We start from the raw sequence: 72,089 nt of genomic DNA, 5'->3' as shown, positions 1-72,089 counted from the left end.
ACAGACTGAAAAACTGGGCAAAACATACGACGTGATTCTCAGGGGATTGGACAACTTGTTGATTGGACAGGAGGTGATGCGGTACCATGGTCCCTGGGTGGAGGAAAACAATGTGAGCCCTACAATTGATTTGTCAAGCATGTTAATATTTTACCTATTTTTGTTCCTGTGGATTGTCTGTCTCCCTCTGCTAGAATATGAACTCCAGGAAAGGCAGGGCCTTGGCTGTCTAGCTGAGCATCTAGTCCAGTGCCTAACCCATTGTAAGCACTCAGTAAATTTTCTGGACGGGATAAATAAAGGAGTGAATCTTTGCTAACATCTGCTCCCTGACTAGCCAAGTTCTATCTTTGCTCCTTTTAAATTATGTCTCAAATTCTACTTCTCTCCAGCTCTACTGCTATTACCCTGATTTGCAACACTATCAGATCTCCTCCCAGACAAACACTATACCTTCTTAGGTGGTCTCCTTACTTCCACTCTTGCCTTCCTGCAATCACTTCCCCCAAATTGGTTATTTAAAAGGTAAACTTCAGGGGCACCTGGGTGGTTCAGTCGGTTAAGCCTCTGACTCTTGATTTTGGCTCAGGTCATGATCTCAGGGTCATGGGATCAAGCCCCACCTTGGGCTCCACGCTCAGCCCGGAGTCTGCTTGTCTCTCTCCCTCTCCCCCCTGACCCCCCCACCCCGGCTCATACTTTCTCTTTCTTTCTCAAATAAATAAATAAAATCTTTAAAAAAAAGGTAAATTTCATCCTGTCACTTTATATTAAAACATATCAATGATTTCTGCACTTGGAATAATCCAGACTCCTTACAAAGGGGTGGGCAGCTACTGCCTGTCTACTCACCCTCCTCCTCACACCTCCAGTTGCCTAATTCAGCAGCCCCTGGGATCCATGACACACAATTTGAAAACCAGTAACCTAGATGCTCATTGATGTCGTTTCAGCTCTAGGTGCTGTGCCATGAGGCTTAGACTTATTTGCCACAATCTTAAGTTACCCATTAAAACATAATTGATAAAAATTACCTCTAAGTTTAACAATTCTAAGCATAGTGACAACTACAAATAGAATGAGAGCGCATCTGGGTGACCATGGGAAAATGAGGGTTGGGCCATAAGAATTGGTCAGTGTTACTCCGGAACCCTCAAAGAGAAAGGAACATCTCATTCTAAATACTGGTCTTGGTTTTTCAAGCATAGCAATCATGAAAGGCAAATTTCTCCGTCTTCCAGAGCTTTCTATAAAAATCACATGACGAAACACAAACACTTTTGCTTTGGTCCCGTATTGACAAGGCAATGCTTTGCTTTGTTGTTTGGCTTCTAGGGTGGACCTACCCCAAACACAAGTGCATGTCCTTGCTTTTCGGGTTGGTTTTGTCTTTCTCTGTAATTTAACATACTGTTCTCCAGGCTTACAGATCAGCCTCTTGTGGGTTTAATTAGTGTGAATCAGTTTACCAACCATCAGATCATGCAGAGTGAACAGATAAAATGGTTTCTGTGGTTCTGCCAATGTAAGGACTAGACTAGAACATGAACATTTTGGCTCCCTTTAGTGAAGCAATGATGTCATGGCAGAAGAGCGTCACAGTGATATACAGCATTGTGTCAGGAAAGTTCAAAGGAGGCCCCAGTCCCAGGCCAGGGTCATGCAGAAGGAATGGAGAGAAGGAGACAGAAATAACTCTAATAGTAGCCAATATAATTGATATGACCCATTTCATGTAGGCAGAGGGACAAATAAGATCACATTTCATCTGTTTTTGAAATTAACACCTTCTTTACCCCCCACGTGCCTAGATAAACAGGAAGTCCATTGTCTTTCTGTAAGACCCCCTCCCCCTTATGTGGGAGTCATTTATAGGATCACCTTATGCTGGACACAGAACTCAGGGGGCCCTTCAGGCTGGAGGAACCACCTTGCTGAGTTCCAAGAACACTTCACTGATGCTGGTTTTCTTCCAAAAGACAAGCTGTGTCTAGGTTTCTGTTTTGGGTCAGTGCTGCAGGACCATAGTCACTCTTTGGAGGGTAAAGAGATTCAACTCCTGTCACACTTGCCCTCCCCCTGGCATGAACACAACGCAGATGCAAACTCCCACAGACTCCCACCACCAACTGGCCTACTTCCAACATTCTACTTTTTAAAATCCACTATTTTCACTGCCAGTTTCCTGGGTGCTAGTCATCTTGAGAGGGCTGGCTTGGGACAGGCTCCAGCCTCCACTACCACGTGGACCCTGAGTGGTCACTACTCTGAGGTCATTCACTTGTTCCCTTCCAGAGCCAAGAACAGCCTGCCCAGGAGACACATTCTTACTTCCACTTTCAGAGCCACAGGAAGCGAATTTTTGGAAGATTGCCAAAACCTTTTGTCCCTAATTTCACCCTCAGGCATTCAGAAATGTTGAGATCTAGTTTCATAACACCCTGCTACACATTCAAAATCTTTGTTTTAATAGTTTAAAAAGTAGATATTTGCGTTGTTTTTGGTGTGTGTGTGTGTGTGTGTGTGCGCGCGTTTAATCTTGTGACACTAAAGTGCTGGACACCCCACACTCTTGCTATATATGGTGAAAAGATGGTGTGTGTGTATAAGTGTGTGAGTGTGTGTGTGAGCCTGAATGTATACCTGCTCCTGTAAGCACCCAGGCAGGGAGAGGTTGCTGCGGGGATCCATACAGTCCCCAGTACCCAGCGCATGGGAGTGAGGGGGAGTGGGCTAGTGGATATGCGGGGGTGCCATCCACAGAGCCAGGAAGCTCAGCAAGAGAATCTCACTGGGGAGAGAGGCGAGTCCGTGTGGTGTGGTAGTGAAGAACGTGGGTTCTGGAGCCAGATTGAAGAGCAGGGTTCAGAAACCTGTCCTGCTGATGAAGCTGTTAACCTCAGTTTCTTTACGTGGGAAAAAGGGCTGGTGATGATGGTGGTGGTGGTGGTGACGAGGACGATAGAGAGATTAAAGGAGGTAGGGTCATAAAGCATGAGGAAACGCCATAAAGGTGTTAGTTAGCTGTTGTCACCATCTGCGCCACGAGTGCAAAGATAGAATGTTTTATTTTTTTCCTGAAACAGTTTCTATCTTCTAAGACTGCATGAATTGAGTATTCCCAAGAGCAGAAAGAACTGGAAGTAGTGGTTTAGGCTACATGAGGGAGTTTTCTCGCGCTAATGCTGGTGAGCTAGTTCTGGCCTTTTGGGGTCTGGGTGGCTGATGGGAGTGAGGTGGGGAGTGTACAATGACCTGGATTGTGGGGAGGGCGAGAGGGTGAAGGGGAGCCACAGAGGCAGAAGGAAATGGGATGTGGAGAGGGAGGAAGAAAGACCTGCCTCAGGGAGAAGGTTTGATAAGAGAGAGATTGAAAGAATTTCAGCACTTGGCTCTATGGTGAGTGACACAACACATCTTCCTGAAGATCCTCGAGAAACCATCAAGAACAATGACATTATTTCTGTAAGGCCTGAGTGAGGTCTGAGGGTTTTTGTTTTTGTTTTTATTTCTTTCAAAACAGGCCTCATTGTAGTTCAGGTACCCATGTAAAGAACTTTGAGACTCCAACTCTGTCCATCGGTTCCCCTTGTCCTTATGTATGTTTCTCTCCTAAAATAATAGATTAATTTAGCAAGATCCCCCCTCCACCATTTTGCCACATTCTAAAAGTATCCAGGGTTTCTGCTTGATTTTATCTTCCACTAGTTTACCTGTGATGTAAGTGCATCTCCCATTTCGTTTGCACATGTGGACGAGGCTCTTACTGGCAGTCTGATAGTCACGCATTCTGGGTAACAGTTCCTTTGGCACTCTGGGCTAGCTGCTCTCTGGCTCTGAAGACTTGTGTGCTGTCAGCCTTGTCTAGAACATTCTGGGCACTTAATGTCTCCCATTAGTACACTTCCAGACCGAATCTGGGAGGCAGAGTTTCCCTAAAAACTCCATTTAGTCTCTTTTGACTTTCATCTTCAATCAGATCGTTTGCACTGTGATCAAAAAGCGTCCAGCAGACTTGCAGTCGAACTTCCCTAATCTCTTACCCTTGTGTTTGAAGCTCCCTGGCAGGCCTTTTTGCTGTCCAATTTCTGGTTTACACCTGTCCTTCAAACTCTGTGTCTTCTTATTCCTCTTACTCAGTTAATATTTACATTATATATATATATGTATATATATATATATATATATATATATATAGAGAGAGAGAGAGAGAGAGAGAGAGAGAGAGGTGGTTTTTGTTTGTTTTTAACAGTGGTTATATGGGTGTTTTTTTTTAAAGAAATATCTTTTTTATTCACAGTAAATACTTTTCTTGGGTTTCTAGTAATGTTTTAACAATAACCTGGTTTCTCAATTAATTTCCCTTTATGTGATACTTTTATGATCCCCCCTACCACCAAAAATGTACTGCTTGTGCATTGGTCACACTTCCCTTCTTAAAGTTGGGTAACTGCATGATGGATTTTTTGAGTTTCCTTCCAGAATGTGGAACTAAATTGTGTTGTAACAGCTATTACGTAGTGATTCCTATGAAAACACTTTCTTGCTGAGGTCTTATCTAGCCCTCAAAGCCATAACCATGATGGTTCCTTTGTGAGTTCTAAGGACCAATTCTTCATTTGATCCCCAGACTGTTCCTCCCCTTGCATGATAAAATGAGGTCTGCCATTTTCTTGTTCTGCTTAATCTTGTGGTTTTTTTCACTTTCACGTACCATTTTAGTTTCGTCTTGCAGATTTTTGGCTTATAATAAGGCCCCGTAGCAACAGAGTCATGATTTAACTGTGAAATTTCTGCCGGCTGTACTTTCTTAGCCCCGCAAGAATTTTCCAGGGTTACTTTTGATTTTGTGCCCCACACACAGTGTCTTCTGGGCAACGCGGTCCATCCTCTTCCATGTCGGTCACTGGGTAGCATTTAGTGCATTACTGACTTTTCTCTCCTAATGATTGCTTCGCAAAGGGCCGCATCTTCTGTTTCTATTTTGTGTTTTTCTAAGCAGAAGGTGCTAAGTTTGCTTCACTTTCCCCAAGCCCCACCGGGTCAGTTGTCGACTGAAGTGCTTTGATTATTTTCCTCTTTTCTTTCCCCCTCAATGTCAAGCTAAAATTCATGTTCATTCACACTGATCGGATTTACCCTAATATTTACTCTGAAAGGACCTGGTCAGCTTTCTAGTGCTGGAAGGCTCGTGCCAGTTTGGTTTAGGTTGAGGCTGCCCTGCCTTTAGAAGTTCTGGTTATCCTAAAGATTAACTTTTATTAGTTAGGTAATTATCAGGGACTTACCAAGATAGACGTTTATCTTGCTTTTAAGCAAACGTTATCTACAGCTCGTATGGTGGCTCCATTATCATCAGGGACCTGAGCTCCTGTATTCTTGGGTTACCATCCTCAACATGTGGCTTTCATACTGAGGTCTGAGTTGACTTCTCTAAAATCTCAGCCATCCCACTACATGTCAGGGACCAGGAGTAGAAAAGACACAAGAATAGGGCAGGCTCCCTTTCATTAAGGACATTTTCTGAAGTTACGTGTACCACTTCCTCTTATAATCCATTGACCAAAACTTAGCCAGATGGATATACCTCTCTAGCAATGGATGCTAAGAAATAATAGTTTTTATTTTAGGCAGCCGTGTGCCCTGCTAACATTTAGAAATTGTTGCTGAGCAAGAAGGGAAGATTAGGTATTAAAGATCAATTAGAAATCCCTGATATGTACCAGAATTCCAAAGAAATGCCCAACTTCCTCCTTTTATAATGTCCTCTAAGCATCCAAGTTTTGGGAACTATTCTATTGTATTTTATTATTTCCCAGCTTCATTGAGATATAATTGACATCTAATATTGTGTAAGCTTAAGGTGTATTATGTATTGATCTGATCCACTTTATGTTGCAAAATGATTACTACAATGGCGTTAGCTAGCACCTCCATCACATCACATGATTAGTACGTTTTCTTCTTTTTGTGGTGAAAACATTTAAGATTTACTCCCTTAGCAACTTTCAAGTATATAATACAGTATTATTAATTATAATCACCATGCTATACATTAGATCCTAAGAATTTACTCATCCTATAACTGGAAGTTTATACCCTTTGACCAACATCTGCTCATTTTCCCCACTCCTCACCCCTCCCAGGTAACAACCACTCTACTTCTGTTTCTATGAGTTTGGCATTTTAAATTCCACCTGTAAGTGACATTTTACAGTATTTGTCTTTGCCTGCCTGACTTATTTCACCTAACATTATGCCCTTAAGGTCCATCCATGTTGCAAATGGCAGGATTTCCTTCTTTCTCGTGGCTGAATAATATTCCATCATCTCTATCATCTATCTCTCTATCTATGTATCTGTCTGTCTCTCTGTTATCTCACATCTTCTTTGTCCATTCACCTGTGCACAGACACTTAGGTTGTTTCCCTGTCTTGGCTTTTGTGAATAAGGCTGCAATGAACATGAGAGTGCAGATATTCTTCAAGATCCTGTCTTTATCTCCTTTGGATATATACCCAGAAGTGGGATTACTGGTTGGGAACCATTTAATTCTACAGTCTTGCCTTTGGGAACATAATTCTCTTAGCGAGGAACTTACCTGTTTTCCCCTTGGCTCTCTCCCATCCCCCACAGCACTAAGAGTCATGCCACCTTGTTTCAGGCACTGAAGGTCACGCGTTTCTAGTAAACTGGAGGCTCATGAGTTTGAGAAAAGATTCTACTTTTGATGGTGTCAAAGACTAAAGTCTCGCTGCTGAAGGTTTTATTTCATGTTAATTTGTACATTTCTAATTTTTGGATCGCCAATTCACTTCTCTTTACCACAACTTTCTCCTAAATCCTCTGCTCCTGGGTGGGGAGGTTTTGCTCATTCTTTTTCCTTTCCTTCCCATTTGCTCCTGGCAAATCTTCATGTTTACATTCATTCCACATACAGACATTTCTTTTTTCCTGAAATGTGCATGCTTTACTTTTCATCAGGTCTTTTAACATCTTTCCTGGTGTCTACCTTCCTCCGGGTGGAGTGTCTCTTTCTCTGGATTCTGGCATCAGTTTACACCTCTTTCTACTTGCTAAGGAAGTAACTGTAGAGCAGAAAATGTCAGGTAAAAGTATACGTGATACCTAAAAGACTGATTAGCTGTCTTATACCAGCTACACTTACTCAAGACCCATTGTGATTTTGAGCCCTGACTGCCTCCCCTAGTAAAATATGTTTTGATTACATGTAGTGCTGTTCTGCTATTTTGTTATAAATGAAAACATGATCTGGCAGCTACATACTATTTTGATGTGTATGCTCAAAATCCCCCCAACTTTGTGAATATCAAAGCTATCTGAAACTAAAGCCAACAAGAATATTAACCTTAATTTTAACCATGTGTCTTAGAAATTAAAAAGAAATTTCCATGATGACTAACTCGGTAATAAATATTACAAGATTTATTCTGAAGGATGCTTCGTACACTTCATCAATTGCCCTTACTCGGTGCCACACCATGCCCTGGGCCCGGGCTTTTCATTCACCCCCTCTCCTTCACTCTGTGTATGCAGTCATTTGCAAGCATCTTTCCTTTCTCTGCAGAATATCTTGGATTTGTCCCCAGGTCTCAGTTTCAGTGCCACCTCTCAGAGCCAAGTCCCTATCAAATCCCATATAAATTACTACAGCAGCCTCTTCACCAGTCTCTTCACTTTCCATTTACCCCACACACTGCTCTGCCAAATTCGCTGTTGCTTTCATCATCTCTTGCCCCTGATTAAGACCCCGTGCTATTGCCTTATTTCTGATCACTTCAAGTCTGGACTCCTTAGCTTGTTAACAATGAGTCTTGCTCAATAAATCATATTTTTCCATTTTCTCCCACAGAGCAACCCACTAGGCATGCCCTGCTTCAGCAAGCTGGTTTTCTTCACGTCCTCGTCTCTTTTACCCACGTTTCCAACTTCACGTCTTTGCCTACGCTCTACCCTCCCTGGAGAACCTCCTCTCCTCTGCCCCCCCAATCCACATGATGCCCTTCCTTCAGTATCCCGAAGACTGCCCATTCCCACCGCGTTCTACGGTGATCTGTCCTTTATATGTAACATTCCTGACTGTGGTCTGTGTTTATCCAATTACTGCCAACAAATCGAAGATTACTTTAAGGTTGTTTTATATTTGCCTTACTTGTATACCTCTTCTCTCCTCAACTAGTCTATTTTATCTGTTTTTTGTTCCTAGATGGGTCTAGCTAGATGTAATTTAGTATTTAATTTTATTAAAACCACGAAATCAGAACCACCGAAGACTCAACACATTTATTTCACATGTTTTGCTGTAATGTCCTCCTACTTGTTTTTGGATTGGGGTTAGGGTTTGAATCTTTTCATTTTATTCATAAAATTCTACATTGCTCTTCAATATACCTTTGTTTCTTATCTTTATGGCCTTGTAATTTCCATACTTAAGTGAAACAGTTATGAGATGCAGATCACAGACTAAGCCCAAGGGGAATGATATTAAAGGAAAGGAACGTAGAAAGTAAAAATGTCCTTACTGAGATCTGGGGCTTACCCTCACTGGATTTAATTCATAAAACATTTGAATATCTTTAAATATACTTCTTTAGAACAAAGGATAGCTATCTGTTTGAATTTGTTCCCACCCTGGCTGAGCTATTTATAATTGATTCATGTAGTCTGTTTCCCATGATACTGGATAAAATATCATGTGTCTTAAGAACCATGTTAAGATACTGTGTATAACCAAACAAAAACAGTTAGGGTTAGTCTAAGACAAGCTAAAAGAAAGAAACTACCAGGAAAGATTAAAGCCATGGCCCTCAAAATCAGTTTGTCTCAGCAAGAAACTAGGCCTTGAAATTCAGAGGCTCGAGTTAGCTGTTGAAGACTGGAAGTTTGGGCTGGTGTGATGGCGAGAATTGAGGCTCAAATATGGTAGTCCTAAGAGTGAATGCTGAAAACATGAATGCACATGCTGAGGGGACTAAGGATTGTTTGGGTAGTTTCATGTTCATCCTCTCTGATAGGGGCAGGAACCACACTACTTTTTGGTCTCCCTTGTCTGCTGAGGTTGACCATTTGTCAGTCCTGGAACCCCAAGTGCCTAACAGGCAATGACCAAACTCATTCATGTGGCAGACGACTTGAAGTCATGGCGCTCACTGCAGAATATAAAACCGTGTAGCAGAGACTGAGTGGATGCTCGTCAGTCCTGAATCTTCTGCCTAGGCGGGCCTAGCCTTCCTTGTGGGTAAGCTGGAGCCATATGACTAGTTCTGGTCAATGGAATTTGGGTAAAAGTGATATCATCCACCTCTGGGCCTGGCCCCCGACCCCTAAGGAGATCTTTGGCTTGCTTTCTCTCTTTGCATGCTGACTAGTCAGATGAAGAAAATCCAGCAGAGGCTTTGAAGGTAGAGTATGGTAGAGCCACAAGATGGAAGGAACCTGGGTCCTGGAATCATTGTGTAGATTGCTGCTCACATAAAATCTTTATTAAACAGTGAAATGAATGCAAAATCTACTTTGATTGATTTAAGCCTCTGAGGCTGTGGTGTTGTTTAACATTATTAACTTGACTAATATAAATAATGATGTCTTTAATTCATCTCAAGATTTAGAATAGCTTTACTTAAAAAAAAATTACCTGTTTAAAGCTACCAAATTTAATTCGGTTTAACAAATAGTTGATGAATAACTACCCATGTGCAAGTAATAATAATAATAATATTTGTATAGTATACTGGGACTAACATGGTGGACAAGGCAGAATATTTTACTGGGGAAGGCAGATAAAAGAATCTGCAAGTGAATAAACAGTATGTTTATGAGAGCTATGAAGAAAATAAAACCACAGTAACAACCTGAAAGAGAGTGACTGGGTGGAGCTTAGCTTAGATGGGTGACCAGGGAGCTTCTCTCTTTTAGGTGACATTTAAGTTGAGACCTGGGTAGAGAGAAGGCACCAGCCATGTGGCTATCTGGGGAAGAGCTATGTACACAGTGGGTACAGCATGTGCAACATCCCTGGGGCAGGAACAAACTTAGTGTGTGCAAGGCAATGGAAGACTTGTGTGACAGAAGCTTCATGAGCAAGGACTGGATGATGGTGCCAGGTCGTGCATGGCCTTTTGACCTGGGTTAAAGGTTTGTACTTTATTCAGAGAGCATTAATGAGCTTTAAACAAGGGACCTGATTTGTGTTTTATTAAAAATCACTGGCTGCAGTTTGGAGAATGGGTTTTAGTGAGAAAACAAGGAGGCCAATCAGGCCAGGAAGCAGTAGTCCCAGCAAGATATGACAATGGCTTAAACAAGGATAAAATTGGATGTGTTTGGGATTGAGATGAAAGAATGATTTTTCTGATGGACTAAATACAAGGAGTTGGGGGTAAAGAGGAATAAAGATTTATTGGAGAATTCAACAAATACTGATTTAACACCGGCTATGTGCCAGGCACTCTTCTAAACTTGAGGGTCAGAGTAGTGAACAAAACAGGTCAAGTCACTGCTCTCCTAAACCTTACACTCTTTATGCTTGTTTGTTAAAGATTTTATTTATTTATTTTTGAGAGAGAGCGAGAGTGTGCATGAGCCGGGGGGAGGGGCATGAAGGAGAAGCAGGCTCCCCGCTGAGCAGAGAGCCCGATGCAGGACTTGATCCCAGGACCCTGAGATCATGACCTGAGCCGAAGGCAGACGCTTAGCCAACTGACCACCCAGGCGCCCCTAAACCTTACGCTCTAGTGGAGAGAAACAGATGGTAATAACACATGTCAGGTGGGGATAGTGAAATAAAGCAAAGCATTGTGAGGGGATGAAGAGTGAAATGGATGGCCAGTTTAGATAAGATAATCAGGGGACTCCTCTTTGATTGGATGATATTTGAGCAAAGAAGTGAGGAAGTAAACCATGGGGATATCTGAGGCAAGGGTGCTCCAGGAAGAGGAAACAGTGAGTGCAGAGGCCCTGGGGTAGAAACACATGGCATGTTGGGGGGGCAGCAGTAGGCACTGTGGTGGGAGGGGAGTGAACAGAGAGGAAGTGGGAGGAGACGAGGTCACAGAGGGGTAGGCGGGTGGGCAAATCACAGGCTAAGATCAGGACTTAGATCCAATTTTGAGATGGAAAGCCATTGGAGAATTTTGAATAGAGGAACTGAAGTAGGGAAACCAGCTAGTCTTGGTGAGATACGATGGTTTTATTTTAGCCACTGGTGTTGGATGTTGATGCCATTATTCTTTTTTTTTTTTTTTCTTTTAGTAGGCTCCATGCCCAATGTGGAGCCCAATGAGGGGCTTGAACTCAAGACCCTGAGATCAAGACCTGAGCTGAGATCAAGAGCTGGACACCTAACCGACTGAACCACCCAGGTGCCCCAATGTTGGAGGCCATTATTGAGAAGGGGAAGACAGAGGAAGAAATGTGGGAGCAGAAATCAAAGTTCTGTTCAGGGCAGATTAAATTTGAAATGCCTATTAGACATACAGTTAAAGATATCAAATAGATAGGTGGATATTTGAGTCCAGAACTCAGGAGAGGGGTCAGGACCAGAGGTAGAAATTTGGAGTTGTGAGCCTCAGCATGGTGTTCAGTGTCTCAGGACTAGAGGGAATCACCCAGATGGAGAAGAGAGCCAAGGTGTGGCTCTAGGGCTCTCCTCCTTGCAGAAAGTAGCCCAGAGGGGAAGGAGATTGAGAAGGAGTGGCCTGTGAGGTTGGATGAGAATCAGAAGAGTTTAGTGTTACAGAAGGCAAGATAAAAAAGTGTTTCAAATGAGAGAGTTCAACTGTGTCAAATGCTGCCAAGAGTCAAGAAGGAGGAAGACAGAAAAGTGGCCCTTGGATTTGACAATGTGAAGTCACTGGTGACTTTGCCGGATAGGAGTGAGTTCAGGAGATGAGGTGCACACAAGACAATGAACAACTCTTGAGACAGATTTTGCAGGAAGGAAAACAGAAATGTGACAGTAACTGGAGGGAAATGCAATTTCTATGGGTAAACTCTCCTTTTCCTCAGTTGATGTGATCTCTCGAAGACGCTAGGAGCTAGGAGAAGGCATCACCTTTCACTGTGTTCAACCAGTTTGTACAGGACTGATGGCTTCATGGGTTGTTTCTTTCACATATATTTGCATTTTGAAAGGAGGAACTTTACGTTTCATGTAGTAGTCTAATATATGTTGGGTACCTAGAGTGAATGAATATTCTAGCTTGCACTAGCTCTGGACTGGTGTGTGTGTGTGTGTGTGTGTGTGTATCTGTGTACATGCATTGTCTTCAAATCTGGTGAGCTGGAAATCTTCCTGACAATCTGTTAGGCATCAGGGATTTTTATCTCCAGATGGGTGCCCCATTTTTCTTTTTGATAACCTCTTACTAATGAAGAGCCAGGGATGGGAATTCCATTTACAAATGGTGAATCATTAGAAACAGATTTGTAGGTGGAGAAGGCTTATCCAGCAGCAGAGCCTCACTTCTGAGGCATGCCATCAGCTCTTTGCACAAATGGGCCCTGCAAGCAGATCCCTGGGAGGGGAGACAACTCATTACACGTGTGCCCTCCCACACCGCTGCTCTAACCACAAGCCTTCATTGGAAAGCCTGAGGCCAAGTGGACAAGAGCTCCATTTAGAGATCACCTTCCAAGTCCCTGCCCCACCTCTCTTTCCCTCCTTCCTTTCCAGCAATCTGGGAGACTGAACATTTCTTCTTCCTTTTTTTTAAGATTCTATTTGAGAGAGAGAACGAGCACGATTCGGGGGGGAGGGGCAGAAGGAGAGGGGAAGCAGGTTCCCTGCTGATTGCAGAGCCAAAGCAGGACTCGATCCCAGGACCCTGAGATCATGACCTGAGCTGGAGGCAGACGCTTTAACCGACTGAGCCACCCAGGTGCACTGAGACTGAACATTTCTTTGTGTTGCCCCCTGCAGTTGCTAAACTGTGGCCCGCTCTTTCAGCTCCTTTGGTCCGCCTCTGAGCTTCTTTCCAGCTTGGCCTTAAGACAGCTCTCAGAGAGTTCTGCTCTTGGTTCTCTGGCCAGTCTGTGGGTGGATGTGTTCCTGCTCTGAGACGGGGTACTTTTCTGTAACTCAGAGTGGAGACACCTCCAGGACCTCTAAGCCTTCAGAACCATGGCGGAAGGCAGGCCGGGCCGATGAACTTTGGACAGGAAAGAAAAAGCACATTCTAGAATCGATCGTTAGAGTCTACCTTCCCAAGTCCTAGCCCCTCATCCCTGTGACGTTTTGATGGATTATTTCATTCTGCTCACTTCCTCCTCTTAAACGCCCATGACCTGGTCTTGCTTCCTTGTCCCTTTCCATTTGACATCCAGAAGGGTGGGTCTGGAACTTCTGCCATCCAAGTACTTCCTTTGTGATTTTTTTGGCCATATGTATGTGCCACCAGTGCTATTATTTACCTGAATTTTTCTTTAAATCAACTCACCATTTTACTTAAATATGTATTTCTTTTTTTTTTAGAGAGGGAGAGATAGAGCACATGCAAGAGGGAAGAAGGGGCAGGGGGAGAGGGAGAGAGAATCTAAAGCAGGCTCCACCCCCAGCACGGACCCTGACATGGGGCTCGATCTCAGGACCCTAGAGATCATGACCTGAGCCAAAATCAAGAGTTGGGTGCTCAACTGATGGAGCCACCCAGGTACCCCTTAAATACTTTTTCTTAATAAGGAAATTTTGTTACTGCATAAATAGAAATTGAGGGTGAATAAAAAATAAATACAAATGAAACACCAAATTCATGTTATCGAATTCTAGTTTTATGCCTGTTTACCAAGGGCTACCAGCTTGCTCTCCCTTTTTTCTTAGAAGGGAAGTTATCAAATATTAGAGTCATTAAAGATACAGCAGCACCAAACTGAGACTTTCTCCTTGACACAGTCTGAAGCATTGAAAGAAAAGAGCTGTTTGCACAGCATGGTGAATGTACTGGAAGCCACCAAATTGTACTTTAAAATGGTTAAAATAGTCTATGTTCTGTGAATTTTACTTCCATTAAAAAAAAGAAGTGAAAACGATTAATTTTTTTTGATTCAGTGATTTAATATTATATTCTAGTACTACCGCCCCTGATTTGGGTGAAACACTGCACCAAGACAGGTGTAAGGCTAAGACGCTCGGGGTTCAGTGTCAGAGGCTGTCCGCTGTCCGAGGGTCGCAGCTCGGGAGTCCATAGAGTTTTAACTGTGCCACTGCCTTCACTTGAGTTTCTTGAATAATGGGAAGTCATGCATGGAGCAACGCTCTTCTAAAGCCCCAGCTGGTTTCCTTCCCACTTCTGAAACCTACAGTATGTTTGAACTTGAATGAGTTACTTTTCAGAACTTAAGTTTCTTTATCTGTGAAGTAAAGGTACTACCCATCTAACGGTGTTGTTGTGGGGGTTACCTGAGAAAATCATGGAAGAACCTAGCAAAATTCTGTATGGAACAAGTGTTCATTCTTTTCCCTACTCACGATTCAGTTGAAGAAGTAGGGAGGCAAATTCATATGGATGCTTTATGAGAGATTTGATGCTGCCGTGTTAATGATTTGCTAGAAATCCTTATAATCCAGAAACGGAGTAATTTAGAGAGTCTGGAAAATAGTCACTGTGAAGTATTTAGCCAGTGCCAAAAAAAAAGAAGACCTCTGATTTCATTTTCAGAATCATTGTTTATTGAATTACATCTCATTATTTGCATTAAGAAGTATTAAATCATGGGGCACCTGGGTGGCTCAGTCGTTAAGCATCTGCCTTCGGCTCAGGTCATGAGCCCAGGGTCCTGGGATCGAGCCCCACATCGGGCTCCCTGCTCAGCAGGAAGCCTGCTTCTCCCTCTCCCACTCCCCCTGCTTGTGTTCCCTCTCGCGCTGTGTTTCTGTCTGTCAAATAAATAAATAAAAACTTAAAAAAAAAACCCCAAAAACAAGAAGTATTAAATCGTTATTTGCAACCCTATTGAGTTTCTATAGAATTCTCTTCTAGTACAGTTTTATATGTTGGGACTTTGCCAACCTAGTTTAATTAATTAATCTTCAAGTAAATCCAAAGCATATTAAGAACATTTATGGGATTTCCTTATGAAATATCATCACTTCTGGTTCACCCGCATTTTGCTGTTTTTGGTCATCATTATTTGTATTGTTATGTTTGGCTGCAATCCTGGAAATACAATTTACTTTATGCTAAAACCATGTCTAAGGAAAAACTTTGACTCCACTGTGGAGTGAAATATGGTTACACTCCCTTGCATTGTGTTCTCGTTTTTGGCTATGCATCAAACTAGCAATGATGTATTCTTTCAAACTTTAGAACTTGAGTGTGGGAGGTAGGGAACTTTCAGATGCCACAAACACACTTTAAAAAGCATTCAGAACCAGTCTTCTCTAGGAAGACACATACGATTAAATTCTCCGATCTTTTTAACCAAAAAAAAAAAAAAAAAAGCCCTAGGATGGTTAAAAAAAAAAAAAAGAGTACTGTCGATGTAGGCTTCTTACGGCACTTGAAAAGACGAGCAAGGTCTCATTTTGTATGCTTGAGGCATAGTTTGGCTCGTGAAATAACTAAAGCCATATGAAGTGTTTTATGATGGGTGTTACAGTTCATTAAATATTCACTTACGAGGAAGATCTTTTAACGCTGTAATTCTTGAGGTAGGCATTTTCCTCCTCAAAGTCCAGAAGGCTTCATTCTCTAGAAGAGAATTGGATGTCAGGCAAATTAAAGAGTTGGAGCTTCCTCTTTCCAGGCTCTTTGTGTTTTCAGCGGGTGAAATTACTTGGGAACATCCTGTGTAAATCTTTCACTCCCGTTCGTTGAGCACAGCCCTTCACATCTTTTTTCAAAAAAGAACCATCTTAACACCCGTATCTTAAAAATGAAGGTGTGGCTATATCCATATCTAGGGCCGATGTCACAGATCTCCCTTGATTCACCGTTATTGATCAACAGGCTTGGTCTGCAGGCATGGACAGCAGCCCAACTGTGTTGGAGCGTGTCACCAGTCACCTACACTGACTCTACATTTGGGAAATTTGGGCTTCTCAGAGAGGCCTGGTTATGGTCTGCTGTTCTCTGGAATAATACCAGCTATAGGAAGCCAAGAGGTTTTTTGTGAATGCAGTTAATTGATTCCAAAACACCTTCTCCTAGAATTCCCTGACGTCGCATGGAACTGGACAGCTCTGAGTTGTGATCCCTTGTGAGCGTTGTGAAATCATCATGTTATATAAGCGAGTAGTCATCTCGCCAGGTTTGGGGTTCACCTTGATGTTGATAGGTCTGAGACAGTAGCTCAGTGTGAGTGGCCGGGGCATGGCTCCCCACCCCCACAGGGTGCAAGATCGCATTCTGTTAGACAAACACTGCTCACTCTCTCTCAATGCAAAAAGTCTGTGTGTGATTAAGTAGACTTGAGGCTCTTGGCAGTGTACTAAAGCGGAACAAAGCACTCTTGATGATTGGTAGGACAGGTGTTGGCTTCCTCCTCCTTTGTTTGAGCGGCGCTGTTCCTCCTGAGATTGTCCCGCTGAGAGAAGACAGGCACCACAGACGAGCCAGGGGCCAGGCCCTCATCCCTACTCTTACAGCCAGAGGCACAGGGTTGAATTCTGCCCCCTCTCGGCAATGACTTTGCACCCCTTTAACCCCCTTCGGTCTCAAAAGTCTGGGTGTGCTGCCAATCGTCTCAGGCAGCCCTGCTGGGGAGAAGCCGAGTGTATTCGCCTTTGGTGCACCTTGTCATCCTTGTCTGTCCTTTCGGGTCTTTTGGTTCCTTTCTCTTCATCCTCAGGCTTTTTTTTTTTTTTGTCTTCGCTCCTTTCGCCTTCTCTCCTCTGAAACAGCCTCTTTGGCAGAGGCTCTGATAAACACATTTGCACTGAGGTGTAAATGGCTGATAAAAGATGTGTCTCTTCTCCCAGGAGTATTTGCCCTGGAGCAAAGACATAAATTTCTAAGGGTGGAATTTCAGATCAGCAAGCCAGGTGGAAGAGGGCCTTAGGAGTGAGGAATCTTCCTGAGGCCGCCCTAGGCCTGCTCCCGAGGCCGGCCCTGCTCCAAGGTAGCCTGTAGCTAGTGATGGGAGGCCCCAGGCTGCCGGCCGTGGGAGGAGCTGGTCCCATGGCTGAGACTCTGGCCTTCCTCCACGACTGGAGTTCGAAATCGTGGGGCCCTGTCTGAAAATCTTGAGCAAGAGTCTTGCTTATCCCAGAGGAATGTTTGGGAACACTAATAATATTACGTTTGTGGTACAGGTTTCATTATCTGTTTTCTTCAGCTGATGTGATAGACACCTCTTCGTTTTAAGGATTCTTGAACTTGCCTTTCTGTGAAACGTCCAAAGTTCCCACATATAGGTTCACTCGTTCTGATGGTTTCATCATTCCTCAGCTTGTCTAAATCAGAAGTGTTTTTGATATCCAAACGCTGACCTCTGGGCAAATGAAAAATTGCTAAGTCGCGGTAAAATTCCTTCAGGCTTGGAGCACATATTCATGAGCGCATTGCTGCAGAACGGGATCCCTGGGGCTGATATCAAGAGAGGGAACACCAGCCCCGATGGGAAAGCCTGCCCCTCCCCTGGAGTTCTCTTAATGGACTTGTGAGCCAGTCTATTCTGCGCACTGGACGTGCGTCAGCTCTCAGAACAACCCCCGCCCCATTTTAAAAAATCATTAAGCTCCGTATAACTAAAAGCAAAGAATATTGGTTAACGTCGTTTTCCCCTAAAACACAAGTCACATGCAGGAGAGACTAGTTTTGGCTTCTGTTTTATCCTAGTGAGTTGAAAATTCACTGTGCCTTTCCCCTCCTCTGATGTTTAGGGTTGCTGAAGCACAAGTCAGACCTGTGGTGTAGGAGTGTATTTGCCTGTATTCTGTACAGCCTGAACTCTTTAAGAACAATGGCTGAATCTCACATATCTTTTCTTCCCTCCAGGGCCCTATGTAGAGTAAGTTCTCATAAAAAATTGTGAGGTGGAAAAATGAATGAAGACACTCCTTCCTCACTCTATTTTTATAAGTTAAAATCTTTCATTTCCTGGCAGTTTTGTCTACAGCATTCTAAACATCCTTATAGTCATGATAATACTGTTTATACCACAACACAGAGGAGAACGCAGAAGCTTACAAACGTATGCTCAGTGAGAGCAGTCGGTCATAGAGGACCACATATTGGATCGTTCCCTTTGTATGAAATGTCCAGAACAGGCAAATCTATAAAGACAGAAAACAGATTAGCTGTTATAAGTAAGGGCTGAGCGGGGAGGAGGAGGGGTGTGATGACAGCTAAAGATAGGAAGTTTCTTTTTGGAGTGATTTATATTATGGTAATGATATAAATAAAATATAAATATACACTGAGTGGTACACTTTGATGCTATGGTATGTAAGTTACATACCAGTCAAGATGTTAAAAATGAAGAGACTATGGTCTTGGGTGACATGGAGAGAAAAGGAGAGGTCTTGGCTTGGACCTACCTCTATACAGGCGTGGGAAAAAGAGGTAGAGTTAATCTCAGAATCTTACAGACACAGTAAAAAAGTATTTTGCTATGGAAATGAAAACGAAGATGAAGTGGGATGGAGAGGAAATTGAGGCAAGCTGTCAAAGAACCTGTGGCGGACACACCCTAACGTGATCCGCAAGGACCTGACTTGTATAATTCCCTCCTCTTGAATGTGGGTGAGACCTGTGACTTACTTCTAACTGGTAGAATACGGTAAAGGTGATGATGACATCATTCCAAAGTTACGTTTCTTCTCTAAGACTCCATCTTAGCAGACCAGAGTGAGAGGTCCTCTTGCTGGCCTTAAAGAAGCAAGCTGCTGAGGTGTGGGCTTCCTGTGCAGAGAGCCGTAAAGCTGGGAACCTCTGGGGGCCTCTAGGACCTGGGGGCAGCCTCTAGCCAACAACCAGGAAGAAACCAGTGGCCCTCAGTCCCATAACCATAAGGAACTGAATTCTGCCCACAACCACGTGAGCTCGGAAGAGGACCCCGAGCTCCAGAAGGAATGCCACCCTGCCAACACCTTGACTGCAGCCTAGTGAGACCCTGAGCAGAGGACCCAGAAACTGAGATAATAAAGTTTCGTTGTTTCAAGCCACCATATTTGGTGTAATTTGTTTGTTTGTTTGTTTGTTTATAGCATTGAAAAACGAATGCAGAGCTGTGGCAGGAAGAAAAGTGATTTTCAGGATCAGTTTAGTAGGAGGGCTTCTGGAAAAGAAAACTCAGGGTGTTAACAAACCTAGCTTAGGATGGGGGTCTTGCTGTTGACATCTGCAGAAGGCAGTGAAGATGAGCAAAAATCAAATGAATCAGAGAATATGGGATATGGGAATATCCTGTCCATTCAGATTCATGCTGGAAGTTCAGCTCTTACGGATGAGTGGAGATGCCTGGAAAAGCAGAACAATACTAAAATATTGGTTATCATTTTATAAGTGATAACGATGACAATAATATGTGTGTGTGCGTGTGTCTGTGTGTGTGTGCGTGCACAGGCACTGGGCTAAACCGTTTTATGCATATTTAATTATTTCATTTTAAAAGATTTTATTTATTTATTTATTTATTTATTTGAGAGAGAGAGAGAGAGAGAGAGAGAGAGAGAGAGAGAGTGAGCAGGGGGAGGAGCAGAGGGAGAGGGACAAGCAGACTCCACACTGAGTATGGAGGCTGATGCAGGGCTCAATCTCACGACCTGAGCTGAAATCAACACTCTGTCACTTAACCAACCGAGCCAATCAGGCTCCCCTAATTATTTCATTTTTAAAGAGACGGCATAGGACATGTTCTGGTTCTGAATTTGGAACACCAGTTCCAAGTTCTGGCTCTGTCAGCTTACCAACCACATGACCTTCAGCAAGTCACTAAACACCCTTTCCCTTCTATCTACACATTTATAAAACAGGCTTAGTAACAGTCTCTGCCTAATAGAGTTGATATGAGGACTAAATGAACAGTGCCTGGCACTTGGTAAGTCTCCTTAATAACCACTAATTGTTATTGTTATTGCTACTGTTTAATATTGCTTTAGCACATGGTAATTATGTGTCCCCCCTCTCTTATTCACTTGGTGACCTTGGGCAAGCAACTCTCTTGCCTTCAGTTCCTCTTTTGTAAAACAGGGCTGGGGACAATAGCTTCCTTGCAGGGTTTTGTGAGGATGAAACGAGATGATGCTATGTCCAGTGCTATGTGCAGAGTTCGGACTGATGAGACGGTCTTTGTTCCCGTCCATCAGGGTAGAGATGTGCCTCCTGGAAAGAGGCTCGGTGCCAAATAGGACATTATAGCCTCTTCCTTTATTCAACAGTTTTGTCTGCAAGCTTGGGAGAAGGCACCTAGCACAGTGATCAACATGTGTTAGTTTTCAGGGAGTGTTAGTTACTGTTAATTATTGCATGTAATCGTCACAAAAATTCCTTCAAGTTGGGTTCTTTATTATACCCATTTTACATATGCAAAACTTAGGCTTCGAGAAAGCAACTTGCCTAATGCCAAACAGAATCAGAAATGAGAGGCAGACTCATATGATCCTTCTTTTTTTTAAGATTTATTTATTTATTTTAGAGAGAGCGCACGTGCGCGCCTGCGCATGAGCAGAGGGAGGGGCAGAGGGAGTGAGAAAGAATCTCAGGCAGACTCCCTGCTGAGGCGTGGAGCCTGATGCAGGGACCCAATCCCAGGACCCAGGAGACCACAACCGGAGCCGAAAGCAAGGGTCGGACGCTCAACTGACTAAACCACTCAGGGGCCCTAACTTGCCTGATTCTAAGCAAAAATATTTCAGGAAAGCCTGTTCTACACAGACTACAGAGGACAAAGACGCTTAATATGGTCAAGGCCAGGAATATACTTTGAGATGGAATTGGGGGGAAAAAATAGGTAGAAAAGAACAGTCAGCAAACCTAAGTGATGACAGGGAAGAAAAGAAAACCCACTAAGTGAAATTTCCAGTAAATAAGCCCATGACATTCAGACACATTTAAGTCCACTTACATATTTCACAAATACATGTGATTTTTACAACCAAACAGTGACACTGGGTTAGAAGTTCGCATTTCCTGGCTCAGGGGTGGAATGCGTGGACAACCCAAGCAAGCGCTTCCATGTCTGACTTCTGCGGGCTGTCGTCCGAGACAGACACGATTACAAAATCCCACAGTCTGGCTGGGATTGATTGGGAGGCAGGAATCAATTGGTGTCTTTCTCCAGCTACACGAGGGAAGACAGCAGGCCAATGGGATGAAGTTGTGCCAGGGGCCACACACTCAGACTCTGCACCGGCTCACATCCTGGCTTCACTCTTTCGGAATCCCAAGGCCTCCCTGGACAGTACTTGTTACCACCCAAGTATTAGTGCTGCACGGGCTAGACCTTTGGGGCAGCTCCAGTCGCTGCCAGATACAGTTCTGTTTGTGCAACAGAGTTACCACCCGAGAGCTGCCTGAGTAGAGAGCCTCACTAGAGCACTTTTGTCATGTGGAATAGACATGGTGGCATCCTGGACAGTGATGAGGATGACGATGATGAGAGTGATGACGATAGTATTTATTGACTTGAAGAGCTCATTGAGGCAGTGCAAGGAAGGCTCTGTAATGGGTGTTGAGAGCATGGACTTGGATTCCAGATCAATTGCCTCGGTTGAAATTCCGGGTCTGCTACTTACTAGCTGGGTGAGTTTGGGCAAGTTACTTAATCTGACTCAGTTTCCTCACCTGAGAAATGGAGACAATCATAGTTCCTACATCATAGGGTTGTTGTAAGGATTATATGTCGTTATAGCCAATGTGTGCAAATGTAAATATACAACATATATAAATATACACATATGAATGTATATACATATACGTGCATATTATATATATTTCCATATTTCCATGTGCATGTGTGGGTACAGATACATAGTGTATAAAGCACTTCCTGTGCTCACGATTAAGGCGATCATTAGCATTAAGTACCAATCATTAGTACTCCAGCACCTACTGTAGCAATGATCGAGGGCTTCTTCTGTGATAAATGCTTTAAAGACACGATTTTACTTAATTTTTACAGCAACCCTGTGAGGTATGACCTTTTCCATTTTACAGATGAGGACCTGAGGCGGAGAGCTGAAGTGAGGTGCTACAGGTCCCATGCTGGCGGAGCCAGGACTTAAACCCTGGTCTGTCTGACTTCAAAGCCTGACGCATACAAGGCTAAGCTATGTCATCTCCCCATGGATGTAAGCAAACTACCCACAAGTATCCCAGTGCCTGTGTTTCTCTAAGCTATCCTTAATTCACATGCCAGAACAGAGGCTTAACCAGAGAGCTCTCTGGGAACCATATAAGTATCTGCATGGTTTTAGCATAAAATGATTCACATCCACTCTGGTAGAAACCAGAATGTTTCACATGGTACCTAAAAGGCGTGCCACTGGATAAATAGATTTTACAACCCACAGAGGAAGGTGTATGAGTCTGCTGGGAGGAGAGGAGTCATTTAAGTGAGAATTTTTCTCCTCTCTCCCCAAGAGTTCACACTCCTCCATCAGGAATAGTGAAAATTCTATCAGGTGGTTGCAACCAGAGAGGAACTAGGAATCCAAATCAGAGACGGTGCTTTGCCACGCTGAGTGCACTTAGTCATCCAGAGGATGTTACTTGGTGCCATAAGATTTAATTCCTTCAGAAGAGAGATTGGCCCCTGCGTTGCCAGACAGTGTATTAGGTGCCGAGGGGTGAGAGATAAGCAGCCCAGAGTCCCACAGGTAAGGCACGCATGACCAGTGGAGGGGCTGTGTGCATAGAACACAGCGGTCTAGAAGTGTGAAGGAGGGGGAGTGTCTCCCTGCTGATGGGAATCCTAGAGGGCTTCATGGTGGAAGTGAGCTGGACCCAGTGCATGCCTGGGGGCTTAGCAAGCAGAGAGTCTGAGAAGGCCTTCCAGACAGGAGAAACTGTATTTGCAAAGGCACAGAGATATGCATGAGGCTGCCTGCTCGGGAAAAGAAGGAACAGAGAGTGGAGAGAGAGGAGAAGGAGGGTTGTGGGGGAATATGTAACTGGTAAGGTCGAAGGGGGTCTGACAGCAAAGGGCCTCGTGTTTCCAGGAGTGTTGGCTGCAGCTCTGGGAAAGGCTGTGGTCCCCAGGCAGCGACACGACTTGTCCCTGTTTGTAAAGATTGCAAACAGGAAAGGCCAGAGAAGAGCAACCCGGGAGCAGGGCATTGTGATGTTACGACAGGAGGCAGTGACAGATTGAATTAAGAAGTAGCCGTGGGGTGGAGGAGAGAGAGACGGGGGATGGCAGAGAGGTCGTTGGGGTGGTTCTCCATCGGTTGGGAAAGTCGAGGCGGGCAGCCATTAGGGGCGATGGAGAGTTCTACTCTGCACAACCAGGTACTTGACTGAACAGGAAACACAAAAGGAGCATGGGCAGGAAGACAATGAAATATGGCATCTGGAGGTGGGAGGCGGGGCTGCTTTGCAGGGAGAGTGTCCCACTGGTTTCTGTCTCAGAGAGACTGTCAGGAAACAGTGGTTGAGTTTGCTGGATTCTTGTTTGCCGAGTCAGTGGGGAGATGCAGAGGGGGTGCCGGGGCCCATGGGAGAGCTGGGGTGTGGCCACCAGGAGAGCGGGGGTAGCTCAAGCCACAGGGAAGGGAGCTTGCCTGGGGGCAGCAGTGGATGAAGGGGGGCGCTGGCTGTGAATGCGCCACGCGGAGCGCCCCCCGCTGGAGGGGGTGGAGCTGGTGAAGGAGGCACAAAAGAGGAGAAACAAGTCCTGTGAAGTTGAGAGAATAGGAAGATTCAAGAAGAGAGTGTTGGCCACTGTCAGATGCCACCAGAGGCCACCTGGGAGAGTCCTGAAGATCCCTGTCAGGTTTTCTCATCAGGAACTGTGGAGAAGCCAGCAGAGCTCCAAGGACTGAAGACCCAGGTGAGGGCGTGGAGGGGAGCATGTTAGGGTCAAAGGAGGGAGTTTGTGCGAAAGCACGCTCATCATCGTCCAGGGGTAGAAACCCAAGTTGGGAGTCCAGCATTACTGCGTCTATGTCATGGGACCATCTACAACATCCTGTCACCAAATCCTGGAAACTAGGAAAAGATTTTGATTATGCTGAGTTGTTCCTGGCACCGATGCTCATGTCTTGTGGAACCATAAGGAAGAGGAGAATTCTGAGGAAATTGTAAAGAAGTGTTTGGTGAAAAGGAGAAAGAGAATATTCTCAGCTGTGGGGAACAGCCCATAGAAAGGGTCGGAGGCAGCAGGGAGCAGGGCAGGTGGGGGAAGGTGGGGGGTTTGCTCGTCTGCAGTAGGATCTGACGTGAGGCACTGAAAGTTCATGACTAAGTCCTTGGATCTGACCTGAAAGGCCAGTGGGAGCCACGGAAGGTTTCTGAGAAATGGAGTGACGTTATCAAAACAACATAGTATATGCAGCCTTGGGTCCAAGGCCGGATTGTCAGACATGACCTCCATGTTCTACGCTTGCTTGTTCAAACACAGTCTGCAGTGGAAATGACCGTGTTTGTTCTTGTCCCAATAAACTCCAAAAAAGTGCTTTGGCGTGGGTGGCTGACACCACACTCAATTGCACATGCAAATACAGTAATTATGCCTGAAAAATTAGAGGTCAGCTGGAGGCCAGCGGAAGATTTGGCCTCTCTGCTTCCAGATTTTGAAATAGCAGATTATGCACAACTCACTGTCTTCCGCCAAGACCTCATTACACACTTTTGCCAGGATCTCATTTTACAATTTCCATTCTTTTAAAGAGAAAGCCCCACAAGTTGGTGATTCTGGCCACTTTCCCCCAAAGTGCGGTTTGTCAGAGCCTCCGCCCCCTCCCCAGGCCGGCTCCCTGTACCTGCCGGGGGTCCCCCCAGGCCCCCCTCCGGGGGCCTCAGGGCCACAAAGGAAAATGCACGAAGCCCACGGCGCCTGGATTTCCTTAGGAGAAACATTTTGGGAGAGGAAGATATAATAGAGTCCTGAATATAATATGGCACAACAATCTTAAATATTCCAGACAGGAAAAGTTTTTTGTCAAAGCCTCTGACAGTTTAAACTTTAAAGCTTTAGCAAAACTTTTAAACTTTTAAACTTTGAACCTGTTTGAACCTCTCATGATTTATGAATTATTAAATGTACCACTGAGAATCAGACTTTCTCTTTAACTAGGGAAGCTTTCTGCCTAAAAGCAACTGAGAAGAAGATGACTGGTGTGGGGGGTACAGAAGGAAGAAAGAGCTGTGGGGTTTGTGTTTGTGTTTGTTTTTTTTCTGGAGGGGCATTCCTTTGGGTTCGGTAAAAACCAAATCCAGAAAATACTTAGGAGATAAAAGGCCCAAACCAAGGCACGTGATATGAAAAAGGAGGATAGAGATCAAAAGTAAAGTGTAAACTGTCTGAAATTAGTTATATATCTAAATAAGAGTTGAGCTAATGCATATGTATAATACACATTTGATATGCTGGTGGTAAAATATACATAATGCGAAAGTTACCATTTTAGCCATTTTTAAGTGTGCAGCTCAATAGCAGTGGGTATATTTGCATTGTTGGGGTGCCCAAGTGGCTCATTTGGTTAAGCATCTGCCTTCGGCTCAGGTCGTGATCCCAGAGTCCTGGGATCGAGTCCCGCATCGGGCTCCCTGCTCAGCGGTGAACCTGCTTCTCCCTGTCTGCCACTCCCCCTGCTTGTGCACTTTCTCTCTCACTCTCTCTCTCTTAGAAATAAATAAAATCTTGGATGCCTGGGTAGCTCAGTTGGTTAAGCAACTGCCTTTGGCTCGGGTCATGATCCTGGAGTCCCAGGATCGAGTCCCACATCGGGCTCCCTGCTCAGCAGGGAGTCTGCTTCTCCCTCTGACCCTCCTCCCTCTCATGCTCTCTGTCTCTCATTCTCTCTCTCGCAAAAAAATAAAAAATCTTAAATAAAAAAATAATAATAATTTAAAAAAAGAAATAAATAAAATCTTTTTTTTTTTTTTTAAGTATATTCGCATTGTCTTACAACGACTGCCACCATCCATCTTCGGATTTTTGCAACTTCCCAAACTGAAACTCTGTTCCTATTAAACATTGTCACCCCCCATTTCTTCTCCCCAGCCCCTGGCAACCTCCCTTCTATGAATCTGACTATTCCAGGCACATCATGTAAGTGGAATTTATACGTACACACACACTCAAATATTGCACAATCCCATTTATGTGCGGAGCTTGGAGTAGAGAGATATATATGTATTTTTCTAACTGCTTTCATAATATAGTAACAAACATGAGGAGGGCATCAGGCAAGAAGAATCTGAGGTTTTCCATGTGTTTCAGACAGACGTGAAAGGCAAGCAAAGTGAGTACGGATAGGAACTGGTTATAATTTATGTTTCCCAGAGGGTACCATTCATTTCAATCCCCAGGAGCCCCAAATCTCTGTTAAAATGTATGGGCTGAGGGGAGCGCCATCATTGACAGCCCTGTCTTTTTTTTTTTTTTTAATTGAAGTATAGTTGACATATAGTATATTCTATTTGTTTCAGGTGTACAACAGGGTGATTCAACAATTACATGCACGACCCAGTGCTCACCACGATAAGTGTAGTCACCATCTGTCACCGTACAAACTTATTACAATATTGTAGAAGGTATTCCCTCTGCCGTACTTTTCATCCTCGTGTCTTGTTTATTTTATAACTGGAACTTTGTACCTCTTCATCCCCTCCACCCATTTCACCCCCACAGCCCAGTCCTGAGGACCCAGCGGGCTGCGCAGGGGGAGACTGCAGTCAGAGCTGGGCAGAGGAGGGACCGGGGAGTGCTGTTTGCAGGGGGCACATGTCGGGGAGCTCATGAAGGGTGAGGGCCCTAAGTCCTGACCTCTCCCTGGAGCCTAGGCACGCGAGGGATGAGATTGTGTGTCCAACTTCCCCATGGCTCGCAGCCCAAAGACTTTATTGCTGGTTAGTGTGTTTTCACGGGCTTCGTAACCAGTTCATAGAAACCGCGCCCCGCACTCTCACCTCATAGCATTGAGTGTAAACTCTGTGTACATCGTAGCCGCCCACAGGTGAGCAGCAGAAAATTTAGGAATTGCCTCAAGACTCTCCACCAGCTGCATCTTTTGTGCATCTCGCCTGGGTGAAGGCACAGTGGCACCTGGGAGGTGCCGCCCACTAGCTGGTTGGCAAATTAGCTGGCATTTCTTCCTTAATAATGCCCATTACTATCAAAATGACAGGGGCCCTAGAAAGTCTGGGGTGAGGAAAGGTATGTCTCGTGAGGAAGAAAGGAGGGAAGGCAGTGCTGTTTAAGGGGGTCGGGGCCTGGGAGGGAGGCGGGAGGGACCCTAAAAGGGGAAGCGTGGAGCAGCAGTGGCAAATGGCTTGCTTTGCAGTTTGCCAAGTGCTGTCCCTTACTTTACTTCTTGGAGAAAGCCTGTCCTCGTATTGTGGGTTTGGGGAGGGTGAACACATTTGCCCAGAAAGTTGCTTAAGTTACTATCAGATCTACCTAGTTCTCCCGTCGTGGGTGTGGCGGTGCATGCTGTCTTTATGGCTGAATTTCTGTGATGGATGCCATGCCCATGGGAGGAGACTGGCAAGAGCAAGAAAGGCAGGAGGAGAGCCCAGCTGGGGGGCAGGCGGTCTGTTCCTCTTACCCACCTGTTAGCAGTAGGGGAGGGGGTTGACGCCAAGTCCCAGAACACTGACGAGCACTGGGTGAAAGCCTCCTGCTCGGAGTAGGCAAGGGCAGGGTCTAGCAGGGCCCCCTGGCTGGGAGCCCACCTCGCCCAAGGGTGGGTGCTCAGGAGTTAGCTCGCTTCACCGACCTCTGACGCCATCATGGATTCACATTTTCCATGGGAGAATTTTCTATGTTCTTCCCTAGTGGTGGCTTTCCTAAATCTAAGGGAGGTCTTGTTCCATGATGGATCTCTCGAGGAGCTTTATGCCAAGGACAGCACACAGGTTCTTGGGTTGGTGAGCGGCCCCCCCGCCCCCGAGTGGATATCGCCGAGATACGTCTTCCAGTCTGTGGCGTCGCTCTGTCCCCACCCCAGCAAAGAAATGCCACAACTTACCAGTTGCCACAGAAAACCACTGCACCCTCCCGTTCTGTGACCCTTCCGGTCACCATGGTCACAAGACACTGGAGAGAGTAAGAACGAGATAAAAAAAAAAGAGGACAAGATACCCCAGGAAGCTGAATGGAACTTGAGCGGTCTGAACGTTTAGACACGGAAACTCGGCTCTGGTTTGAAGCCAACAGCGTACCTGAACTGAGAGAAAGCGGAGAGGCAGTCCTGAGGCCAGCCAAAGGGAAAGGTTGGGAAGGGGGAGCATAGTTACTGTACCGTCATTTATGGACCGCTTCATACTTGCTAAGCACAGGCTAACCATTTTATTTAAACTTTCTTATTTAATCTTGGAAGAATTCTGGAGCCAGACTGCCTGGGTTTGAATCCTGATTCCATCACTTACTTCCTATGTGACCTTAACCAACTGTCTTAAATACCTGCCGACTCAATTTCCTTGATTGTAAAATAGATAATACCTAACTCACAGCGCTGTTCTGATGATTGATTGAGATAAGATTTATAAATCTCTTAGCACTGTGCCTGGAATATAGGAAATGCCATTTAAGTATAGATGTATAGATCTATATCTACATCTATATCTATATCTATATCTATATCTATATCTATATCTACATCTACATCTATATCTATATCTACATCTATATCTATATCTATATCTACATCTACATCTATATCTATATCTATATCTACATCTATATCTATATCTATATCTATGTATTTCCACTAGTGTGGATAAGGAAATTGAGACTCAGAGACGCTAGGTAATTTGCCAGGGGTTACCCAGCCAAGATTTGAAACCAGGCCTGTTTCACAGTTTCACTTGTGGTCACCTTAGCTAGCAGGGTGGAATGTTTTCAGAAATAGAATCTCTTCCCTGAGGTGATGGATGATGATGATGATGAGCGCTGACATGTGCTAGGTGCTTTATACACATTATTTAATTTAATTCTTATCATAGTCCCTTTGGTTATATATCCTCATCTCCAGGTATTGGGTTGAATAGTATGCCTCTGAAATTCACATCTATCCAAAACCTCAAAATGTGACCCTCTTTGGAAACAAAAAGGGGTCTTTGCAGATGTAGTTAATTAGGATGAGGTTCTACTGGATCAGAGTGGCCCCTAAATCCAGTGACTGGTGTTCTTATAGGAAGGCTATGAGAAGACAGACAGACCCACAGGGAGAATGTCACGTGACCATGAAGATGGAGATGAGAGTGGGTATAGCCACAAGCCAAAGAATGCCAAGGAATTTCTGACATTCCACCGGGGGCTAGAAGAGGGCCAGGGATGGTCCTTCCCTAGAGCCTTCAGAGGGAACATGGCCCTGCCAAGCTTTTTAGCTTCCAGAACTGTGAGAGGATAGATTTCTGTTGTGTTAAGTCACCACCTTTGTTATGGTGGCCCTGGAAAACTAAAACTCCCCAGTTGCCATTCAAGAAACTGAGGCTCTGGCGGGCTAAGGGATTTGCCTCAGGTCAGCTCATGGGTGGCAGCAGACCTGGGACTTGAACTTGGGTCTGTCTGACTCCCAACACTGCTCTGACATGCCCCAGTGAGTGCCAGGGTTGCCAAGGCATCTGGGTCACGTTCAAGCTAGCTGTCATGGGCACCCTGCCCAGCACTATCCGGTCCAGTCTCTCCTGAACTTGACCCTGTGGTCCAGACCACGTGCCACTCAGTGCATCGTGTGGGAGGGACTAAAAGCAGCAGTTATACCTCCCTCACCACTGGGGAGCAAATCCACCAAACACTTGGAGAATTTCTCAGTTAAGCAGGTATTAACTTAGGTTTTCTTTAAGTACAAGTGATAGAGACAATTATTTCAGAATAATAAAAGTTTTAGCCCCTGGAGAATTACTTTATATCTCTGCAGCATGCAGAATCAGATTAATGATCATTCATTACCACCTTCAGTTCATGCATGGCTTTGCTATTTATTTATCCCCTCTATAACAAACAACCAGGAAACTGCCAATGAACCCCAGAAGTAAAATATTGGCAGTAACTCACAGAAACCTATACCCTCCTCCCCATCCCCTTCCCTCTCTCCTTATAGATAAAACAACCCTCTGGAGTTTGGTCTTTGTTATTTCTTTATAAATAAATCCTTTTGTCAGATGGGCATATGTGTGTCCATAGCTCCTGTGTAGTCTGGCCATTTCTTCAACCTTGACTCCAGTTTTACTCATCCTGCCTCGGTAACTGGCGGGTCACGGTCTCCATAGCCCGAATGGCTTACTGAGTAACGTTTTCCTTGTACGTGCCGGGCGCTGTGCACCCACTGACTCCATTCTCTCATGGTCCCACTCCCTCGCTCACCTCTCCTGGCCCCGCGGGCAGATCGGGCTGCAAACCCCTTTCCTGGAGACAAAGACACAGCACGCGGAGAAAGGAGGACCGGGCGTGTAGAATGACGGACCAGAGCGCTGTGACAATGGGGGTTGTGGACCAGATTATGTTTCGTCGCCAAGTCTATCAGCCATTTGATAGCTCATTTAGCTCTCAGGTGTCCTGGCGATGTGTATGATCATACTTCTTGTGAGAAGGGATCCAAACAAAGGCTTAATCTTGTGGCATTTTTACATACACGGGGGCTTTTGTTCCAAGGTCTTCTACATGCAAATAATAATTTCGAAGCAGTTAAACAAATGTACTCGTCACCCACTGAGGCCCATGCCTGTCTCTGTATCTTGCAAAGGGAGCAGGCCTGCGGGTGAGGCCCGAAGGGATTGTTTCTGGGAGGGGAGATTCTGGTCAGGCTTCTCTTGGTAGGTGTGTACCACCTGATGTAAGTGGCAGTACTCTTCCCAAGCAGGGGTGACGCCGGGGATTAGGAACACAAGGTGAGGAAGCTGGGAAATGGAGATCATTCGGGGAAGAGAGACTTTGTTCAATATCGTGGCTTTTTGTGGGAGGGAAGGAAGTGGAAAATGCATCCTTCGCTGAATCACAGAGAACGGGCTTCTGGTGCCTTCCCTCCCGATGATCACTGACGTTCTCCTCCATGAATAAACACAGAGAAGGAAACAAAGGAAAGGAGACTTCTAAGTAATTCCAGTAAGTTGTTCCTCCGGCCAGAGATTCAGTCTAGAGCCAGCACACTTCAAAGCCAATCCAGTTGCCTGTCAGCTGCAGAATTTCTGTCCGAGGTAAAATATTTCATGGAGGGATGAGGCAAAAGTTTTGGAAGGAGAAGGTGATAACACGAAGCCAAGGGAACAGAGAAGGAATGATATTCCGGCAGGGAGACGTGCTTAGGGAGCAGGGGGACAATTCTGGCCTGAGCCTAGAAGGTAAAGTTGTCATAACAGGCAAGCAGATGTCTTCTGGCCGAGAGATCAAAGCTGTTGCGTTTGGAATGTTGTCATGATCCCTTTGTAAGAGGCGGCCATCCTCCAAATGGAGGCACGGTAACCAGTGAGTGTGGTCACGAGAAGTACTTGGGTGGAAATCATCAAAATCCAGGAATTATCACGGCTTTTATTCCTTTCCCTGGGAGATTAATCATGGGTGGGGCAAGAACCAAAGCCAGAGGGTTCTAAGGATTATAGGAAGAGACCCCCAGGGCTTCCAAATGGAACCTTAAGAGGTTACATTTTGGACGTGGCTCGTGGTGTTTGGAAGGGTAATGCTTACTCAGGGCTAGCTCAGTACACACAGAGTCCACAGATCAAAGGATGGAGGACGGGGGCTTCCTGCCAAAAAAGTAGCCCATAAAATGCTTTATTAAGCACAGAGAAATGAGCTTTGGCAAAAACACACTCTTACACGTGCAGGAAAAGTGATCAAGGTAAAGAAGCCAGTAAAAACCTCTAAAAGCCAGAACTGTAGACATTCTTCAACTTCGATGAAAAGGAAGAGCAGTCGTTATTGTGACAACCATAATCAAGTGACATTTCCAGCAGCAGATGAGGGATCATGACATTAGGCCATTTCCTCTGGGAAAGTTGGTTATGGCTTGGGAAATGTTGGCTTTTCTGGGGCCTCTCTCTGAACAGTGGGGCCGATGATAGATGTGGATCCACTGAGGCCTGGTGGCAGCACCACGGCTAGGAACAACTCAGACCCAGGAGGAGAGGGCCGGGTCCCAGGGAAGCATAACAGTCCTTGCCTGACCTCCCTCATCCGTTCTGGGTTTTCAGACAGCCGAGAACAACTTCTTGCCAAGGTCTCAGTGATGGATTTGGGGGTGTCATCTGTTTGGGGGTCTGAGGATTTAAAAGAGTTCAGCTCCATCTGTTTAAGTCTTACTTAGGTGTGTCTACATGACGGATGTGCCACTACTGTTAGGGAGGGACGCATGGGAAGAAGAGAGGACCTGACGGTGTAGGGTGTGTAAGTGTAATGGGGATTTTAGGGCACTAAAGAAGCTGATGTGATTTTGAGAAACCAAACCAAACCAAAAGGTGCATGTAAAGAAGAGAAGGGATCCCACCGTTTACACGCCAATGCCCCAGTCCTTTGGCATGGTTTCTGAAGCCCCTCGTGGTCTGTCCCCCTCTGCCCCCACATCCCATGTTGCTGTGCCACCACCAGAGCATAAGATTGCCTGCAGTTCCCCAAGTGGACTGTGGGGGGCTGACTCTCAGGGGTCCCCAAGGCTCCCTACCTTCCAGAAGTCACGTACCTGTAGAATCCTCTCCCCTTGAGCATGGGCTGGTGTAGCAACTTGCTGGTAACAGAGAATGACGAAGCTGATGAGATGTCACTTCGGTCTTGCTGGCCAACTCTGTTGCCTCCCTGGCTTGCATGCTTCAGTGAGGCCAGTGGCCATGTTGAAGAGTACCACTTGGCAGGGAGCTAAAGGCAGGCTCCAGCCAGCTAGACCAAGGCCCTCAGTCCAACAACCTTTGAAGAACGGCGATCTGCTAACAACCATGTGAGCTTGGAAATGGAGCCCTCTTACAAGCCATCAGCTGAGCCCCTAGCCCTGGCCAGCACCTTGACTGCTGCCTTGGGAGAGCCCTGAGGGTGAGGACCCAGCTAAGCCATGCCCAGATTGCTGCCCCACAGACACAGTGAGATGATAAAAGGGTGTTGTTTTAAGCCACTAAGTTTGTGGGTCATTTGTTAGGCAGCTACAGATATTAGTGTAGAGCCCTTGAAATTTCATGGGTCTGTGCCTTTGCTTCTGATCTTCCTAATGCCTGGAAAGCCCTCCTCTACCCCGCTCTTGCCAGCGCGGCCAATCCCCACTCACTGTTTAAGATGTAGCTCAAATACTACATCTTTGGAAAAGCCTGCCCTGCCTTCCCCCCCACCCCCAAACCCTGCCTTCCCATGGGATTGACTTTTCCCTCCTCAGACCTTGTATGGACTTTTCATAGCATTTAAACCTGTAGTGCGACTTGCTGTATTTTCTATCAATCTCCATAGAAGCCCTCCAATTCCTGGAAGAGGAAAGTATTTGCATTGTTAGAACTGCAGTAGACCTTTCAGAAGCACATGAAATCGGTTACTCCGAGGGCTTAGGCGGTGATGGAGGAAGGGCCCAGCCTAGGCTGTTGATGAGTGGCAGGGGTTGCTGGGGAGCAAACAAGGTGGGCGGAGGGAGGTAGCCCTTGCCCCACAGGCTTGGGACAGAACAGAAACAGTGAGAGAGAGGAGAGATGGCAGGGTGCGTCTGGAGAGAGGTTTAATGCTCAAACGCAAGCCCAGCTCATCAGGTAATGCAGGGCTATGCAGGGGACACTGCTCAGCACCATGGGATTTCCTCACACATTGTAAAGATGTTATCCGCCCCCCATTTTTAAATTCTTTGTAATTTTAGATGCTATAATACATTTATTTGCTTATTGCTTGTGGTGCTCACCACGTCGTCTTGTTGAACGTTGTAGCTGAGGGTTGAGCAGAGAAAGAGTCTCATGGTTGGCGTTCATTAAGAATGTGCCATGACATTGCCACCTGTGGGTGGCAGGAACCCTGGAACAGAGAAAACAAAGAAGAACCGGCACCAGAAGGGTGATTGCTGATTGCTGGGGAAAAGCCTGCTTCTCCACACCCAGCTGGTGGGACCCCCTGGCAGGGGTTCTTGGTTACTTATGCCTCCCACCAGCTCTTACTGAGCATCAAACAAGCACCAAGACTTGTCTCAAGATCCAGGGTGCCATGACAAGAAAGGACAAGGTTCCTGACCAGGGGTGGAGAGAGCCTTGAGGAACTTGCAGGGGCCTCTAGGTGAGGAGGGCCCAAGCTCAGGGCTGGGCCTGGACGGGGTGGGATGAGTGGGGGAAGACTTGTTTTGGGGGCCTGTTGAGTGGATGGTGGGGGAGGATCTGCGTGTCCTCCATTAAGAAGGATATTGTCTTAGACTGCTCAGGCTGCCACAATAAACTCCCATAGGCTGGGTGCCTCACACAACAGACATTTATTGTCTCTCAGCTCTGGAGACTGGGAATTCCAAGATCGAGTTCCAGCAGGGTTTGGTTTCTGGTGAGAACTCTCCTCCTGGCTTGCAGACAGCTGCCTTCTCAAGCTGTCGTCACATGGTGGGGGGAACAGGTGGAGGGTGGGAGAAGGAGAGAGAGAGCTCTGCCTCTTCTTATAAGGCCACCGATCCTATTGGCCTAGCCACCCCCCCCCCAATGACCTCACTTAGCCTTAATTACCTCCTATGGGCCCATCTCCAAAAGCTGTCACACCGCGGGGCTATGGCTTCAACATATGCATAGTGAGGGACACAGTTCAGTCCATTGTAGTTGTTTCCTTCTGGAGCCAGGCGGTGCACTCCACGCGGAGACCGCCCAGGCTCCACCTTCTCTTGGGTCACATGTCCAAGAGAACCAAGCGAAAGGCCAGGGCTCTCCAGGCTCCAAGTGGAGTGCAGGAGCATCTGACTCGATCTGAAATGACTTCATGCCCCAGGGGTGCCCCATGACAGTTGGAAGCATTGGACTTTCAGAACTGACAGGACCCGGGCTCTGCAGCAGGTGTGATACTTGTCATTAGAGGTGATTGCCCTGCCTTGGGGCAGCCTGCTTGCAGGGAGCCTACTACGCTGCCTCTGGGGTAGGAAGTCACCTCAGCACCGTGGAGAGAAGAGCATTTACAGCCATTATCTTGCCAGTGGTGATGGAAGCAATGCCTCTGTCCAGGGTGGACCCGGATGTCAGCCCAGTAATGACTGATCCAAAGGCTTGAGGTGTTGCCCCGGGGTTCCTGAGCACCTGCGCCTCCCTGTGTGAGATGAACTGCCAGCAGACTTGCTTCAACCGCAGATAACTCTCCTTCTTGTGGCTCTGATCACTGGTTCTGGGGTGCGTTCAGCATGTGGAAGTGGGGACACACATCTTAAGCGCTGGAGGGAGCAAGGCAGTGGCAGAGAGCATGGAGCTGATACCCATTCCTCTGGCCACTGGGGAGAGCAGTGACCTGCAGACCTCCCTAGCCTAGCCAGACTCCGTTTTGGGGGAATTAGCTCACGTCGAAAACGTAAACCCTTTTCTATTGAAAAGCAATACAAGCTCATTTTAAAAAGTCTGAAGATATGGAAAAGCACGAGGAAAAAATATTGTCCAGAATTCAACCATTTAAAATCCCTGCTACTGTGATAATATTGTATCTTGTTCATACTTTAATCCATGGATATGTTTGTTTTATAAAGTTTTAATCATATGGTAAATATAATTTTATCCTGATTTTTTTAACGTTCCTGTTACCGAGTAAGCATTTTAAAAGGTACTAAAAACTTTATAAACTTTATTATTGCCCTTTTTAAAACTTCCTTAGTTAAACATAAATGGTTTGTTTTTATTTTTTGCAGTTTAGCAATTATAAGTGTTTTAGGCAATGACTTTGCCTCTGGGGAAATTCTGTTTGTGCAATGGTGTATTTTTTTTTTCACCATTCAAAATTTATTTGGTATTTTAGTTGGTATGACACTTAGTTGGCTGCATTATCTTTTTACGTTTTATGGCCATGTACACTATATTCTGACATACATGGTACACAAAGTAAGATCCTTTAGGACAGTTATGCACAATACACGCAATATTGAATTTATACATTGGATCCCAGAACGTGACTGACTGGAAAAGATGGACTAGGCATGTCGGGTGTTGGGGGAAGGAACCCGAAGTGACAGAACACACAGTAAACACACATCTGGTGTGCAGAGCAACCGCAGCTCTGGCAGTGGAGCCTCTGAGACGGTGGGGCTAACTTACGTTAACCAATTTAGGGCTACAAAGACAGGTATCCAGTACCAGGATACAGCTGCAGGGTTTGGTGAACCATTCCTATTTGGAACTTTAGGAAACTGACGTTTTTTTCTTAGGCCATTTTAATATTACTTGAGTAACAGATCAGATAATAAGGACAATATACACAACCTCCAACTAAAATCCTGCTATAGTCTAGACAGTGAAGTGGTACATTACAAAACTTTAAAACTGCAGCTCCTTTTGGATCCCTCAAAGTGTATCTGCACTCTTCTTCAAACGGGCCTCCTCCTCAGAAGTCAGAGTCACCTTCACAACATCTGAAATTCCATTCTGTCCCAAGATGCAAGGGACACTAAGGAAGACATCATCTTTAATTCCATAGAGACCCTTAATCATGGTGGAAATTGGATGCACCCGCCTAAGATTCTTCATTATACTTTCGGCATCTGCCACAGACAGTCCAATGGCCCAGGAGGTGTAGCCTTTCAGTTTGATCACCTCATAGGCACTGTCAACCACCTGTTTGTGAACCTCTTTCCACTGTTCCTTATCTGCATCAGTGCCTAAGTCAGGGTGCAGATTCTTCAGAGAGACACCAGCAACGTTCACTCCACTCCATACAGGCACACTGGAGTCTCCATGCTCCCCAAGCACCCACCCGTGACAGCTTAATGGGTGAACTCCCAGTCTTTCCCCCATTAGGTAACGGAACCGGGCTGAATCCAGATTGCAACCACTTCCAACAACACGGGTTTTTGGGAAAGCCACTTATCTTCCAAGTCACATAGGTCAAGATATCCACTGGATTGGAAATGACAAGCAACTTGCAGTTTGGGCTATATTTTACGATATTAGGAATGATGAACTTAAAGATGTTCACGTTACGCTGGACCAAATTAAGACGGCTTTCTCCCTCTTGCTGACGTGCCCCAGCTGTGATAATAACCAGCTTGGAGTTTGCAGTCACATTATAATCTTTGCCAGAGACAATTTTTGGTGTTCTAAGGAAAAGGCTGCTGTGCTGGAGATCCCTCATCTCTCCCTTCAGTTTGTCTTCCATGACATCAACAAGAGCAAGTTCATCTGCCAAGTCCTTCATTAGGATACTGATGGCACAAGCCATGCCAACAGCACCAACCCCAACAACTGTGATCTTATTCTGGGGGGTATGTTCGTCCTTAAGAAGATTCTGAATCAGCTATCTTTGAGAGTTGCCATTTTGGACTTAGAACCAAAAGGAATCGGGAGTGCACGTCGGGCGGGCGGGCGTCAGCGGCGCGCGAGGTTGAATCCGGACTCCGCGGCAGCGGCTCCGACACTCCGGGCAATGGTGTATTTTTATTAATAGTCCTTTCTGAATTTTCTCTGTTCTCAATTCAGATCTCAAATTTGACTCAAGAGTTGTTTGTTAGTAATTTTAAAATTCCAAATGTGGGTGCCTGGATGGCTCAGTGGGTTAAGCGTCTGCCTTCGGCTCAGGTAATGATCTCAAGGTCCTCGGATCGAGTTCCGCATCGGGCTCCCTGCTCAGTGGGGAGTCTGCTTCTCCCTCTGCCTCGGCTCCTGACTTGTGCTCTCTCTCAAATAAATAAATAAAATCTTAAAAAAATTCCAAATGGTGGGTTTTATTTGTTAAAAATCACTTAAAATGGCTGTTACTGAAATTGACAGAGATATTATTCCTCTTTGCTGTGCACTTTCAACTATTAACTATTTAATTAATGTTGAACGTCTTTGTACATGACTCTCTTCCCTTTCTCAATGGGAGTGATAACTGTACCTAAGGGGGAAGGGAGGGGGGGAATGGTAATAGTAACTCAAAGGGCTTGAACATTTAAAAAATTATTTATTTATTTATTCTTAAAGATTTGATTTATTTATTTTACTTTAGAGAGAGAGAGAGAGCATGGAGAGGGGGCAGAGGGAGAGGGAGAGAGATTCGTAAGCAGATGCTATGCTGAGCACGGAGCCTGATGTGGGGTTCGATCTCACAACCCCGAGATCATGACCTGACCCAAAACCAAGAGTAGGACGCTCGACTGACTGAGCCACCCAGGTGCCCCCAAAGACTTGAACATTTTAAAGGGCTTGATACGTATTTCCGATTTGCCTTCTGCAAAGGTTGTACCGATATATACTATCTCCAGCAACATAATGGTTCTATCCTAATTTTCTCATAAAAAAGTCTGCGAAGTATCCACAAGAGAAGAAGCCTTTTATAATCCAATTCTCATTTTGAACATTTAACAGTCAATGTTGTCAAGAACACAAGCTTTGCTGGGGATTAAGGAGTGCACTTGTCTGATGAGCACGGGGTGTTGTGTTGAATCACAATATTGTACACCTGAAACTGATATAACACCCTATGCTAACTGGAATGTACATAAAAACTTTTTTAAAAAGAACACAAGCTTTATAGTAGACAGGTGTGAGCCCTGTAACCTTGGGCAAGTTGCTTTACCTCTCTGAGCTTCAAATCCTACTCTGTGATACAAGAATTTTAATCTACAGCCAGGGTTCTTGGCTACAAGGAATGAAAATTTATTCTGACCTATTTAGGTACAGAAGAAATTTGGTGATGGAGTAGCTCAAGGAATCACTGAGAAGGGTGGGTCCAACCGGGCTTAGAAAATGTGCTGAAAACAAAGGAGGAGCCCCCTGACCCGCTGCCCCTGGCATCCAGATGTTGCCACTAGTGCTGCTGCTAGAACAAATTCTCCCTGTCCCCTTTTCTCTGCCACTTGTTCCTGATTAAAATCTGAAGGCCAGACCGGGTCACATGCCCATGTCCTGGCTGCCAGGCGGAGGGAGAAAGCAAGCATCTGGCTTTGCAGCCTCTGGTCAGCAGCAAGAGAAAGGGAGTCCCAGGCTCGGAGAGGGAGAATTTCGCCTCACTTAAGAAGGGGGACCAGATACCGGGCAGCTAAGACACAGAAGTCAAGAAGTCTCAGGACATCCTCTACGGCACTTTAGAGGGTCTTTGAAGCATGGAGACGGCTGGCGTTTGGGAAGAGCCAGTAGATGGGAGCTGTTTGTCTCGTGTAACTATTCTCAGCCGTAGTTCTGTTCTGCACAGGAGCTCCTGCGTCAGGACACACACACACACACACACACACACTCACTCACGCACACGCACGCACACACCTCTTTCTTTCTCTCTCTTCTTTTTTCTTTTCTTTTCTTTCTTTCTTTCTTTCTTTCTTTCTTTCTTTCTTTCTTTCTTTCTTTCTTTCTTTCTTTCTTTCTTTCTTTCTTTCCTTCTTTCTTTCTTTCTAGATTTTATTTATTTGCCAGAGAGAGTGCATGGGAGTGAGAGAGAGAGAAAGAGCACAAGCAGGGGGAGAGGCAGAGGGAGAAGCAGCCTCCCTGATTCTCAGCAGGGAGCCCAATGTGGAATTCGATCCCAGGACCCTGTGAACATGACCTGAGCCGAAGGCAGATGCTTAACTGACTGAGCCACCCAGGCGCCCCATGCACACACCTCTTTAAAGAAAAATGTAGTAGGTGAAAGTTCCTTATAGGATGCTGGGAAGGCCACAAGGCCGTATCTGTTTAGGTGCCCAATGGTTGGTATAGCCCAAAACTTAGAGGAGGAAGAGACACGGTTGGTGGGCCGGCTGCGAAGACTTTGCGGAGGAGGAGGGCAGAAATGGATGATGAAACGAGGGCAGTTGCATAATTTGGCTCCTGCCATGGGCTTGTATGTGTCATAGTTCTTCAGCACAGGCCAACAGCCCCCCGGGGTGACTCTTCATTTGATCTGCAGCCTCCACAGCTTGGGGGCCACATTGCCTATGTGGCGAACTCTACCCCTCAGCTGGCTGTCCGGGGACATGTGCGTTGGTGGGCCACGTGGGGCCTTCTGGAAAGCCCCAACTGGTTGCCAGATTGTCTGAGAATCCCGACTGCTATTATAATACTGCGAGTTGATACCTGTGACAATAGCTCTCCATCCCTTTGGACATTAAATGCATACCAGCCCCTCCAGAGAGTTCCTTCCAGCTCCTTCGTGCTCCCCAAGGCTGGGGACCGACACCTGCCCACACGATGTGCAGGACCGCCATGTCCTTGCCCAGATGGTGGGAATCTGCTTCTGACTTTCAGTTTGACAACAGCAATGAGTAGCTATTATTAGCTTTGCATGGGAAAGTCTGAGGGAGCAGGGAGAAAATGGATCAGCCAAAAGTCTTTTCCAGGGCAGCTGCCTGCTCAGCCAACATGGAGTAAAAGAGGGGAGAAGGGAGGTAGAGATGTCTCAGTCACTCCATTAAACGCCACTGACAGCAAGGTCCTCCCTAGAGCACCTTGGCCAGTAGGGGCAGTGAAGAATTGAATCATTCTTGGGAGGCAGACATTCTTTGCCTGTGAGAGAGAGAGTCATGAAAGGAAGAGAGAGTCATTGTCTTCTGAAAACAGCATATACCATCAGCAAGGCTCTGTGGGAGCTGCCTGTGGGCACTGAGCAGGACAGGAGGTGGCCCAGTGGTCAGGGGCCTGGTGACAGGTAATGGGAGAAAGCCCAATAAGACAGAGAATGTGGGATGAGGAGACGGGTGGCAGGCCAAGCAATTGGTCCCCATCAAATAGAGCAAGAGGTTCAGTGCAGGGAGGCGGGCAGAGCAGGGGTGGTGCAAGGCAGAGGAAGGAGGCCCCCAGAGGTATGTGTGGGAGTGGTGGGGGGCCAGGGACCGCAGTCAGGAACTGGCTCCAGCAGCTGGGATGGAATCAGGGGCAAGACTAAGCCTGCAAGGAAAAGGAGGGCACAGAACACGGCCTGTCTTTGAAAGAAATGAGGTGTCAGCAGGTGATTCCATCATGGCGAGGCAACACGACGTAGTAGAGAGTGGGGGCTTTCAGATTGACCTGTGGTCAAATTCCCAGTAGGATTCTTATTAGCTGAGTGAGCTTGAGAAATCAGTGAGCCCCTCTACCCTGTGGGTTGCCCAGCCTTATGTTACTGTGTGAGGGCAGGTGTATTCAATTGTATTCACCAGACTTACTCCTGGGGAGAGCATTGTGTTTTGTAGGAGAGGCGTGATGTCCTGTTTGGGGGATGATGCTGACGTCCCAAGACATGGACTCCATCTAGGGAGAGCCAGGGGATGGTGGGACACGGTGCAATATGCATTGCACCCCCTCCTTTTCTTGACCCTCAAGTTTCCAACAAAGTTCCCAAGCTCCTGAATGGTTTGGTGTGAAGAGATCTTTTGGGATAACCAGAGGAAGGGCTGAGGTTTGTGTCGGGGCTGATATGGAGCGAAGAGGCAGCAGTACACATGAATGGGAGAGGGTGCCCAGCCCCTACTTGTGCATTACAGTCACTGAGGGGGCACTTGTGCTGAGGAGAAGTACCCCGCCCCCTGGCTGGCATGAAGCTGGCACTCAGTCAATCATGGAGCTGCTCATTAGCCGGGGAAACAGACTCACGGGGATTAGAGGGGACGTCACTGCCTGGGCTTCAGGCACAGGAATGAAGCAGAGCCCCAGATGCTGCCCTGGGGCCAGGTGGGGTGAGGCAGCTCAAGGACGACCTGGTGCTGAGCCCCCCTAATCCCAGAGCCAGGCTGCTGGTTGGCTGAGGAGGGGCTGGGCATAGAGCAGGACTTGGATTTGCCATCCAGGAGGCCTGATGATCTCTAAATGCTATTTCTAATCTTTCTTGAATTTGGCACATGCCAGACTGAGAAAACCATTATGACTACTCAAAATGATTTTAATGTTCACCTGTTGCACCCAAACCTAAGAGTTTAAATAAATCCGCAGAAATCTCTGTTTCTCATTCAAGGGACAGCAATGCAAAGTTGTGGTTTTCTCTCTTGCTTATTTAAAACGCTTGTTTTTTTCATGGATCACTGCGTTGAAAACTGGTGATGTATTGTATGGTGACTAACAGAATATAATAAAATAAAATTAAGAAAAAAAAACCCAAACCCTTGTTTTTGACTTTTTCATTAACCTGTTCTGTTACTTTTAATGCAGCAGCATCTCGATGTAAAATATTGAAACTTAAACTTAATGTAAAGCTGGGACGCCTGCGTGGCTCAGTCAGTTAAGCGTCTGACTCTTGATTTCGTCTCAGGTCATGATCTCAGGGTTGTGGGATCGAGCCCTGCATCGGGATCCGTGCTCAGCATAGAGTCTGCTTGAGATTCTCTCTCTCCCTCTGCCCCTCCCCCGTTCTTGTGCGTGTGCTCTCTCTCTCTTTCACTAAATAAATAAAGAAAATCTTAAAAAAAAAAAAAGCAAAAACTAAGTTAAAGCTCAGGAAGAAGAACTTGTGAGCAATTTTGTGTGTTCCTAGCATTATAAACTTCCAAAAGCTGACCTACAGAGTTTAAGATTTATCCTCTTCACCCATGAACTTTGAAACTTTTTCCTTGGATAAATACCTGCAATAGAAAATTGCAGTTACTGACCATTTCCAACTTTATCTTTCCCTGAATATACACAGACCCACCCCAAACCCAATTCTCTCTTTCCAGTCAAAATTTTGAAAGACTGCAACGTTCTCTGGAGAGGTGGAATGTATCATAGGCCATCCCTTCCCTGACATATTCAGTTTAGGCAGGTGGTGATCTTCTTCCCGGGCCAAATGCGAGACCATCGGATGACACCTCACAAATGCTCGGAAGCACAGGGCTTTGAATTCGTGCGGTTGGAGGTGGGCTCCGTTTTAGGATGTGAAAAATAAAATATTTCCTTTTAGTTGAAAATACCCATTCGGGTTAGAAATTGTTCTTAGTGTGTGTCCTCACCTCTGATGACTACTTTTTTTTTTTTAATTCAACTTAGTTAATGTATAGTGTATTATTAGCGTCAGGGTAGAGTTTAGTGATTCATCCGTTGCATATAACACCAGTGCTCATTCCATCAAGTGCCCTCCTTAATGCCCGTCACCCAGTGACCCCATCCCCTCACCCACGATGACCACGGTTTTGATGGCAATACTGCACGTGTGAACAGCTGGGTTAAAGCACACAGGGCGTATGTCTTCCAGCAGAGCGCTTGTTTCTGCCTGGAGGTTTAGGAACACTGTGTGCCATGGGCTGGGTCCCCCAGTTGGAGCGTGGAGACGAGGATTCTCATGCAGGTGAGTTTTGAATGATGCTCCCAGGATGTCCAGGGGTATGGCATGGGGCAGCCAAGGGAAGAAGGCTGAGCAGAGAGGGGATAGGAAGCCACATCCTGCAGCGGGTCTCCTGAGGACAGGGCAGGGCCCACATCCCGGTTGTCCTGCTCAGGGGTCAGAGGATGCTCTCCTGGTTTGCTCTCCTGAAACTGGCTGAGGGCTGCCCTGCGGGGTTGCGAATTCCAGGTACTCCCTGCACACAGGTGAAGTGAGCTCTGAGGGCAGCCTCCGACCCAGGTGGTGGGGCCAGCTGTGGGGAGTGAAAGCACCTGGAAATGGTCCCAGAGGGAGATGCCCAGTGACAGCCACGCTGTCCCAACCTTGAGATAGCCTTGACCTCTTTGTTATGCATAGGGCTCTTCAGGTCTCCAGAAGCTTCTCATTCATTTCGAACGTGAACAAACATGCTGCTGAGGGAAGTGTGACACGGAGTAGTGGCCGCCTCCATCCGACTCTGCCGTCTTGTTGTTACAAGGGAATTCAAGATGGCTCCGGCTGGCTAGGGATTTCTCTCTCCTTGGAGGAAATTCATCCAGATTGCAATGAGCTAACTCTGGCTGTGGGTCCAGCGAGCGGCTTGAGGACATTTGTGCTGGCATTCAGTGACTCGGCTCCATGAGGGCTCTCCCTGGCATGCTTCTCTCCTCACATGCTGTCTCCCCATCTTGCCTCTTTCAGGGCGGCCTGTGAGGACCTTTACCTCTGCTCCTGCCTACCTCTTTGCTTTCACTTCACACCACTATGCCCCAGTATGGTCTTTCCTAGCAGTGTTCAGTGCACCCAGCAAACCTCTGTAAAGCACCTACTCCGTGCCCAACGCCATTTCTGGCCTGGAGAGACAAAGATAAACAATACAGATGGCATTCCTGCCTCCCCAGGGCTTGTGGTCCCTGGCAGAATACACACAAATAAACAGGGGTGACAATGCTGTGTGATGAGCGTTAGGAATGGGGGCGAGTGAACGGGATGCCACCTGGACTTGGGAGGTCAGGGATGCTTCCCGGAGGAAGGGACGTTTCGTCGAGGACCCCCACAAGTGGGCAGGATGAGAGTAAGCCGGCAGAGGGCTGGGGAGGTGAGAGGCATGTTCCTGACAGCAGGAGTAAAGGCTGGGGCAAGAAAGAAAAAAAAATTCTGCATGATGGAAAAATAGAAATGGAGCCAAAAATAGAAAGAAAGAAGTAGAGATGGCGCTAGAGGGGTAGGCAGAGGCCTGACCCCCCAGAGATTTGTAAGGCGGCCGAGCAAGGGGAGGACACCACCAGCAGTTCCTTGCATCATCACGCCCTTGTCTCCTCCGCACCTTCTCACTTGACATCCCCTCTGCCTGAAAAGTCTCCTCTCTCGGTAATACCCTCAAGCCAGGGTGAGGTGTCCCTCCTGTCCCAGGGCCCCAGCAGTCCAGGCACCCCTCGGCAGCACCACGCTGAGCCTCCTGTGTTCCCTGAGCCTCCCCCGCTGGACTGAGAGCAAGTTGAGGGCGGGGACTGTCTTCGTGTGCCCGGGCACAGGGCCTGGCAGGACAGGTGCAGACCAGCTTCGGGTTGGATGGCGCTTTGGGGCCAGCTGAAGGTGGTTGGCCAGAAGGGAAACAGGAGGAGAATGGAGAGGCAGAGAGGGACAGAAGATTGAGAGGTGGAGAGAGAACAGGAAAGGGAAAAGAAGTGGAAAATTTCACTCAGCTTTTTGAGCTTCTTAGGGAAAAGGAATAAAAGGGCAATGCTCACTGGAATGAAAAGGAACCACAACAATCACCTTTAAAACTATAGAATATAGGAGAGAAATAGTGTACAAAAGAGTAACTGGATGGATCAAAGTAAAGAGGCCTTTTTCCAGAGGCTGAGTAATGGCAGTGATTTGGGTCTCTGCCCATCAGTTAAGAGCAGGACTCCTCTGAATCCTCCAAGCAATCAGAATGGTCAGTACCCACTGCAAAACTGTGGTTTGCTTTTATGGCTTTAATTAAATTCAATTAACTATAATAACCAGGGCTTCTGTCTGCCTCACTCTCCATTTCAAAACATTCTATTTTAGCTGTTGGGCACAGAGCTTCTACGCTGAAAATCAGAGTGGTATGTGTGTGTGTTTGCTTTTTCCTTTACTAGAACGGCAGGCTGATCTTCCAAGAGCTAAATTACAGTAATAGGAATGGAAATGAGTTACTTAGGGCAGCCCTGAGTCCCTAATGCTGTCACTTCCTTACATCTCAGAGCCCCGCAGCATAGGCCATCATGCTGGTCAAGTGCAGAGGAGAGAACCCAAGCGCTGAGTTAGGAGATCTGGATGGACAGCCTGCTGTCTGTCCTTTACCAGCTGCGAGATCTTGGGCTCCCCTTCCAAAATGTCTGCTTATTTCAATTCTAGAAGCATACCTTGGGGAAGGTGAAAGAGTTAAACTTTTACTTTTAACGCTTTAAATAACTTCTTCTAAATACAAGCCTGTTTGGAGAAAAGGGAAAAAAAAAAAAAAAAACCCAACAGCCAAATGTCTGTCTTTGCAAAGAGCAACAGGAAGCCTCAGTTAGCAATGTTTTTCTGAGTACTTTAGAGAGCTGAAGGTCAAGGCGCAGAAGGCCTAGTGAGGCACTGCGGGTCGGTGCCGTGTTCTGCCTGCTCAGGGGGAGCTGTGTCTCTCCCATCTCCCCTGGCCAGCCTGGCACCAGGAACTTCTTTCTGAGACTTGTGGAAGATTCGTCCTGGGCCCTCCATAGGGTCTCTGTGCACTTTCCACGTTGGAGCCAGCTCAGACCCAGTGGGAAGTATTGAGGGTGATCTATTTTTTTTTCTTGTTCTTGTTCTTGTTTTTTTAATTAACATATATTGTATTATTTGTTTCAGGGGTACAGGTCTGTGATTCATCAGTCTTACACAATTCACAGTGCTCACCATAGCACATACCCTAGGGTGATCTATTCTTAAATATCCCAGGGAAAAACCCCTTGCAAGTGACAGAAAAAGGTCATCCTTTCTCAATACAGAGAAATTATATTATGATTCTTGGAAACCACAACAAAAATCAGAACAAAGAAAAATCAACATCCATTCTGTCTTGAAAATTCAAGTACAGAGCAATGATATATGGTAGCTGTGTGGTTCTCATGGGGCCGAGTCTTAAGAAATCTGCAGTTCTCAATGACATCCTGGATGATGACAGTAGCCATTGGCAGTGGGGGTTGGTGTGGCTAGGGCTCTCCCATCGCCGGTAGGCAGACACAGGGGTTGTGGGCTGTGGTTGGGCTGTCGGCGGGCAGCCAGCCGGGCTATGCTCCAGCCAAGCTCTGCCGCTTTGTACCTGTGGGCTTTGGACAAGGAATTTACCCATGCTGCCTCAGTTCCTCAGCTGTAAAATGGGAAGAATAATGGCATCCATCTCACAGTGTTGCTGAGAGCATTAAATGGATGAAGACAGGCAGGGCAGCTATACTACTCTGTAAGTGGTATTTACTCCTGCCGGGTTCTGATCCTAGCTGTGCAACCAGGGACATTACCAACCTGTTTTAGCCTTCATGTCTTCCTTGTAAAATGGAGTAAAAATACTTACCTTGGGGCCATCGTTAAGTTTAAATGAAACGGTATACAAACTGGTGTTTACGGAGTTGGGGTCAGTAAATGGCAGCCTTCCCGAAGAGGGTTTTTTCTGAGTCTTCTACCCTTTCTTAGTTTCCCCATGACATCTTTTCAAACACAAGTCTAGCAACGCTCCCCTGCTGTCTGGGAAGACAAGGAGTGCTCCTTGCTCAGAATGGCATGAAGCCACAGCCGGTAAAGCAGGCAGCCCTTCAGGGAGAAGAGGCCTGAATAAAACAATCACTGAAGGAACGTTTAGAACGCTGCATGCAGTGCTGGGCACCGTGCTAAGCATGTATTCACTTACTTAAATCTCAGAGCACGCTTGTGAGCTAGAGCTCTTCTCATTCCCATTTGCAGGTGATGAAACTGTGTGTGGGGGTTGGCAGAAGTGGGATTCAGACCGGGGGGCATTTGGCTCTGGGGTCTGTGCCCTGAGCATGTGGCACGGACTTTGTATAAAAGCTTTCTAGGGAGAGAGGAGGCTGGGAACATGTGGGAGGAAGCCAGAGGAGAGGTTGGGAGAGTGTTGTGGATGCCAGGCCCACCTTCACTTTAAAACAACTTCAAGGAAACAACCCAATTATTGTCACCCAAGCAGCTGCGGTGTCTGGTCCTGCATGTCCTCATAATCCTCCTTCCCTGCTTCCTCTCTCCCCTCCCCCTGGTGCCTCATTGATAGGAACACAGACACATGAGGCCAGCAAACTCAGTGACCGCACACAGTGTCCTTCTGTGTGGGTCACTCGCTCACAAGGTCAGCACAACAAACTCACCCCACTGCAAGGACTGTCCCTGGGAAGCTGGGGGAGGGCTGGGGCCAGTGTTTCGTCTTGGTCTCCAGCCTGTCGGCCTGTCCGAGGCCAGCAGGGGCAGGCTGATTGGAGAGGGAACATTCAGGGGAGGGCAAGGGAGAGGTGGTGGAGGAAGCTTGATGGGTGGGGGGGGGACTTTATTTGGGCATTTTGGAAGATTCCTCAGGAGGCTGCTAAGTGAAATGAGCTTTTGTACCTCTAACACTTCGTGTACACCAAGCACCTTGTTACCTTGTTTTGGTAACAACTAGAGTTTGAATCAGTCACCTTCCCGCTCCTTTTTAAAGCCATAAATGTCAGAAATATAATCCTTATTTTTGATGTGACTGTTTGGGAGGAGGTGGGGAGAGATTACGCAGCCTGTGAATCATCGCCTGTAGTACATTCTGTGGTGTAACTAGAAGATCTATGTTCCTTTTCCCGACCAGAGATAGTCTAAGAATCATATTGTAAATTTGTGTAACACCTCGTATATAAATTATTTTACATATGTTTTCAGGGGACGGATAATCATTTTGTTTCAGATTCTTAACGCTCTCTAAATAAAATCTCAATATCTTTCTTTCTGGGCGCAGCTTTCCAAGGCCAGGCTGCAGAATGGGGCTTTCTTTTCGCCCTTTATTTAAAGATTATATGAATCTCAGGAAAAGAAAGCCACTGATTTTAGGTGGCTATGAGCAAAGGTTTAGAAAGAAAAAAGAGGACTTGTTTGGAAGATCTGCCTATTTTGGGAATAGAGTTTTCTTTCTTCAAGCCTGGAGGATTTATGGATTTATGTTTCCTCTTTAAGATAAATGACCCAAGCACATTTCTTTTTCGGCACTAACTCTAATCAATTACCTTTGTTACTAAAGAAATAAATAATTTCTTCAGAGTAAGAGAGTTAAAATGCACTAGGTTCTAGTGTTTGGGGTTATCTGAGTCTTTTTGTTTGTTTGCTTTTGTCTTTCTAGAGCTGCGCTTTGTTAATTCCTACTTATGGAGTAATTTTTCCTTTTGCCAGGAATCCTGATCCACAGGAGACAAGTCAGAATGTTAGGGCCGGAAGGGACCTTGGAGAGCCCTAGCCGCAGGCCGTGGTTTTACAGTGGGGACAGGAGGCGGGGAGAGCAGGAGCGCCACTTGCCCGGCATCCCCCAGCCGGGGGGCTTGAGCGCATCTCCCGGGGGCGTGCATACCTCCACTTCTCTGCTCTGGACCCTTGCTGTCGAGCTGTCCCTTTTCTTTCACAGCTCAACACTTTGAGACAAAATCTTCGTCCTCGGGCCGCCCTCGGCCCCCAATCAAACAAGAGGTCCAGGCATTTGAAAGGGCTCCGCGTCGGGGCGGGCCGGGTTCCCGCCACCTTGCGGCGTTTGGGCTCCGCGACGCCGGCCCGGACTGCCAGTCTCAGCGCCCGGCTCCGGCGGGGCGGCCCCGGCCGTGCCGCGCCAGGCTCGCGGGGGTCAAGTCCAGGTTGCGGCGCAGGAAGGCGGCGGGGGAGGGGCGGCCCGGCCGCGCCCCCACCTCCTCTCCCCTGCGCGGTGCGCGGAATGTTGGGACCGTTCCATCGTCGTGGTATGTCTGTGTAAACATCGTTAGCCTCGCAAGCCGACGCATTGTGCGTTTTTAAATTTCGCTTTCCCATTTGCGGCCTGCCCGCGTTGGAGAAGAGGATGGAGACCCTGCCTCTCCGCCTTTGTGTTGCATTCCCAGGCGCCCGGCTTCCTCGACACGCTAGGGAGAGGCGCGCCTCTTCGTTTTCTGCACCCAAGGGTGATTGATGTCCGTGCTGGGTTCTTAACGCACCTCATTTGTAACACCTTGGGCTCAGGGGGACATCTTCCCTACTCACCTGGAACTGGCAAAACGTGGCTTCATATTAATGTTCACTCTTTAATCTCCCGGACGCCAGAAGAGAGCAGAAGGCTCTTACCACCAGGCCTTGGCGAGTGGCGACGGCCGGTGGTCCCCTCTGTCTGCAGGCTCACGGGTCCGCGGGCCTCTTACCCTAGTGCTGGCTGCCACAGGTCCTCCTCACCTGGGTCTCCGCGCCTTCGCAGCGCCCCCACCTCCCTGCTTCACTCATTTCTCAGCACCAGCCTCATTCAGAACCTCCTTTCAAATCCACTGACTTTCAGAAATCGATTTCATCATCCATAAAAACAGCATCTCTGCTTTCTTCACTCCGATGGGGGTGGGGTTGGGATGTCATTCTCCTCATTTGGGCTAAGAAACCTCAAAGCAGAGGAGACTCCTTTCAGGGTATGTGTTTTGAGGCAGATCATACAAATGACAAAGATAAAATCCCTTGGAGCCTATGGCAGTTTTGACTTTAAACATGAGGCGAGTTAACAAGGGAAGAAGCAATAAATTCAGCCCAGGGCATGACCCAGTACTAAATTGTCTCTTACAGTGTCCAGATTTCTGGCCAAGTTGTCAATTTGATGCCCCCTTTCTCCGTGAGCCTCCTCAATTCCCCTTTCAGGTCGCCTTGTTTTTGTTGGTTTGCTTTTGTTTTACTGCCAAGTTATCTCTGCCCTAACTTCCCTCCCCACCCCCCATTCTCTGACTCTGTTTTCCAAGTTCCTTAAGCATGACCAGAATAACACACCCACAGTTTCTCCTGCTAAATCCCTCAAGTTGCTTCCCTGGTAGAAATTTTGAAACAAGCTCACGTCAGAACATTTTGTTCATCCCTCCCCACACATAAGCTGGTGAGAGATGGAAGGCTTTGGTATTTGCTGGAAATGAAACATGGGGACGCTGCTGGAACAGACATCACGATGTTCTTTTTGTCCTTTGTACAAGGTGATCGCATATCCTTCACATTCTATATAAGAACAGCCCATAAAGAACATGTCACCCCAGCTGGAGACAAGTCATACTGGTGAGGGTTAACCAAGAAGTACTTAACGAGCCTGAGTCCGGGAAAGGATTAGACCATGCTAGACTAACGGGCTGATCAGAGTGATAAAGTTATCCCAAGGACTCTTTCGGCTTTATGATTAACAGTTACTTTTCTTCAAAGGCAGTGGGTAAATGGTGTTGTTTTTCTGGCCTGGAACCCGCCATTCAGACAACTACACAACAAGCCTGCCTGAAACATTGTATTATCTTTCCTGCTTCCTTAGATTTAGAAGGAAACTGTGATATCATTACATACACATCACACAGTGTTTTCTACAAATCCAAAGGAGGGAGATCAAACGTGTTCAGCACGCTGCGTAAGTGCCTCATAGAATAAATTGTTCACAAGGCAGAAGTTTGGGACACGAAGCAGAGAATTCAGAGAATTCCAACTGCCCCCCCCCCCCGGACAATGTCGGGGATTGGGCAAGGTAAGAAGCGACCAGGAAATGAGGATTTTCCTCAGCACACAAAGGTTGCCCAAAGCGTGTCTCTGGGTGGTGGTATCAGGTGCCCTCTGCTGCTTGCTCAGCCATGAAAATAATGACAATGACCTTGGTCGTACTAGTAATATACCTGCTAACATTTACTGAACACTTACAATGTGCCAAGCCCTGCGCTGAGTGCTTACATACATGATCTCACTTAATTCTCACAAAACTTGGAGGAGCTGGGCCCCTATTGTCCCAAGTTCATAGATGAGGAGGAAATGAAGTCAGAAGGAGGTTGTCACTTGCCCAGAGCCACACAGCAAGGAGACAGAAATGAGTTTAGAGCATTGCTTTCAACTACTACACTGTGTGATTTCATACTGAAAAGTCCGAGACACTGTGAATGAAGAAATGAAATCAGATCTCTGAAGTATCTGATTATGAGAAGTTCTACTGTTAAGGAGGGGGAACTTACTATGAGCTAGGCACTTAATCCTCACCACTACCCTTGAGGTAGGTATGTGTATCACCCCCAGTTTGATGGGACAACAGAGGCTCAGTAAGGTTCTCAAGATCAGAGCTGATGTTTGAATGCAGACTGCCTGTTTCTGAGCCTGGGCTTTTCATCTGCATCCCGACTTATGTTCTTGTGTGAGTGTGTGTGTGTGTGTGTGTGTGTGTGTGTGTGTGTGTGTGTTGGGGAGGTGGTACAGAGAAGTCCACTTAGGCTGAGTAGCAAGAACTGAAACCTTTTCTGTGGTTAAATTCATATCAAGTGACTGCAGTTGCTATAGTAGACCCCCCACTGGAGAGTCGAGGAGGGTGGGCTGGAGTGACCGTAGCAAGCTTCAGGAGGCAGGGCGTCTGGGGATTGTCCTTGAAGGGCAGGTAAGGTCTGGATGGTGGGAGATGAAGGTGCACTAGCTTTGCAAAGGACTAGAAGAGGGAGGCCTGGGCATGGCAGTGAGGAAGGAATCTGGCTGACCTGGGATTCACTTCAATGACCATAGCTGAGCCTGGCATCAAGTCCTATTCATCTCTGAACCCCCTTTGTCTGGCAGAGCACCTGGCAACTAAATGCTCAGTAGATGTCGTGGTGAACTGAATTGAGTTAAGTCAGCTGAACTCTCTCACCCAGCCTGAGACCTTTCACGTCCGTTGCCCTCTCCGTCACCACCCTGTGCCCTGGCCCTTCCCTCTTTGCCTGCTTGTCTCAGATTCACCAGTTCCTTGCCACAATCAAGAGACTTTTTTTTTTATAAAGATTTTATTTATTTATTTGAGAGAGAGAATGAGAGATACAGAGCACGAGAGGGAAGAGGGTCAGAGGGAGAAGCAGACTCCCTGCTGAGCAGGGAGCCCGATGTGGGACTCGATCCTGGGACTCCAGGAGCTGAAGGCAGTCGCTTAACCAACTGAGCCACCCAGGCTCCCAATCAAGAGACATTTTAAAATGCAGACTGGCAGCGCTCATTGCCCAAGTTCCTGGTAAAGGAGGCGTGACAGCGAGCATCGTGGTGCGCCAGCCACTGTTCTAAACACTTTACATGCATTCGTGTGTTTGATCCTCCATGAAATGAGCATGCTTATGATGGTCATTTTACAGATCAGGAAACTGAGTCACAGAATTTACATAACCTGCCGAAGGTCCTTCTGAGAGTTAGGGACTGAGTCTTGACTTAAACCCTGGAAGTCTGGCTTCAGTTTCTGTGTTCTTCAACCATTCACTGCATACTGGCTTCTAAAAATAGCTGAACATCCTTCAACTGTATCCAAGCCACAGGCAGCCACCTCTTTGATGTGTATAATTGTGACCTTCAATCAGGCAAGTCAAGGTCAAGATTTGTAGACTCAATCAGTCTGAGACATGCTGGTCTGCTCGCTCTCCCCCCTCCGCCCCGTTATCTTTCAACTTCCTTGGAATTTTTTATTCTTCTTACTCTTAATTATCATGGAGTAGGACCAAATTTAGAGAGCATAATTTAAATTTAATTTAAATTACGTTCTTTTGAAATCCGCATAGAAAGCAGTATGCAGCTCTACTTTATGACCGTTATGAAATAATTTTCGTGAAGTTAAGCCTTTGTGAATCAATCTCAAATTCAGTGTCTGACCATCCCGTGTGGAACTTAAAAGCCACGGAGCCACGGAGGAGAACCCTCCCACGCTCGGAGCTCCTGTGTCTTCTTGTCTACTTGTCAGAGGCTCGGGGTGAAGAAGTGCTCTGTTCTAATCTTTGAATAGCAGAGTTCACCAGCTAGCTTCACCACCTCAAGCCGAGTGTGCAGAGACTTGACTGGTTCCTTCGAAAATGCAAACAGGAAGCAGCTACACATGAAATTTTCGACTCCCAAATGCAAGTTAATACATCAAGCAGCTGTACTGAATGTGACCATGAACCAGTGTTCCTCTAAATGTACTTAATAGCACAGCCAAATTTGAACTTCCTGTATTCCCCTGCAAGCATCCTTGCAAATCTGGCCTCTCAGTGACGTTGGTGAGCTGAACATTTTTAGGATTTGGGGACATTGTGTTAAAGGAGAGGCAAAGAACATGACAGAGAAGAATGACATATAACAGGACCCAGATGATCCAGGGAAAGGGATGTGCCATTCTGATACTGAAAATGCCCTCTGATAAATGTATGACGTTTCCTGGACATTAAATAAGAACAGGAAATACTTCACAGAAGACTTATTAATATAATAACTATTGAGTATTCCAGTCCAGTGGAGTGGTGGATAAATGAAGATAAGTATAGGGATTTGTAACTGTGTCGAGCAGGGGTCCCAGATTTCTATTTAACCCCTCACAGGCTTAAGAGGTGGACCACAGGCAGGCTCATGTAAGCACAGCAAGAAACCGTTTGAAGGGTCTTCAAAGTCCTTGGGATAAAAGTCCATATGAAACAATATTCAGGCAACTTCCTTGATGCTAGGAAGTCAGTTAGTTTTGTATTTCTGCCAGTTCTAGAAATAAATACAATACCTTGCATCTTATTTAAGCCTGTGATCTCACTTTGCCCTTCACAACAGCTCTGTGAGGTAAGTGGCCCATAATCTCCTTGACGTCTGTTTCACAGATGAAAAAACAGTCAGAGGGCAATTATGGGCTCTGTCCAAGGCTCAGAGTTGTTTATGCCTTAGGCCTGGGAGCCAGGCCTTCTGACTGCCACGTGGACACGTGTCCAACATAGTCACGCAGCACCGGATGCTCAAGTTTGTCATCTATTCATTGTGAGATGTGTCTAAGAATGATGGGGCTTCTGGTAGGTCTGAATATTGGGGTGAAGTTAAGATGGTGGGACGGTCTCCTCACACCTGGGAGAGATACTCTGCTTGTCCCCAGAGTGCTCCCGGACAGGATGAAGGGGGACCCAGGAGCACACGGGTCTGCGGGAGTTGCCAGTGAAGGGAGAGTTCAGGTTGGCTCACTCCTGCCACATGTTCGTTTCGCTCGTCCCCATAGCTGTCTCCGAGTGAGGATAAGAACCGTGATTCATGAGTTGCTAAAGACTGTGGAGGAAACTACTCTTATATAAACACCACTGATGTGGAATAGCTGTAGAAAACCAATTTTTCAAAGCTGACTTTTATTGTACTTTCAAACTGAATCCGTTGTCATTCCACATCTCTGTTCTTTTCTTTTGAGAGTTTCATTTTTTCTTTCTTTCCCTCCTCCCCCTTCTCCCCCCCCTCCTCTTCTTCTTCTTCATCTTCTTCTTCTTCTTCTCCTCCTTTCTCCTTCCTCCTCTCCCTCCCCCTCCCCTCCTCCTTCTTCTTGTTCTTGTTCTTCTTCTTCGCCAACACCCATATCTCAGTAACTTAACACCATTAGAACTTAATGACTTGCTCACATCAAACCTAAAATGAGTTTTTCCAATCAGCGGGCAGCTCTTCTCTAAGCCAAGGTGGGGGGGGGCAGGCTCTTCCATGCTGGGGCTCCGACAAGTCGGGGCTCGCCATCAATGTGAAGCCTTCTAGGTCCCGGGGTTCATCTCCATCAAGTGTGCAGAAATGAAAGGAGCCCGCAGCTTTGCCTGTGGAAAGGCTATTGGGGGCCTCTCTGGAAATGACACTTACTACTGCTGCTACTTCTGCTAGAATCAGTCACAGGTTCACCCCAACCCAACCATCGTGCACGCTGGGAAGACGTGTAGCCCTGTGCCAGGAGAGAAGCAGGTGGGATTGGAGAGGAGCCAGCGGTTGTGCCCCACTGATTCCCTCGCTGAGTCCTCCTGCCAGAGCCGCGCCAGTCCCTGAGCCATGAGTGATGGGAACGGTGGCAGAGCATGCAGGCCTCCTACAGCAGGTAAAGAGGAGCCACTTTGAGTAAGTCCCAAAATGCTGTAGATGCTCTCGACTGCAACAGGTCCTTTACAAGGAGAAGAGAATTCCAAATAATCAATCCCGTGAGAGAAAATACAGGCAAGTAAAAAGAAAAAAAAAAATACCCACAGAGAACCACTCTTACCATTTTGATACATTTGGTATTATATATTTGATATATTTTCTGGCAGTGAAGAGTTTAACGAAGACTTTTTTAGTTAAATAATTTTAAAAAAATTTTATTTAAAATACATCCGCAAAGGAACTGTATTTCTATTTATTTATACCTAAACAGAGGTCATACATGGTTGTAATAGTGAAGCATAATTTTGAGTTCTACTGTTTTCTCCCTGTAACAACATTTTACATTAGTATGGGACATTATAGCATACAGAGGACATTTTTGCATACATTTTCATGACCTTATTTATGATTTTCTACACTATTTTTCACCATTTGTATAGTCCTCAGATTTACAATTTTAATATCATGTGTATTCTGTTGAGTTTCAACTCAACCATAATAGGCTTAATTATTCTCTTTTTCTTAGATTTTCATTTCTTTTTCCCTCTCTCTGTAGTGGACGGGGTTGGTGCTTTCTCCAAATCCCTTCAAATTCGTTTTACATTTCTGTGTTGATAGAAATGTGAATCATTTAAGATTTTTTGGAAGGCTACCTAGTAGATTCTGCTGCAATTTAAAATTCATGCAGTCTTTGACCCAGAAGTCCTTTTTAAGGACTGGTGTTTTTATATGCACGCGATAGAGTCCCAGGAATGGGATATCTGGAAAACATATTGAGAGATTATTCATAGTAGCAAGACAGAAAGAAAAACAAAATTGCGGTGCAAAACAACAAAAACCTGGTGACAAAATGATTGTCCCAGTAATAAAATATTGTGTAGCCATTAATGAGAATGAAATGGAGTTAGACCAGTTAAATTGAAGGGATTTCCATGAGGTATTGGTCAGACAAAATGCAAGCAACTGTGTATAGTGTGTTTAGTAGGATCCCATTTATGGAAAGCAAACAGGATAAAAATAAAGAGAAAAGAGTCTGCGTGTAATATACAGATAAGCCAAATGCAAATATTTTATGTCCCAGTCACAAACTTTATTTTTCAAGTAAATGGAATCATGATATTCACATGAAGTGTTACCTGTTTCTTGGGGGAGGAATTATTACCCACCTCTAATACCTGATGACAATGAGCATCTTAATATGAGGTCCAAAGACATCTAGCTGGAATTCAAGGGTTAAAAGAAGTATTTATTTCAAATGCACAGAAGTAACACTTTTTTTAAATGAGGTGATGGTTTTGCTTTTACATTTTCAGTATTGCTTTAAAAACTGTTGTGGTACTTGTTCCTGGGGGGAAAATCAAATAGTGAGATAGTGTTGGTAGGAATGACAATAACTAACTTTTAAAGTTCTTGCTGTGTCTCAGGCAGTGGGGTAATTTCTTTAAATATACAATCTTACTGGTTACAATTCTGAGATTTAGTATTTCTCCATTTTCCAGAAAACCCAGAGAGGTTAATATTTATCGAGGGTTACATAACTTATGAGTGGCCAAGAGAGACTTAGCCTCAGAGTGGCTAATCTGAAGCCTGTGTGTTTAACCATCTTCCCAGATGGCCTGCCTTTTACCGCCTTTCTGTAACACAAACCTCTTCCCATACATCGCATGCATGCATTCTTGAAATACATGGGTAGAGTTAATTTTTTTTGGACTGGATCATACTTTCTTATTGATTTATATTTTAAAATTAGGTATGTGTCCCTAAAGCCTAAATTTTGGTCAAATGACATTATAAAATTGCATGTATACACACTTATGTATGTGTATGTATATGTACTATAGTCCATGTGCGTCTGTGTATACGGAGAGTGGAGCGCTGTGAAGGGTATAGAGAGGCTTTGAATGTCATTCCGTAGCTAGACAGTAATTTTACCTTTCTCTTGTTTGGGTTCCAGATGGCAAAAAGGAATATGAGCTCTGTGCTACTCCTCTTATGGTTTTTTGCACTGCTTTGAGGATTTTGAGATACCGTGATTCAGCTAGAGCCCCAAGAGAGGCTGCAAGGGCTGGGGATGGCTCTAGGACAGAGGGACCTGAACAATCTATGGACAGGAGGAGTTTGAGGTAATTCAATCAAAATAATTAAATAATGTTTTTGTTTTGCATGTTCACTATTGCCTGGTTTAACATAGTGTTTTACCTCATAATGACATTTCTGCTTTCAGTAAAACCTGTTATAAGTAAAACTGGAAATACGTTAAAACAATAGAATGGGATTCTCTGTGCTGCAAAATGGAATTTCTGTTCCAGATTTACAAGCACCAACAACTTGATAAACAGAGAGGATCAGTGAAATAATTGCTATATATCTCTTTTACTTTGCCAAGTAAAAATATATGAGTATTATCAGGCATATATTAAAATATTTATGTGTTATGATTTCTTAACCTAAGTTTTTTCCAATGTATTAGGAGCCATCTATTCAAAATTAAAAATAATAAAATCCACAAATTACTTCTTATGCCCCAAAAGTTTAAAAAATGCTGACTTTTCCCTCGATAAAACATAAACATCCTCCTTCTCCATACTAACAAGACAGAGCAGGATTTTCTTTTACACAAAGAGCATGCTGGAGGAAGCAGGCAGCCTGGTCTCCAGAGTGCCTGTCTGCACATTAGGACAGGGCATTTCATTTGTTACTATTATTTTGATCCTTATTTAAAGGCCCCTTTGGCTTTAAAAGATATAGGTAAAGGCTGGGAAGCAGGAATTCTTTCTATGAATCTATGGAGATCTGCTAATGAATCCTTCCTTAATTGCCTGAGCGGGGGGGAAAAAAAAACCCAATTGCTTTTTTTTTTTTTTTGGTGGTATCACAGGGATAGAAAAAATTTTCACTTCCCATGCCAGCTCCAACAAATGGGTGGTTGTTTCTTGGGTTGAGAAGCATTTGGGGGGCCAACTTCAATTTTGAGTTTAGTCAAAGTGTTCTGGGACCTGTGTTTTAAACTGGACCTCTGAGTTTACCACATTTGGTTGAGTGACCCTAGGCAGGCATTTCTCTGGTTGCAATTACATAAAAGTGTTAGATTAAAAAAATGTCCAGAAAATACCTTCAAATATAGAGTTAAACTGGAAGGGAAAGGGCAGTCTTGGGTTTCAAAAATAAGAAGGGAACTCAGACCTAAAGGGGAGCATTAGAGCTGGTACTGACAGGACCTTTGGGCAGGAGTGGATGTGGGCGGTAGGTCTCAGGGGCTGGGCACTAGGAGTCTGAATCCTCAGATGGTGACCAGGCATGGTCTCAGGGGCTGAGACTGAGGTCCTTAATCTGGGACGCTGCTTTGAAAGGGGGATTGTAATAGCATCATTTTGGGGTCAGACTGAAAACTAGGGTTTTATTGAAGCAAAGCTTTAACAATTTCTCCAGAGGGACCCTGGCACAAGGAAGCGCGTGTGGGATTCCAACTGAAAAACAACTTTTGCTGAAGGTAAGCTAGAAAAATGACAAACTCCACAAAGAACAAGGCCACCACGAGACAGAGCCACTAGATACCATGAATGAGAATACTGACACCCAAGGATGTGAGAGAACAGAACAATCCGAAAGAGACAAAATAGAAATGTTTAAGATGAATAGAAATAAATTATACAAATAATGAGATAAGAAAACAACCTTGTAAGAAAGGAGTAATTAGATTTGAAAAAGAAAAGAAATCGTAAAAATGAGAAATATTGATGTTTAGAATTCAATAGATGGGTCAAAGAACAAATTCGTTATAGCTGAAAGGAGACTACTTAACCAGAAGGTAGAGCGCAGGAAATCACCCAGAATAGAGCACAGAGAGATAAAGAAATGGAAAGTTGAAGAGAGATTCAGTGATACGGATAATAGACTAAGGAGAACCAATACATAGCCAACTACAAGTTCTGGAATGAAGGTATTCAGAGAATCAAGGAGATGTGATATTTGGGGACAGAGAAGCTGATAATTTTCTGGAAGTGGAGAAAAATTTGAGTCCTCAGAATGAGGCAGCACAGTCTCCCTTCAGCAGTTTCCCCCTCTCTATTATATTATTACCATCAGCAAACACATACATTTTAATAACATGTCATAGTAAAAGAAAATAAATTTCCCTTGTCTCACACCCTCCTCCAGACGCTACGCCATTTCTCTTCTCACAGCGACACTTATCTGAAGAGCTGCCTGTATTCCTCATCTATAGTCTCTCTCCTCCTAGTTTTCCTTGGAGCCCTTCTAATCTGGATTTCATCCCCATTTCTCCACAGAGCGGTCACCCAAGGTTTCCACATTGTTAACTCCAGTGGTGCATTCTCTGTCCTCATTATGCACAGTTAGAAGCATTTGGTAGAATTGATTGCTCCAGCTTCCTTTTTTTTTTTTTAAATCTTTTAAAAGTTTACTTTATTTTTAAATTTAAATTCAATTAATTAATATATAGTGTATTATTAGTTTCGGAGGTGGAGTTCAGTGATTCATCAGTCTTATATATAACACCCAGCGCTCATTATATCACATGCCCTCCTTAATGTCCATCACCCAGTTACCCCCTCCCCCCAGTTCCATCCTCTCCAGCAACCCTCAATTTGTTTCCTATGAGACTCCCATAAGAGTCTTTTATGGTTTGTCTCCTTCTCTGATTTTGTCTTGATTTATTTTTCTCTCCCTTTCCCTATGATCCTCTGTTTCATTTCTTAAATTCCACTTATGAGTGAGATCATATGATAATTGTCTTTCTCTGATTGACTTATTTCGCTCAGCATAATACCCTCTAGTTCCAACCACATCATTGCAAATGGCAAGATTTCATTTTTTCAGGGCTGAGTACTATTCCATTGTATATATACACCACATCTTCTTTATCCATTCATCTGTCGATGGCTATCAGGGGTCTTTCCGTATTTGGGCCATTGTGGACATTGCTGCTATAAACATTGTGGTGCAGGTGGCCCATCGGATCCCTACATTTGTATCTTTGGGGTAAATTCCTAGTAGGACAATTGCGGAGAATAGCTCCATTTTCAGCTTTTTGAGGAAACTGTGCTGTTTTCCAGAGTGGCTGCACCAGCTTGCATTCCCACCAGCAGTGTAGGAGGGTTCCCCTTTCTCTGCATCCTCGCCAACATCTGTCGTTTCCTGACTTGTTAATTTTAGCCATTCTGACTGGTGTGAGGTGGTATCTCACTGTGGTTTTGAGTTGTATTTCCATGATGCTGAGTGATGTTGAACATTTTTTTAATGTGTCTGTTGGCCATTTGGATGTCTTCTTTGGAGAAATGTCTTTTCATGTCTTTTGCACATTTCATGATTGGATTATTTGTTCTTTGGGTATTGAGTTTGATAAGTTCTTTATAGATTTTGGATACCAGCCCTTTATCTGATGAGACATTTGCAAATATCTTCTCCCATTCTGTCAATTGTCTTTTGGTTTTGTTGACGATTTCTTTTGCTGTGCAAAAGCTTTTTATCTTGATAAAGTCCCAGTAGTTCATTTTTGCCTTGTTTCCATTGCCTTTGGAAAAGGACTTCCTGATTATCTTATTTAGTGCTTTCCCAGAACTCACTACTCTTCATACCTTATTTTTCCCCATAGCACTTATCACTCTCAGACATAATTTATATGTGTGGGATTATGATTTAATTCTCATTTCATCCCACCAGAATGTAAGCTGCTTGAACATGGAGACTTTGTCTGATTTGCTCTTTGCTGATCCCGTGTGCCTGGATCTGGCATGTGGTAGGTGCACAATAAATACATATTGAGTGAATGAATGAATCCTGAGCAGAAAATATAAATATAGATCTACACCTAGACACATCATAATGGAAACTGCAGAACATCAGATAACCAACAAAAATATTAAAAGAATCCAGAGGAAGAAGAAAGATTACTTACAAAGAAATGATAATCAGTTGAGAACAGAATTCTCAAAACTAATACCAAAAGATGGTAGAATAATGTCATTAAATTATGGAAGGCAAAACAGTCGACTTAGAATAAGTATCCAGCTATGTTATTCAGAAGTAAAGGTAGAATGAAGACATTGCAGAAAATAATTTAGAGTCCCTTAAGGAGCTACGTAAAAATATAAATGCCCTGCCCATTTACTTCCAATAACTCCTTCCTGAAAATCAGACAATCTAAATGGAAGCACTGCCAAGCCTACTTCCCATTATATCAATGGGAAAAAAAATCTAATTCATTATATACCAACTTGAAACCACTAACTACTTTCCTAAAATACAGCCAAACCACAGCAAAACATTGACGTATAGCAACCATCAAGCGCTTAAATAAATAAATAACTGCTTAAAACATTATTTCCTAATTACAAAATAGTGAATGTGACTATCAACAGACACTTGTCTGGAGTAACCCTCTGATGCTTCTCTGTAGCACCAACAACACGCAGGGGGACACTGCTGACTCTCAGTGGGCTTTTCAGTGTCTTCACATGATTCTACCAATTGTATTTGGAATAAAACTTCAGACTCTTTTTTTATATTGCTTTGTTTCAAGTGTTGATGAAATTTTGAGATGAACTAAGTTTTTTTTTTCGATAAAAACACTAGCGGAAAAACCATTGTATTTAGAAATAAATAAGGTTTATAAAATTTGGGAATTAAATATGGGAAAATGTGCATCTAAAAATCAGTTTTCAGGGTATTCCTGTATTTCAGTAGGAAGGAAATTGAAAACAGTGGAAACAAAGAAACTGGCAAACATATGAGTAAAATTAATAAGCATTGATGTAAAAACAAACAAACCAAACCCCAGAACCAGTAATGATAATACTGAGTAATGAGATAAGAGTTAAAATAAAGTGGAATTTAAACATTTGATAATAATGTGGCTGGCAGGAGGGGTGAGTGTCCCTTGCTTTGTTGGGGAAGAGGTTAGAGCCAATGGTGACTTTTGACTTTATCACATGCCCATGTTAAAAATTTTTAAATGGTAACTTCTAACAGAATAGAAATACAGTTTATAAATTCAAGTCCATGGAAGGAAACAAAAGAGAATAAAGCAAGTTTGATCCCATATAACACAGGAACATGGAGAAAAAGATACAAGAAATACGGTATTAGAAAACACAGGAAAAGATAGCAGAAATAAGTCAAATATCAGTAAACAAATTCTTCAGTTAAAAGACAGAAATCTCAGATTGTTTTGGAGAATATGCTCAACCATACTCAGCTTCTAAGAGACATGCCTTCAACATAGTGATGCAGAAAGATAAAAAAAAGATGTGAAGGAATCTTGTAACCTATAAAGTTATTTCCAAATGGGAAAGACTGTTAGTTATTAAAGTCACATTATTCACCAGGTTATTCCATGATGACCTTTGATGGTTTCTCCCGCTGGAGTGTGAACTTTTTGAGGGCAGAAATCATGTATTTTCAACATTCTATCCTCATGTCTGACACATAATAGGTTCTGAATAAATATTTGTTAAATGAACATATGAATAAATGAATGAATGAATGAATGGACAAGATAATAGGTCATCCTTGGATATTGACTATTTTACCAATGCATGTGTGGGGGTGGGGTGGGGTGTCTTCTTTTCTTGAAGTTGGTCAAGAGTTCCACGGGTATTATTTAGATGTTGTCAATTTTATCTTATTTTTTTTTGTTGCAGTTATTGTGAATATCTTGGTTGTTTTGAAATATATTGGGCCTTTATTTCCCATTTGCTTGCCCTCCTCATTCAACTGGCTCAACGTCACTGATTTTCTTCTTGAAAATGAACTGATGCCAAATACATCAGATTTTGTAAAGTCTGCTTTGTTAGTGTATATTGTATCTGCTTTCAGTCGTTCTTATTTGTGTTGCCCAAGGTTGTGGTTATGATTATTTCTGAAAACAAAAATTTCTCAAGGCAGACACACCCTCGTTTGTAAATCATGTTTGTGTCACTTAAAGAGTATGTACAACTTGGTAACCATTGGAATTAAAACAGCTCCTATCAACGCTCTCTGTGAGGCCGAGTAAGAGCAGGGAGGTGTTTGGCTGGGCTCTGTCATGTCCGTGCTTGAGCCCCTGGGAGGCTGCCCTATGCCAGCTTCAGGCAGGCGTGTGGAGAATGCAGGGACAGTTCTTGTTCCATCCTCTGGAAAACTAGAGACAGGAAACACTACACGATATGCTATTAATAATGGACAAAACCACTTGATGGTAATTAATATTATCCTCATGACTAAATATAGGTGTTAGCCAAGTTGTTTGGGCATGTTTGCTCTTTTGGAGAAAATGTTATCTGGATTTGGCTTTTATCATTTTGCTATATTAAATCCAGCTTTACATTTTTGTGTGTGAAATGCTCTAAGAACATTGCCTCATACCGTCAGCCTAATTCCAAATGATCAACGTCGAAGCTGAGACTACAGGACACCAAACATCTGGATATTCGCAAACATTGTTTTTTGACTGAAGTTTTCATTTGTTCGTGCTGATTTGCCAGCCTTCTTTGGGACTTGATTAACAACCATCAACAAACAAACTCCCTAAGTAATCCATAGAGGTGTTATTCAAACTCAGAGTCTCTTCACCAAAAATGAATTGTCTGTATAGAAAAAAGTGACCTAAAACGCTCCATTTCCATGTTCTATATTGAAATCCTTATTGTGCTCGTTTGTGGACTCTGGGTCTGGCTCTGGAGGTGCACAGCTGAGATGAACCCCAGCGCCCAGGAAGTAGACCCCTCCATGCACACGCACTACAGCCCGGGCTTGTGACTGGCTCAGGAAAGGCCTGCTCTCGGTACCATGGGTACAGCCAAGGACTTTCACTGGCAGCATGGACCCAAATGGCAACTCTGAGTTCAGATGAATTAGACCCTCATCAACAAAGAAAGCAGATCATGGAGCTGCTAGATGACCAATGGTCCCAGTGTATCTGGGGCTAGGAGGCTTCCCCGGACATAGGACTTCCAGTGCTAAAACTAGAACCATCCTGCACAGACCGGCATGGTTGGTCACCCTAGTGGACCACTGGGCCTTTGGAGATAGTGGCAAATGTCACGTGGAGCCAGTTTTTGATAATCCAAAGTGCCTTTCCTGCACCATCTCTCCTGTGTTGAGTTTGTTGAATTCCCTTTATAGAAGATGTGTATTACTTCTCTGGTGTTTGAAGGCCTACTTATTCTTCAAGGTCTGGCTAAAATGTGAAATCTTTGTGAAATCTCCCTCAATCCAATTCTCCAATTCAAACAGACTAGTTCTCTATTTCTGGAACAGGCCCATGGTTCCCTCTGTACTTCTGGAATCCGAAAAGCTCTGAAAATGGAAAGCTTTTATATAAGTTACTTGGCTGCAAAATCTTACCTTACTGATCTGAGGTTCTTGATAGTTATTTGTCTCACTGATAGGAATATTCATACATTTTTGCTGCACAAATATATTAATGTGTCTGATGACAGAGGGAAACCCAGACTCTAAGGTGGCTGTTAGTTAATAGATGATATATATACTACATTATCACTCTAGAATCTGAAAAATTCCTATATGCAGGTGGCCCCAAGGTTTCAGATAAGGGATGGTGGACCTGTATCTCTACAAGGGCACTGTTTCACTTGGCTTGTTTATAATTAATTATTTGCATATCTCTGAGCCTCAACTTCCTCATCTATAAAATGAAAATAATAATGTCTGTTCTGACATATAAAAGAAAAAGTGTTGCAAACAAGTAAAAGGCATCGTTACTGTTACTTCTCTCATCATCCTTATTCTAATGTGCTTTATATTTTATTTATTTTGAGTCTCTGAAAAAAAACACCTTTTTCATAGCTGGTGCTCAGTAAACATCGTGAGACCTGGGTGTAGACATGTGCTCAAAATGACAAGTTCGTGAGTGATTTTCTCGGTGTCCCATCTGGTAAGTCAAGTTTGACATTAAATTGATCTACAACTTGGAGGGGGTTGGGGATGGAAAAAAAATTGATCTACACTAAATTTCCAGAAAATAGCCAGAATATGGTCACTAAAATATTGCCTCTGCCCTGTTGACTACATGCAAAGCCTGGGTCATAAATGTATGGAAGTAGATGCTCATGGGGCATCCTTGAACTTGAATAAAGGGAGAATTTAATAGACTCTTGAGAATACAGAGCAATAATGTACATTGTATTTGAGGTTGGTGAGAAGATGCTACAACAGAAGACAAGCTTGTTTGGCATTCAGCATTTAGAAATGAGGTGACTCATTTAGAGCAAAGCAGTTTGTCAAAATGGAAATTTGACCAGAACAGTGTTATCCAAATAGTTGGTCTTTAATTCAAATACAGTCTACTGCAATCTAAATCATGGGATACTATTTGACTGGTTCAACACAAATGCCAAGATGAAACAAAATCTCTATGTTTTCAAATATGGCGATACCTGATCTCAGGAAGGCATTGTTCTCACTCCTGAGCAATCTAGAAAAATAATTGTCACCCTTTTAAAGCCTGTTTTTTTCATATATGACTAGCAAACATCAGTAGTGTCTTTTTCAAATATAAAGGCATAGTATAGTAATTAGAATTCAAAGGGACCATGGAACCTCCTAACTCATGCAGAAATTCCTTCTTTTTTTTTTCTAAAGATTTTATTTATTTATTCATTTGACAGAGAGAGAGAGCACAAGCAGGGGGAGCAGTGGAGGGAGAGGGAGAAGCAGACTCCCCGCTGAGCAGGGAGCCCGATGTGGGACTCGATCCCAGGACCCTGAGATCAGGACCCGAGCTGAAGGCAGTCGCTTAACCGACTGAGCCACCCAGGCATCCCCAGAAATTCCTTCTTTAAAGAACACCCTTCCCAGAGAGTCAGTCATCTTCTACTTGGCTTTGTTTGGGAAGGAAGATCATTGCCTCCAGAGGCAACCTTGTTTTCCAGCAATTCTGGTTTTTCAAAAATGATTTCTGACATTGATTCAAAATCTTCCTCGTAATTCCTACTCTGTAGTTTCAGTTTTGCCTTCTAGAATGTCTGAGGACCAAATGTGTTATTCTTCTTAAGACGACAGTATCAGCTTGGAGCGTTTAGTTGCAATGAACGGAGCACCTAACTACCATCGTTAAACAAATAGAAGCTTGTCTTTCTCACAAAGCAAAATATCTGTAGGCGGTTAGTCCAGCTGGTAGAGCTCTCAAGGATAGGGTGCTGTCTATCTCCCTGCACTGTCATTCTTAGCATGTTTTCTGCTGTATCCTCAGGTAGGAAGAAAGAACTAGGCAGTGAAAGGCATGCCATTCTACCCTTTTCTTCTTAAAAGGGAAGCAGAAACTTTCCTGAAAGCCTGATTTATCAGACTTCTCCTCAGCCAGAATTGGGTTCATGGTCACCCCTAGACTGGCAGTAGGAGATGAGATTACTATGGCTGGTTTAGATGCACCATGCTTCTACTTCCAGGACCCGGGTGGGACCTCTTCTTTCTGAGGTCACGGGGTCTCTGTGGCAACCTAAACAGATCTGTTTGGTTAGCAGGGAAGAAAGGAGTAGGGTGGGAGGGTGGATGGTGGTAAGGCCATGAGAACAGAACCTGCCACAACCATACTCCAACTATTCAAAGATTGCTTTCATATCTCGCTGTAATTTTCTCTCTGCAAGGTTAAAATGCACTGTTTTTTTCCCTCAATTCTCCTACCTATTTTTGTTGGCCTCCTGTGTATGGCTCTAGTGTGTGCCTGGAGCCCAGCTCAGTCTTTCCGATGCGCCTGGCACCAGTGCATGGGACTATCTCTCGTGGACAGGCTCTGCGTTTTCCATCCACATTGTTGGCTTTTGTGGCAGTCATTTCGTGGGCTGGCTCTCACAGAGTTTGCTGTCAATTCTTAGGAATTGACATAGGAACTGCCTGCAAGTCAGATCATATTCAGTATCTGTGCAATTGATTAAAAAAAAAAAACCTAAATGAGACCTACAATGTGCTGATTTGGGGAATGAATGTATTAAAATACAATAAGGAGTTATTTTGGTTAACTTTAAACAGCTGTTCGCTAATAAAATATGTTTAGAAGACTACGACATGAATTTTATGGCGACTTTTTAAAATTTTCTGAAAAATCCATAGGTAGCATTGATGTATTTATTACTGCCTATGGATTTAAAAGAAAAACTGTCACCTCTTTATGTTTCTTTTTGCTTTTCTTAAAACACTTTTTTCTGGGACATTATTGTGTGCTATGACCAAGCCACACCAAATCAATTTGATTTATGCTGCAACAGAGTGGAAAATAGAAAGTAAGGCACAATGACTTTAGTATGTTCAATAATAGGTGTATAATGGAGAACTACTACTTTTGGAAGTATATTATTTCATGAAATTTTTGGAAATATGGAATTCTCATTCTAGGTGCTTTTTGGTCTAAAGCATTTTTATCCAATATAGGATTAGTATGTCTTGAAAAGCAGAAGTGTTAACAGTTATACTGTAACAATCACATTTGGTTTTGTGATACCCAGCATATATCCAGTCATCTCTAGGGTTGTCACAAAATATTTATTATCAGTGTCAATGATTTCAAGTCACTTTAATTATAGATAGATGAATAGATATAGATAAAGCTACATAAATTAATGACATATAGAATTTGGGTGTAGAATGGGGGATGTTATGAAAGTCTGCATCCAGAGTAGGGTCCCAAATATTCAAACCATTACAAATCACAGTTACATATTGTAATATGGCTTTATAAACATTGCAATTACTCACTCCCATAGTAAGTGTGGGTCGTAAGGCCTGTCAAGAATATGTTCTGAACATTAGAATTTCTTCACAATCTGTAAGAGATTATTCTTATTGAATCTCTAAGAAGCCATAGAGATGATGACAAGAATATTTATTTCACAGAGCTTATGAAAGCTTTCTAAGCAACCTGGAAAGAACAAAGTTGGCTTCCAAAATCCACATACAAAATTGAAAGAATCATGTGTTTGCAGACTCTTAAAAGTATACTGTTGTTGGAGGAATGTGAACATGATAGTATTCTGTGGGTTATGCCAATGTGTTGAAATGAATATATAAAATAACAAGCTAAAAAAACCCAGAATTCAAAACAACATGTACACACTACTTCCTATCATGTAAAATAGATGTATAACATTAAAAATAGTCAGGGAATGTATAGAGATATAATTAACAGTTTAATGTTGAGTAGGTTCTTTTTGTATTTTTCAAAACTAAGTTACTGGCTCAGTCCAGCTATGGCTGACTGAGGAGAGTGGCAACTTTTGTCCCTGAGAAACAATTATGAGCATGGATAAAGTGCAAAAACAAACAAGAACCCATTCAGCACTCAAGAAACCACCTAAAGGTTATAATAATCTGAGAAGCATTTATGCTTCAAACCCTGCTCAACATTGTTTAAGAAATGTGGTCATCCGTGGCAGTCTGGCCTACAGATGCTCCTGTTTCTCCCTCACTCAAGTGCCCACAAGCCCAGTCGACACTGGGGTTCTGCCAGGGCCAGGTTTTGCCAGGTTGAGTCCTGCCAGCTTCTCTACCACAGTCAAAAGAGGCTCACTTGGCTTGGTGGTGTTGGTGTTGGTGGTGGAAATAAGCATCTCAGAGGTAGGTGGGTGATCATGCGGATGGCTTCAGTCTGAGGTTGCAGTAGTGGCTGGGACAAACGTATTCCTGCCTGAGGCTGTCTGAATGCATGGTAGGACAGGGAAAGGGCTCAAGTCAGCTATAGTGCCGACCAACCCAGAGCCCATGCACAGACACAGAGGAGATGAAAAAGGGCCCAGTGGAAAGTAATGACTGTGAAGACTCAAAAATGACTTGATCTTTGGATTTTCTGCTCGACCCACGCACAAATTCATTGATATAGCACAGGGGCTTACTGGCTTGAGGTAGTTGAGTATGATCTCTCTCTAGTCATTGGATAACCCTTATGGTGTGCAAACATAGGAAGCCAGACTTAAAAAATAATAAAGAAAAATCAATGTAGCCAAAAGTTGTTCTTTGAAAAGAGAAAGAGAAAAAAAAAAAAAAGACAAAGGCAAAATTTTAGTTAGAAAAACAGAAAGAAGACACAAAGTTCCAGAATCAGGAATGGAAGAGGGGACACCACTGCTGACCCTATAGAAATTAAAAGAATTATAAGAGGGGCACCTGGGTGGCTCAGTCGCTTGAGCATCCAACTCTTGATTTAGGCTCAGGTCACGATCTCAGGGTCATGAGATAGAGCCCCGCGCTCAGGGGTAGACTGCTGGGGATCCCCTCTCTCTCTCTCCTCCTCTGCTCCTCCCCCTCCTGGTGCTCTCTCTCTAAAATAAATAAATAAATCTTTTAAAAAATACATATATGTAAAAGAATTATAAGCAAATATTACAAACAAGTTTATGCCAATAAATTAAAAAAACTTAGATGAGTGAACTTTTGTACTTTGTGTCTTTCAAGGAATTGGTTCCTTTAATGAAACATTTAAGGAAGAAACAATATCACCTATGTGCAGTGTCTTCCAGCAAAATAGAAGAGAGGGCTCAGGTTATGAGCGCAGCATTACCCTGATATCAGACCTAGACAAATATATAGCAAGAAAAGAGAACTTCAGACCAATATTCTTCGTAAACATGAACAAAAACATCCTCAAAATGTTAGCAAATTGAATTCAGTAATGCATTAAAAGAAAAACACATTATGACCAAGTAGGTTTTATCTCAGGAATAAAGTCTCGTTCATTCAATATTTGAAATTCGGCCTGGGTAACCATGATATTAACAGACTAAAGAAGAAAAACCACATGATTATCTTAATAGATGCAAAAACGCATTTGACAAAACTCAATGTCAATTTATATTTTAAAATGTTCAGGAAGTAGAGGGAAATTTCCTTAATTTGATAAACAACCTCGACAAAAAATCCACAGCTAACATACTTAATGGTGAAAGACTGGATGCTTTTCCCCTAAGATGAGGAATAAGGCGTCATACTGGAAGTTCTAGCCACCATGGGCAAGGGAAAGAAATAAAAAGCATTCATTTTGGAAAGGAAAAAATAAAACTGTTTCCATTTACAGATGGCATGACTGTCTACATAGAAAGTCATAAGGAATCTTCTAGAAAGTTCCTGGAATTAATTATCAAGTTTAGCATTGCTCACAAATACATGGTTAACATATAAAAACTATCATAAACTAAAGCACTAGCAATGGACATTTGCTAATAGAAATTACAAAAGTAAAACCAGTTATAATAGCTTTTAAAAAATAAAATACTTAGTTATGAATCTAGCAAAATATATGCAGGTTTGGTATGCTGAAAATGACAAAATATTGATTACAAAATCAACAAAGACCTAAATAAATGGGAAAATATGCTTTGCTCATGGATTAGAAGACCCGATATTATTAAGACCTTGATTGCCTTTATATTGAATATAGATTTAATGCAATCCCATGCAAAATATCAAAAGGATTTTTGTAGATATAAACAAGTTGGTTCTAAAAAGTTTATGGCAAAGGTAAAAGATAACCAAAACAGTTTTGAAAATGAACAAAGTTGGAGGGGCCCCTGAAGACTTACTATAAAACCATAGTCATCAAGACAGTGTGACCAAAAGAATAAACATATAGATAAATGGAACAGAATAAGAGTACAGACATGGGGGGGCATGGCTGGCTCAGTCAGTAGAGCATGTGACTCTGGATCTCGGGGTCATGAGTTCGAGCCCCACGCTGGGCATAGAGTTTACTTAAAAAAAAAAAAAAAGATAGAATCACATGCATATGGTCAGTCAATTGATTTTTGCCGAAGGTGCAAAGCAATTCAATGGAGAAAGGATCCTCTTTTCAACAAATGGTGTTAGAATAATAGGGCATTCATTTACGAAATGAACACTTTGACCTAAACTTCACAACTTTTACAGAAATGAAAATGGATCATACATCTAGGTGTAAGACAAAAACCGTAAAACTTTTAGTAGAAAATCTTTGTAACCTCAAATTAGGCAAAAGTTTTCTAGATATAATAGTAAGACCATGATTGGTAAAGGAAAAAAAATTGATAAGATGGACTTCATCAAAATTAAAATCTTTTGTTCTGAGCAAGCCACTGCTAAGAGAATAAAATGACTCGGTGAAAATATTTGAAAATCATGTATCTGATAAAGGACTTGTATCCAGAATACAAAAAGAGCTCTCAAAATGCAATAATAAGGAAACAAACTCTCAATTATATCAATTGGCAAAAAAAACTTTTAACACTTCACCAAACAAGATATGTGAATAATAATTAAGTACACGGAAGGAAGTTCAGTATCATTAGTCATAGGGAAATGCAAATTAAACCATAGTGGGATACCACTACATACTTACTGGAATGGCTGAAAAACTATCAATCAAACAAGTAAACCTGACAAGACCAAGTGCTGGCTGAGCATTCAAAGTAAATGGAACTTTCATATATTGCTGGTAGGAATGCAAACTAGAATGGCCATTCTGGAAAAACTGTTTGGCAATTTCTTATAAAGTTCAATATACATTTACCAGATGACCCAGCAATTATACTCTTAGATATTTAACCTATAGTTATGGTCACACAAAAACCTAGACATGAATATTTATAGCAGCACTATTCGTAACAACCAAAAACTGGAAACAAGTCAAATGTCCTTTTTGCTTGTCACCA

The 72,089-nt window shown here is 44.3% G+C and overlaps 1 pseudogene; it reads right to left on the bottom strand.

The window, feature by feature from the left end:
• Nucleotides 1–36,397: 36,397 nt before the first annotated feature.
• LOC112835287 (L-lactate dehydrogenase A chain pseudogene) lies at nucleotides 36,398–37,589 on the bottom strand (annotated as a pseudogene).
• Nucleotides 37,590–72,089: the final 34,500 nt, after the last annotated feature.

This window comes from Callorhinus ursinus, unplaced genomic scaffold (assembly GCF_003265705.2).
Source record: "Callorhinus ursinus isolate GAN/ISIS: 27379988/994484 unplaced genomic scaffold, GSC_fseal_2.0 scaffold11, whole genome shotgun sequence".
NCBI lineage: Eukaryota > Metazoa > Chordata > Mammalia > Carnivora > Otariidae > Callorhinus > Callorhinus ursinus.
Note: the sequence above shows the minus strand (reverse complement) of the source record. Positions and strands in the feature narration are given on the sequence as shown.